At 61.3% G+C, this 71,588-nt stretch overlaps 1 protein-coding gene across 1 annotated transcript; it reads right to left on the bottom strand.

Annotated features, from left to right (window-relative positions):
* Positions 1–11,019: 11,019 nt before the first annotated feature.
* On the bottom strand, positions 11,020–56,278 carry Znf516 (zinc finger protein 516). Its single transcript, XM_048363512.1, is given in 5 exon segments — positions 11,020–11,070; positions 11,118–11,268; positions 24,122–24,923; positions 24,925–25,568; positions 54,327–56,278. Coding segments are annotated over 4 exon segments (3,354 nt in total). The 5' UTR covers positions 56,095–56,278; the 3' UTR covers positions 11,020–11,070; positions 11,118–11,128.
* Positions 56,279–71,588: the final 15,310 nt, after the last annotated feature.

Below are 71,588 nucleotides of genomic sequence, written 5' to 3' on the forward strand. Positions count from 1 at the left end.
TTTGCTCTGCTCCTCCAGAGCCCCCCTCCCCCAGTTACCAACTGTCCCTTTGTCCCCAGGGGCCCGGGCCGCCGCAGCTCCTTCTACTCAGTTCACCTGGTGGGGAGAATCGCAGGCTTGCGGTCCGTCAGGACTTGGTGGCCAGGGGCAGTCACCCCGCTGTCCCCCCGTGCTCCGTGTCCGAGGGAGGGGGGAACCACCCCCTGCTGCCAGGGAAACGACAGCGTGGCGTGCACGTTTGGGACGATGGGGTGGACTTCCTGTGCGCTGCTTCATCTATCACAGCCCCCGAGCCGCAGCGCCAACAGCTGTGGCTTCCCCCCAACACAAAGTCATCCTTAAAAGGTTATTAATAGGTGTAAATAAGATGTATGTATTGGGGACTAAAAATAACTCATTAAAATGGCACGAGAGGCAAGGGGAAGCGGGGAGAGGGGAGAGGGAAAGCCAGCTTTGAACTTGGTGGGAGAAAAATATCGGAGAAGACAGTGAGAGGCCAGCTGCACTATTATTAGTGTTATTATTTATAAAGCATGTTGAGTGAATGAGACACTTTGCCAAACCCAGACAATAACATGGTCTCTATTTTTACTCCGCAATGGCAGCGACGGGGCCTCGGAGGAGACCCAGAAAGTCAGATGTTTCCGTTTTGTTTCAAAGCAAACAAATTCATGTTGCTATTGTGCTGCTCCAAAATAAGTCATCCCTCAGGCCCCCAAGCCCAGAGCGAATGTCAGGAGCAAAAGAGGAGGGGGACTTGCCATCGGCAATGGCTCACCGTGTTGTCTTAGCTGGGATGGGACGGGGGGGGGGGGCGGGGAACTAGGAAAAGGGATTTTAGTCAACGTGACGGTGCCGTCAGAAGTGTCAAGAAATGCAAAAAAAAAAAAAGTATATTGTAGAATAAGAAAAACCAACGAACACACATTTCCCACCCAAACTCCAGTCCGGACCACGGTAGGGAAGATGCCACCCGAATGTCCCTCGATGTCTGTCCCACAATGCTTCTGTCTCTTCTGCTCCCGAGGGACATGCATGGCACATTGGTAGCTAGCGGAAGGGGTGAGGCTGGGCCCCAGACCTGTGTCCCCTGCGTCCGTCGGGATGGCTGAGGGGCCCTGGCCACACATCACGGCCGCGGAGCTGTCGTGGCGCCTGCTCTCTCGATATCAAAGGCCCGTCTGCTGCCTAAGAGAAGGTGTTTATGGGAGCACTTTGGCTGAGCTTCAACTGGTCAGACGTCCTAGAGCAGCCCTGTTTTAAGTTACAGCGTCACCCGGCTAACTCAGGGACTGCTTTCTATTATGACACACTCGTGGCCCACTGGGGCCGAGAGCACATGGACTTGTCAGGACAGCTTCATGTTACTTTAATTTGTGCCGATTGCACAAACCGCTAAGTGAATGATACGTAGAGGTTTGCGTCGTTCGCGCTACTGTCCGTAAGGAAGTCCGGGAAGCCTCCAGGAACTGCCCGGGGAACTAGCCGGCTCCCAGGGGAGGCTGCCATGCTGCCATCTGCTCTCCACAACGCAGAGATCCAGAGCGTGGCGCGGGGCCGTGACGGGACTGGGCGCTGGTGGCTCACCCCCGTAACCCCAGCTATACAGCAGGCCCAGACCTGAGGATGGTGGTCCAACGCCAGCTGGGGCAGGAAACTCTGTGACACCAGAAAACTGGAAAGAACTCAAGGACAGTGCCCAGCGTCTGAGTCCAAGCCCCAGGACTGACAGAAGAAGAAGCGCGCCCTCCAATCCTTGTGACTAAAGGACAGGTGGGAGGGAACTCCCAGGCCGCTGGACTCGCTTGCCCAGACTGACTCAGTGCCCAGTTGCTACTTTGTTATTGCTCACCGGAGATGAGATCCCCACCCCCACCCCCAAACCAAAAAGGCAAACTGACGATGACTGAGCCGGCCAATCAACGCTGAAGAAAAGGGGTCTGCTTTGCATGGGGATGGATGGAGAAGGATACGGGAAGTGAGCAGAGCTGCCTGGCACGGGCATTCATGCGGAAATAAAGGCACCTGCACGGGTCATGTGACAAGAGGAGGCCTCTTTAAGCAGGGCGGCGTCCCCTCGCTGGGCGTGAGCAGAGAGACGGGGAGGAGGGAGTGCTGGTCAGAGCTTGGTCTAGCCTCTCACCCGGCGTGAGCAGAGAGACGGGGAGGAGGGAGTGCTGGTCAGAGCTTGGTCTAGCCACTTTTCAGAGAACAGAAGATCACCTACAGGCCTGTCAGGGCAGAACTGCCTGCCTAGATAGGAAACTCACAGAATGAATTGCTTTGGAACCATTAAAAGCCACGTTCATTAGCATGGAAGACGGTCGCGTAGGACATTAAATAAACCCGTCTTAAAAGAGCTTGCGAAACACAACCCCATTTGGGGGAATCTAGAATACTGAATCCTGTGATGTGCTGCGTCATGTCGCATGCTACACGTAAGAAGTTATTTGGAGGCACGTTTACCGACATCTTAACAGGGGTTATTCCTCTAGGATGAGCCTGAGGAACGTCTTCTTATTTATCAGGCTTTTCTAATTTTCTTGCTTATTCAAATATTAAAGGGAAAAATAGTTCCAATAATAAAAATAATGACCTAAGAAGAAATATCTGATACAATTATAAACCAAAAAGAGAAAGATGGGGAAGAGAGGACGAGGAGAGGAGAGGAGAGAGAAGAGGAGAGGAGAGGAGAGGAGAGGAGAGGAGAGGAGAGGGCAAGGTCCACCCCTGGAGGGCTCCATGCAGATGCCCCCACCTGTCTAAAGTCTCCGCCCAGTACCTGTGTCACCTAGGTAACCGACATACCTAGAGGCAGCCTCCCCCGCCCCCCCCGCCCCAGATACCACAGGGCCGGACGGGGGTCGCCCCTTCTCTCTGGCCAGGCATCGTCCCGGCCACAGCAGTTCAGGAGTAAACTTTTCCATCCCGCCTGAAGACTGTGTGTCCTCCTTTACCGGCCGCCTACTCTCATAAACCTTCTATATGGTGCCCTGGCTTGGATTCAAACCAAGGTTGGAAGGAGAGGAGAGAGGGGAGGAGGAGAACTCAAGAAGGGATCACGGAAGGGGGAAGACAGAAGAAGGGAGGTGAGGGAATGAGAGGAGAGGAGAAGGGAGGAGGAAGGTGGAAGAGGAGAAGAGAGGAGGGAAGGGGGGGCAGGAGGGAAGGACTGGGCAGAGGAAGGAGGATAAAGGGGGAGGGAGGGAGGGGGCGAGGAGGGTGACACCCCCGGCCCCGCCCGGGAAGCAGGGCCGCGAGCTGCTCCGCACCCAGCTCTCCCCGCTTCCCTCTCATCCGGTGCGTGCGTTTCAAGCGAGCAGCCAGCTCTGGCCGCGGCCTCCTTTGCCGTTTCCCAACAAAAGGGGGACGAGACCCTGAGATGCGCCTCCCGAGGCGGCGTGAGCGGCGTGTGCTGGACGTGGAGGGCCGGGGGTCTCACGCTCCTCGTTAGCCGGGGCGCGCGGCGCCCCCGACGCCGCCCGCTGATTCCCTTCCCCTGATTTCCTTCGCGGGGGATGCTGGGAGGTGGCGGTGGGTTTGAACTTGGCCTGGGCCGGGCGGGCAGGATGCTTTCTAGCAAACAGAAATCATCACGGCGGGCGAGGCAGAGGGCGCAGAGGGGGGGTCCCGCACCCCCCCCCCAACCCAGCCGTGCTTCCCCCGGGACCCGGCGTTCCGCCTCCTCCTGACCTACCCGGCCCAAGGGACGGGGAGCCGCCTGCCTGGCAAGCAGCGTCTGGGGGAAGCCAGGGGCCTGGACGGCAACCCCACACGGGAAAGCCGGACGGGGCCTCGCAGGGGGTGGGGGGGGAGGGGAGGGGGGACCCCCTGCCCAGTGGGCACGGAGGGCGGGCGGGAGATCGGGACGCCCGGGGCCACGGCGTCCTAGCCGCCTGCGCCCAGGCCCCCGCGGAGCACCTGCCCAGCCGGGGCCCCTCTCCCGGGGCCCCCCTCCCGCCCCCTCCACCCTCTCACTGCCTCCACCAGGCCAAGCTCCCGCCCCCCCCCCCCAAGCCCCTGCCCGCCTCCTCTCAGCTGCAATGTTCCTGCAGGTGAGATTTCTCTGAGCGCCCCCCCCCCCCCGGGACTCCTGTTCACTCGATGCCAATGGGGTGTCGTGAGGTCCCTGGAGCAGACGTTCACGGAGCGCCTTTCCGACGGTCGAGGCCGAGGCCCCGTCGCGTGGGCCCCCAGCCGCCGCCGGCTTCCCCCCGTCTGAGAGGGCAACTTCCCGCCGCAGTCCCGGCACGGGCAGCTTCTCCTTCGGGTTTCCCCACTGCGTGTGACAGCTTTCCGAGGAGGAAACGCCCTTCCACGGACGCCGCTTGCTCCCGTCGTCTTCATGTCGCCCGTGGACGTTTCCAGAACGTCCTTCTGCATGAGTCCTGGGCTCTGTGGGAGGAGCCGCTACGGGGTCGGCCCCGGCCGTGCCCCCAGCGAGCAGCTCCTCTCCGAGGGGCGCCCCGGGCCTCCGGGCTCCTGTCCTCCGGCAGGGCGCTCGAGCCAGCCAGAGCGCGCGCGGGGGCCGCGGGCTTCTTGCTCCCGGAGGCCGCGCGGTCCGCCCTCTCGTCCTGGGCGCGCCTTCCAGGGTCGCTGGCAGAGCTGTCGGGTGCGGGCCGCTCCGGGGCCTTCACGTGGGGACTCCCGGGGAGGCCCTCCGGGCTGGCCGGGGGTCCCGGCCCCCTCCTTCCTCTTTCCCTCCTCCCTTCTCGCCCCGTCTCGACGGTGGCGGTGGTGGCGGTGGCGGCGATGGCGACGGGCAGCCGGGCCCCGGGAGCTCAGAACCACGGACCCCCAACACGCGATGTCCACGGCTCAGAGTCTATTGCTGTGAGTTTATCTCCCTCTGCCGTGCCCAGTGTGTGGGGCGCCCCCCCCCCCCGCAGCCTGCCACCCTCCCCAGCGATGCCGGTCCCCCGGGATCCCCTCCAGGCCTCTGTGCGTGGCTGCCGCCCGGTCGCTGCGGGCGTCCACAGGAGAGCGGGAGGCCCCTCAGGAGCGGATCGGATGTGGTGCCCACTCCCCACTCCTGCGTCCCAGTGCCTGGGCCCGGGGGGCCGGGCGGGGGCTCCGCGGGGCCGGGAAAAAGGCGGCGACACCCCGCCGGGCTCAGCGCGTTTGCAGAAGCACCCGGAAGACGGGGACCCCGGGGACAGTGAATCCCGACGGGGTCTGTTTGCAAACGTGACCAGCCGCCGCCATCTAGCGGCGGGAGAGGGCAACTTCAGCAGGAGCCTTCTGGAAGCGCATCTACGGCGGGCGCAGGGGGATGCCCGGCCCCGCCCTGCTGTGGGGGTTTGGGGGGAAGCCGGGGCGGGGCCAGGCATCGTCACGGGAAGAGCGGGGACGGGGCTGGTCGGGGGGTGCGCCCCCAGGGGACCGCGGCCCTCCGGGGTGCTTGCTGTTCCTCGCACACCAGAGCGGCGCCTGGCTTCGCGTTTCCTCGGCAAACCCGGGGGGCAACTTGGAGAAAGCTCACGTCAGCTGAGAAGAGGGAGGAGGAGACCGCTGAGGGAAACGGAGGAAAAAACCCCACAGAAGTGACACACGGAAAGACAATCGCAGGTTTATTACACGCTGTGTTCTAACATATACACGTACCGTATATAAATGTATGAATGCGTAATTAATATCTAATAATAAAGACTGCAGGATAAGCTAGACGGAAGGCTGCTGCCAAGCCCCATCTCAAACCTGAACCACCACCTACGTGAACCCCACTGGGCCCCCCCGCCCCGACCGCAGCCTCTGGGGAGCTGCCCACCCACCAAGGGCTGTCCCTTCCCGGGGCTGGTCTTGAACCATGATCCTGTTGTCGGGTAGCTGAGGTGACAGGCGTGAGACAGCGGAGACACGCTCTAAGTTCTGTCCTTAGTTCCACCTAATGATTCGACCCATGTGATCAACTCCGTCTTGGGGTTCGAGCGCCCTCCGGCCGCGTGGACACGCGGCGTGGGGACCGCGGGCCTCCCCACGGCTCACGCCCACGCGCGTCCCTCGTCCTTCCTGGGCCCCGGTCCCCCCCAGCGTGGGGCGCGGAGGGCGCCTCCCTTCTGGGCTTCCTCGCGGGCTGCCACCTCACTGTACGCCCTTGAACGTCGCGCTGTGACCCCAACGACCCGTCCTGAAACCGGGGTCCCAGAGCCCCGGCTCTCCGGAAGTCGCCCCCCCGCCCCGGCAGCGTGCCGGCCGAGCGAGGGGCTGCCGTGACGTTCTACTTACTGCCGGCACCGGGCTGCTGCGGCGGCGACCGCCAAGCGGGCTCAGCGTGAATGACGCCGATCCCCACTGTGGTGACGGGGATGGCGTGGGGGAGGGGCAAGGCCACGGGACGTGGGCTCCTCTCCCTGGGACGCTCCACCTACCGGACTCCTCGGTGTCCGGAGCTGAGTCGTGCGTGGGTTTGCTGCTTCAAACAGCCCGGGAGAAGGGAGCCTGCGTTGCCGGCCCAGAACCAGTCCACTGTCTCGTGCCACCGCGGGACCTGCGGCCTGGGAGGACACCCGGCCACCCACCCCGGCGGGGCGTGGGCGCCAGGCCCTGCCTCGCGCCGCAAGCGCACCCCGGGGCGCGCTGCTAGACTTCCGCACAAGGTTCCCCCTCCCGCCACGGTGGCGTCGCGCCCCCGGACGGCAGAGGAGGACGCGCCGTGGGTTTCACTGCCGTTTCCAAAGGGAAATGGGCACCGCTGCTCCCGGTCCTGTGCGCTCCACAGCTGTATGGGGTGAGCGTGTGGGGGGGGGGGCGTGTGACACGGGCATTCCTCACCCAGGAGCCGTGGTCGCACGGGGCGCGCGGGGCGGACACACCCGGGAGCCGTCAGACACCTCGGAGCGATTCCTCCCAGGGCCCGGCCAATAATCCGGGGGGGGGGGGGGGGAGGCCCCGAGTCCGGAGGTCCCCTCCCCTGCCTGGCGTCGGCGTAGCCCGGGGGCCTCTTGGGGAGCCCCCCCCCCCGCAGCGCGGCGCGGGCCCGGCCCCCCACAGCCGTGGCCGACCCCCGTACTCACCCGCCCCTTGACCTCTCCGCCCACAGAGGCAGAGGCCCCAGCCGCCGCCCGTGGGCCACGCCAGGCGGGCCGGGCCGGGCCGAAGGCTCCCGCGTGCCCCCCGAGGGTGCCGGGGCAGGCGCTCCGGGAGGTGACACGCCCGCCCTGCGGGCCACAGCAGCCCCGGCCGCGGGACCTGCTGCTCGACGCGACCTCGGCGCCTCTGCGAGGGGCCCGCGCCCGCCGGTGCACGCCCAGCCGGCAAAGCCGACGGCCACAGGGCCCCCGGGGCGCCCCGCGACCCGAGCCCCCCCCCCCCCCCCGCCCTTCCCCGAGAGCGGAAAAAAACGCCTCGCCACGCTCAGGAACTCCAAGATTTGTTTTTATTTATTTCAAATTCAATAGAATGATTATGCTTTATCTAAATACTTTTTTATCACAACTGAAACATTGCATTATTTTTTTTTTCAGAAATAGAGTTAAATACATCAATCTAGTTACAAATTCTAATATAAAGAGTACAAAATATAATGTTATAAATTGTATTTTTCTTTAAAAAGAAATACAAATTCTATGGTTGTTTGCATTTTACTGCCTCCGAGTACCACTTGGCGAAGCTCAGGACGGGGACGTCTCCCTGGGCGGGCGGGGGCGAGGGTGGGGCCCCGGGCCCGGGACGGCGGGGGCTTCGTGGGTTTTGTTGCTGCTCAGTAAATAGAACACTCTGGAATGAGAAGCTACCGGAGTCACAGCACTGCACGGAGGCGGCCGGCCTCCCTCCGACGTGGGGGTGGGGGGGTGGAGTCGGAGCCCCAGGTTCCGGGGAGAGGGGGTGGGTCACGTCTCTGCCCCCCGCCCCCGAGGTGCCGCGGTGCCCCCGGAGCAGCCACTCGCCCCGGGCCCGCACTGGGGCGCCCCAAGGCCTCCACACCCCGGGCCGGGCTCGGTCGTGGGAGCCACGGCGTGGGAGGACCCGCCCGCCCGGGGCGGCGCCGCGTCCCCCGCCCGGCCCTCCGCCGCGACTCCCGGGAGCACCGTGGGTTTCACAGACCAGTGTCCTTCTTGGCTTAAAAAATAAATAACGTTGGGGAAACCTCTTAAAGCCTTCGATCCTTCTCAGAACGACAGAAAGGGAAAAGAACAAAATAAAAAAAAAAAAGAGTCCGCGCGGCTCGGAAAGCGGTGCCCAGTGCGGACAGGGCGGGCTTGGACCCGGCTGTGACCAGGACCCGGCGGCGGCCCGGCCCCGCGCGCAGCTCCGGAGCAGACCACGCCGCCGCGGGGGACCGGTCCACTCTCCAGAGTAAGGACTACGCGTGATTAACCTGAAAGACCCGCAGACGCTCGCTCCCCGTGGGCTGTCTGAAATGAAACGTGAGGACGGGGGGGGGGGGGGCGGGGCGGGGGGGGGCAGCGAGGGGGGCGGCAGGCACGAGGACAGGGCGGGAGGCTGCGGGCGGGGCGCAGGGCGGGGAGACACCCGGCCACTGCCGTGACTCCCCCCGCGCCCTGCGTGGTCTAAGGGACGGTCCGGGCCACGCTGTGGGACTCCCGTCGGGCCACGAGGGGACAGCAGGCTGGCAGAGGTAGTAGAACGTCAGAAACGGTCAAGAACCCACGGTGATGACCCATGGGGGCGGGGGGAGGGGGAGCAAATCTAAACACACAGGCTAAATAAATAAGAAAACACACATCAACCTCAATACCACGGGGGGCCCTGACCTAGGCGAGCTAACCAGCCGGTCCAACGCCGAAGGCCGGCGTCCCGGCTCGCGTGGCCAGCCCAGCGGGGTCCCCCGCGGCCTACGGACAAGGCACATCGCTGCGCTCCGTGGCCGGACCCCGGGAGCCGCCGTCCTCCAGTCCGCTCCTCCTCCCCCGGACGGACGCAGGAATCGGAGCCGGCCCCCTGCTGTGGGGGAACCCCCCCCCCCAGGGCACCCCCTCTCTTCCCACCAGATGGACTGAGAAAGAGCTCTGCGGGGAGCAAAGACACGCTCCGCTCTCCATGCCAAGTGCCGCTGGAGACACAGTAAGAACGCAGACGACGCCTCTGTGTCGCTTTGGGTACAGAATTTCCTTTAATAACTAACACACAGAACAGACAGCGCCGGTCCTGAGCCTCTCCGCACATCCCTAACTCAGCGTGGACGCTCGGCCAAGGGAACAACAGCCAGACGAGGCGGAAGCGGAAGGGAGCCCGTGGGACAGCTAGCGGAACGACCCAACACACCGACACCCCCGCCCCTCGCTGCTGGGGGGGTGGGGGGGCGCAGCTCCGTCTCTCTGGCTCCCCGCAAGGTGACTTCACCGAGGGACTCTGGGCCCCGGCCGCTCAGGCGCTCCTGAGCACGCGCCGGCGGGGCGGACCGGCCTTGTACATACCCAGGGTAAGAAAAGCCAGGGGAAAGAAGTAAAAAAAAAAAAAATAATAATACATATATAATAGAAGCTAGCCAGTTACATTGCATTGCTTGCAAGTGTCACAAAGCCACCTGAACTGTCAAGTAATTTAAACTCAGTAACAAGTAGAATCCAGAACCAAACATCAACTAACAATAACAATAATAACAATAATAATAATATAATAATAATAATCCAACATATCATTAGAACAGGAAAAACCACACTTCAGGGTGTGTGTGTGCGTGTGTGTGTGTGTGTGTGTGCATGCGTGTGTTTAAACTAGTCTTTGTATCAGAAGCCATTTTCTACAAAACTGCAGTAATAATCCATTACTGTATTGGGTAAACTGCCCCTCTTACCAGTATTAAAGGTTAGGATAATTTCTGTACATGTAAAATTATTGCTTTTTTTTTTGAAAAATATATTTAGCATGCTCATTTTCATCCATTTCCTGCCTTTACAAAATTTCACAATTAAAAAAAAAAACCCTAGTAAAGCTTTTGCAAAAAATTTCACAGAACATTTTCTTTCAAGGCAGCAGTAACTTCCGATAATGCATAAAATCATATGTGCAAAAAATCTGAAACTCTCAGAAACACGGCGTGGCGGCAACGGGAGAGGAACGTGTTTCCATCCGTGGGATAGAATCCCGTCCGCCTACGCCGCGGGGTGAAGTCTTAGGGACTTCCACCCCCACCCCCCCACCATTGAAAAACCAACAGAAAACCTTGCCTTTGCGTGACTACGGAAGAGGTATATAAAGCCGTCCCTGCCCCAGCCGGCGGACACCGGTCTGTGGACATCATCAGGCTCACGGAGAAAAGACACACGCTTGCTGGGGTGGCGGTGGGGTTAAAGGGAGAGAGCGGGGAGAGGGGGGGGGGAGGCAGAGGATCCCCGAGGCCTGGGTGCCCCCGGGGTCTGCTGGGGGGGTGTCCCTCTGCGTTTCTACACGGGGCCCGACTAGAGAGGATTCAGTGGCTGTGTGATGGGTTGAGACCTGTGGTCGTCCTGGGTGAGCAGTTTACAGAATGTAGCCCTGTTACAAAAAAGGTCCTGAGAATAAGAAAGGAAGAAGCCCGCCCTTCCACTGTCCAGCCGGCTCCTTCCCGAGGCGGGGCCGGAGGAAAGGCCGGCCGGCGGGCGAGCACGCGGGAGGAGGAGGAGCACGCCACGCGGGAGGAGCACGCGGGAGGAGGAGCACGCGGGCCCGGGGCTCACACCGTCGGGCCTCCCCTCCCCTCGCCAAGCCTGGTTCCCACGGCACCTGAACACCACCCCCTCCTTCCCCCCCTCCGTCAGCCGCTCCCGCCACCCGCCACGACGGACGGACGCGGACGGCGCCGCCGTGGCGCCGCCGCGGTCCCGCCGGCCTCGCCTCCGTCCTGAGCCACGGCGTCTCCCTTCTGTCCAAAGCTCACGAGTCTGTCTATTCCAGTGTCTCCAACTCGCCGGGAAGGGTACAGACGCCCCGAGCTCCCGCGGGGCCACCGGCCGGCACCCCGCGCGGAGGGGGACGCGGCGACGGTGGGGGGCGGCCACGCGTGGGAGTTCCACGGGGCCCTCGGCACTGCGTCTCTGCTGCTCCTCACGGCGGGCGGGTGGGCGGGCGGGGCGGGGAGCCGCGGCTCCGGGCTGGGGCGTCGGGGCGGAGGCGCGGCTCTTCCTCCTCCTCCTCCTCCTCCTCCTCCTCCTCCTCCTCCTCCTCCGGGCGGCGGCGGCGGAGGCGCTCAGGGCAGCGAGGCCGCGGGGACCCCCGCGCGGTCCCCGCCCATGCCGTCCCGGGCCCCAGGGCGAGGGAGGCACACCTCCAGGTCCCCTTTCTGAGGGGCTCTGTCAGCACAGTCCCTGGGCGGGCACGGCCTGTCCCCTGCGAGAGAAAGCAGACAAGAGAAGCTCAGTACTGCCGCGCGGGGTTCCGGGGCGCTCCTCCTCCCCGCGAGCACCCACCCGGGGGCACGGGGAGCCCGGCCCTCGGCGGCGGCGCGAGATGAGCTCGGCTCGCCCGCAACCCCAACGGCCAGAAGATTCCCCCCAGATCTACAATCTGGATCCACTCTAGAAAGTTCCAAGGTGGCAGGACAGGGAAGGTGGGGCGGACGAAGCGTCGTCGTGGCGCTCCAACCCGGGGCAGACACGCAGGGGGACCTACAGTCCTAAATAACGCCCGATCAGCGTCCGCCCGACAGGAGGGAAGGGCCCTGCTCTCACACGGGTGTGCCGGGACGCCAGCGGGCTTCGCCCAGATCCCATCGAGAGCGGCCAAGGTGGAAAACAGCCACCGGAATAAAAGGAGCGAACTGGGAGTGCGTGCGAGCCGGCGCGGCCCGCTGAGTGACAGACAGGCCGTGTCACCGCTCTGGGTAACGGCGCCCACGTCTGCGTCCAACACGGCAGGGCCGATCTCAGCGGACAGCGTTCACCTTGAGCTGCGGGCCTGATCCACGCCCCCCCCCACTCCCACCCCCTGCGCTCTCAGAGCCTTCCGGCCTCCAGCTTTGCCTCCGGGGACGTGAGCTAAGCGCTGGCGTTCCTGGCCGCACACACGGGCCGAGGGCCGGCCCTGCACCCCGCAAGCCCTCCCGGGGCACCCCGCAGAAGGCGGGGGAGGCCGCGGCGGGCCCGCAGCACCTGGGACGACCTGGAAAGGCGTGCTTCCGTGGACGTGAGCCTCCTGCCATGGCCGCCGCCCCGGGACGCACGTGGGCTCATTACCGCGGAGAGTCACAGATGTGTGCCCGCGACACGCACACCAGCCAGACAACGCCCCGGTCCCCAAGGGAGGCCATCACTAGAAGGACACGCGCGTCAGGGCCGCGGGGGGACCGGGCCCTCTCCCGGCAGAGGCTCAGAGGACCGCAAGGCCGGTTTGTCACCAGTTACGCCGACCACACGGCTAGCATAGTACACTTAGGAGAGACGCACATGTGCTGAGAGACTTGCTGGTTTTATGAAGGAGGCTTAAACAACTGAGGAAATCTGATCTGTGATGACGGGAGCCTACAAGGTTAGATTAGATTATACCTATCGTTAATGTACCTACGTGTAACACAGATCATACCTGTGGTTAATGTGCCTACACATAAGACAAATGAGTCCCATATTTAAATGTCTGCATGCAAAAGACTTACCTACATTTAATATATCTACAGAGTATACCTATCGGATGCACCTACACATAAAATAGATTATACCTACACTTAATGTACCTATATGGAAATAGTGATACCTACAATGAACGTACCTCCGTATAAAATAGGTTTCACCTATACATATACACTAGGTTACACCTATGTTTGGTGTCTATGTGTACAGATGCTATCTGCATTTAAATAACAAGCGCCACAGCTGACACTGAGACAAGCAGGTTGCCGTTCTGCTTTTCCATTTCCTGTTATTTTGACCAGTGGCATGATGTCTCCAGCGTAACTAAAGTAGCATTTAGGATGAGAGCCTTGAAGTTGGGACAAAGGATCCAAACAAATCAACCCAGCAGCTTTGGCAGTCCGGGGGTCAACCTGGACTCCCGAAGCCCTGAGCCTGGGAGGGGGGACGGGGACGGGGACAGCTTTGCTCGGCCTCAAATCGTATCTTATATGATAATAAAAGAATAGACTCTCGGTAGCACTACCCACAGCTCGCCTGTCTGCCTCTGGAGACCGCCTCCATGTCCGCAGGCCCCGCCCCCAGGCCAGCAGGCCCCGCCCCACACCCTCAGACCCCGCCTCCACACTCACAGGCCCCGCCTCCATATCCACAGGCCACGCCTCCATGGCTTCAGACTTGGCCTCCACACTCACAGGCCCCGCGTCCACCCCGGTGCTGTCAACCAAGAATGGCAGCCGGGACAAACTGTCAAGGTCGGATCAGTCAATGCCCCTCACCCTCCCTTCCTGCCTCGCGAGCCCAGGAGACGCCTCCTGAAGACAAGAAGGCTGGCCTGAGCGTCCGCCCCTGCCACGGCACGGCCCTGTGCAGTGGGGCTCGCCCACCTGGGCCTCGCACCCTGGGCCGCAGAGCTGCCCGATCCCACCCGGGCCTCGCACCCGGGACCGCAGGGCCGCCCGATCCCACCCGGGCCTCGCACCCGGGACCGCAGGGCCGCCCGATCCTCCTCCGGGCCTCGCACCCGGGGACGCAGAGCCGCCCGATCCCCCCCGGGCCTCGCACCCGGGACTGCAGGGCCTCCCGATCCTCCTCCGGGCCTCGCACCCGGGGACGCAGAGCCGCCCGATCCCACCCGGGCCTCGCACCCGGGACCGCAGGGCCGCCCGATCCCCCCCCCCAGGCCTCGCACACAGGACCGCAGAGCCGCCCGGTCCCCCCCGGGCCTCGCACACCGGCAGCGCCCCCCACATCTCGTGATGAGTGAATAAATAACGACTCCGTCTCCGAGTGCTGTTCCAGTTGGGTGATTTAGCATCTATTATGCATGTGTGTAAAACGTCTTTTGACTTCCAAGTGTTGCATCAAATAATCTCTGCACGAGCAGTGCCGTATGGTCCAAAGAAAGCGCCCAAAGGCTGCAGGAAAACAGTCGGACTTAAATGTGAATCCGTCACCATGCACGCCCTCCAAGCAGGCACACGAACAGGGTGTTCTGTAAGAACAACAAGGCAGATTCTGCCTAAGCCAGAAAACAATCCTCAGGTTACACATCCTGCTGCAAGGCTGTGCTTGTGACTACTGCGAGATGGGTAAGGAACAACGAGCAGCCAGAGCTCGCCACCTCCGTTCCTGACGCGCTTTTTAGTGATTCTGGTCGACAAATCTCTGTGGGATTTTAAAGGCAAAGCCGGAAAGCAGTGACAGCAAGCTAAGTTTCCTTGAAGACCCAGGATGCTGAGGAAGGGCGGATCAGCCGGAGGTCAGGGGAGGACAGGCCGCCACAGGGCCCCAAACACGGGACGGTCAATACAAGACACAGTGCAAACTGAGCCCCGATTTAAACAGCAGGTGAGCTCGGAGTAGGCGGCACCTCAGATCGTGGGGGTAGCCCCCCCCCCCCACCGCTGCACCAGAGGGCACTCGATTCCCCCAACAAGGGCAAGGCCAACCCAGTCATCGGTGGCAGTGTGCGCGGTCCGGAAATCTTCCGGTCCGCTCCCAGTGAGAAGTCACGTTTCTCTCATCCACGGTCACGGCATCACGAAGGAACCGCTTTACGTCTCAAAACCGCAGGTGCGGCTGAGAGAGAGAGAGCCACTCGCTAGGAAAACTCGCTCGTGCCGAGAGTTCTCGTCGTGAGACGTGAACTAGAAGCCTTGCACGAGCAGAAATGCTCTTAGGACGTCGGGCGGGTGGGAATCCTAATAAAAGCGAAGAAACTCACGGCCAGGTAGCTTCCGCCCTGGGCCTGGGGCCCCATCTCTTAGCGTGGCCTAGGGGGTGGCCGGCGCGTAGCCTGCCGTTTCCTCGAGGGCGGGAACCAGATCCCATCACCGCTGGACAGACACTGGACTCATCCGGGCCCTGCAACCCCTCCGACTCCACCCCCCAGACAGGACTTGGGCCGAGACGAAGCGGGAGCAAGCGGTCCCTCGGCAGAGGACAGGTGCGCCTCCCGGGCGTGCACACCGGCTAAGTCCCCTGCGGACGAGCACTCGGGCGCAGAAGACACCGGCCCGCCCCGTGGCTGGAAAAATACCAATTTCCCGTAACACTCACAGTCAGAGGCTGTGATAATGGCGGCCTGGGGCCACTGCCCTTTTAATTCAGACTCCGCCGCTGCAGAAAGCCATCCGTGACGGCGTGCGTACACGGGGACCCTCCTCCTGCGGCACTTACCATCCGGCCCGTGTCATTTTGTATCGGAGTGCCTCGCGGGTGTCTGTCCACACGGCCCGGGCGGTGCCTGTCTCTCTAAGGCTCCAGCCCGTCGTGACTCACCATTGGCAGCGTGGCCACGTCTCCAGTCAGCTCTTTACAGAGCTCTGGGCTCTGCCAGACACCCCGGCCGTCCCGCGGGCGCCGACCTCGGTGCGGTGGCCGGAGGATTCACTAGCGTCGTCACTTCTGAGTGGAACACGTGAGCGCAGGCTTGGCTCGCGTGAAGCCACGTGGCCCATGCACGTCGGACGCCGAGCACGAGGGCACGGCACAGGGGCCCGGCCACGTGGCGTGGGCGCCACCCGTGCGGGCCCCGGGGTGGCGGGTGCGCTCCGCCCCGGCCGCGTCTCCCGGGCGAGCCTGCGTCCGGAGCACGGCCCGGCACGGCGTGATGGCGGCAGGGCCGGCGTGGCGGAGGCGAGGGGGGGAACACGGGGAGAGCGTCCCCCTTCTACCCCACGGACCCGCGTGGGGAGCCCCTCCAGGCCCTGACGACCGCCCCTCCGCCTTTGTCTCAGATCAAGCGGCAGGCCCGGCTCGCTCGAGACTGCAGGGTGCATCCGCTAGAAGTGAAGTGATTAACAAGGGCTCCGGGACGACACAGGGCCACGGCGGCGCCCGGACTGGGTGGCAGGCAGGCCGCTCCGCGCTGCTGGACGATGGCTCCGCCGTCACCCGCCTCTGTCACGCAGCACAACGAGCCGATCGGGGACACCGATGCGACAGAAACAAGGCCAGAGGACAGTAGAGAGCGACGAGACCGCAGCCTGTGCCGGTCGCTGAGCCCCCAAGGCAGGCGCGGGCCTTCCCGCCGGCCGGCTTCTCTCAGGAGGACGGCAGGGCCCTGCCCGCGACCGGCGGAGGCCCGGGCGCCTGTGTGTTGGGCCAGAAGCACAGGGATGGAGGCCCGGCACTTCTGGATGGCAGCTCCGCTGTGCTGCGCTGCGCTCGGCCCTGGGCCCCGGGCTTCCTTCTCACCCCAGACCTGATTAAGAGGAGGGCACTGGGGGGAGGCATGCCGCCCCCCCCCCCATGGTTCACTGTTCCAGCAGGGCTCACATCCCCCCCCACCCCCGGTGAGGAAACGAACAGCCACCGAGTCGGAAGGGCTCCGCCACGCTCCACCACTGCACCGCTGAGCCGGGTGGCTGCCTACCCAACACCGGGCACTCGAACAGGAAAGGCAGAGGGGGCCTCGGTCACACGGGGGGGGGGGGCAAGCGAGGGTCCCCAGGACGGCTTCTCGTGCTCTGAGAACGGGTGCGCAGACGAAGACACCACACACCGCACGGTCGCATCACACTGCAGAGCACGCGCGTGTGCGCCGTGGTCATTTCACACTGCAGAGCACGCGCGCGTGGGCTGTGGTCATTTCACACTGCCTTGCACGCTTGTGTGGGCCGTGGTCATTTCACACTGCAAAGCACGCGCGTGTGGGCCATGGTCATTTCACACTGCCTTGCACTCGCGTGGGGGCCGTGGTCATTTCACACTGCAGAGCACGCGCGTGGGGGCCGTGGTCATTTCACACTACAGAGCACGTGCGTGTGGGCCGTGGTCATTTCACACTGCAGAGCACGCGCGTGTGGGCCGTGGTCATTTCACACTGCAGAGCACGCACGTGGGGGCCGTGGCCATTTCACACTGCAGAGCATGCACGTGTGGGCCGTGGCCATTTCACACTGCAGAGCACGCGCGTGGGGGCCGTGGTCATTTCACACTGCAGAGCACGCGTGTGGAGGCCGTGGTCATTTCACACTGCCTTGCACGCTTGTGTGGGCCGTGGTCATTTCACACTGCAGAGCACGCGCATGTGGGCCGTGGTCATTTCACACTGCAGAGCACGCGCGCGTGGGCCGTGGTCATTTCACACTGCAGAGCACGCGCGTGTGCGCCGTGGTCATTTCACACTGCAGAGCACGCGCGTGTGGGCCGTGGTCATTTCACACTGCAAAGCACGTGCGTGTGGGCCGTGGTCATTTCACACTGCCTTGCACTCACGTGGGGCCCGTGGTCATTTCACACTGCAGAGCACTCTCGTGTGGGCTGTGGTCATTTCACACTGCCTTGCACGCTTGTGTGGGCCGTGGTCATTTCAAACTGCAGAGCACGCGCGTGTGGGCCATGGTCATTTCACACTGCCTTGCACTCGCGTGGGGGGCCGTGGTCATTTCACACTGCAGAGCACGCGCGTGGGGGCCGTGGTCATTTCACACTACAGAGCACGTGCGTGTGGGCCGTGGTCATTTCACACTGCAGAGCACGCGCGTGTGGGCCGTGGTCATTTCACACTGCAGAGCACGCGCGTGGGGGCCGTGGTCATTTCACACTGCAGAGCACACGCGTGGGGGCCGTGGTCATTTCACACTGCCTTGCACGCGCGTGTGGGCCGTGGTCATTTCACACTGCAGAGCACTCTCGTGTGGGCTGTGGTCATTTCACAATGCAGAGCACGCGCGTGGGGGCCGTGGTCATTTCACACTGCCTTGCACCCTCGTGTGGCCGATCTGGCCAAACATCCTCTCCGGAGGCTCATGGAATGGAGAGGAGTCCTGGAGAAACCTGAGCGCTCCCCCGCTTTCCTGTTAGGAAGAGCACTGGGGAAAGTCCTAACCAACACGTGTCCGGCAACACCCGGCACGGGCAGCTGCCTCCTCCAGGCCCTCGCGGGCCGTGGCTGCTTACCCAGGACCCGAAGCACAGTCCACACGAGCAGACGCGACAAAGGGCATGGCGTCAAGCTAGAGCGTCGGGAGGGCAAGGCGGCCATGCGGGGAGGAGACGGGGAGACATGGAGGAAGCAACAACCCGGGATGGGTGGCGTGCAGAGTCCACAAAGAACTGGGCAGCATGGAGGAAGGAGAAGCTCTGGGAGCAAGGAGGAGCTCCAGGGGGAAGGAGAAGCTTGGGAGGAAGGAGAAGCTCCAGGAGGAAGGAGAGGCTCCAATGGGGAAGGATAATTCCGGGAGAAAGGAGAAGCTCCAGGAAGGAAGGAGAAGCTTGGGAGGAAGGAGAAGCTCTGGGGGAAGGAGAAGCTCCAGGGAGAAAGGAGACACTCCAATGGAGAAGAAGAAACTCCAGGGGGAAGGAGAAGCTCCAGGAGGAATGAAAGGCTCCAGGAGGAAGGAGAAGCTCCAGGAGGAAGGAGAAGCTCCAGGAGGAAAGAGAAGCTCCAGGAGGAAAGAGAAACTCCAATGGGGAAGGAGAAGCTCCAGGAGGAAGGAGAAGCTCCAATGGGGAAGAAGCTCCAAGAGGAAGGAGAAACTCCAATGGGGAAGGAGAAACTTGGGGGGAAAGAGAAGCTCCAATGGGAAAGGAGAAGCTCCAGAAGGAAGAAGCTTGGGGTAAGGAGAAGCTCTGGGAGGAAGGAGAAGCTCGGTGGGGGGGGGGGGAGGAGAAGCTCCGGGAGGAAGAAGAACCTCGGGGGGAAGGAGAAGCTCAGGAGCAGTGTCTTGCTCTCCTCCTGGTCCCAGGATCTCATCCCCACTGCGCAGGTGAGCTGCAAGGGAAACCATCTCTCACCACTGACTGTCTTCCTCTGCTGTTTCCCACACCACCTCTCGATGCGCAACCCAAAGGCACCCCGGAGACGCTACGAGATGGGCGAGTCTCGGGCTGACCCCGTGCTGAGCCCCGACCAACCCTTTTCTCAGTGATGGACTTTAGCAACCACCCAAAAAACGGACGGGAAAAGAATCCCTCCATCTTCTTTCCTAACAATGGCGCGCGGCATTCCCACGCTACATACGCGGCACACCTACGACAACACACCACCGCCACCTGAACTGATCTTGCTGGTGTGGGTGCTGGTGTTGACGCCGGGACCTGGGGACTGGGCCTTACTTTTGCACTGGAGGCTGACACGCTACTTCTGGAGCCACAGATCCACTTCCCGCTGTTCTGTGGCTTAACGGGCGGTAAGAGTCTCGCGGGCTTGGCTTTGACCCACGCTCCTCGGATCACGGTCTCCTAAGTAACTGCGCGCCTGAGCAGGTGCCGGGACGCTTGCCCTCCCTGGTGAATGAAACCACACGCAGCCACCACCAACTCCTCAGTTAACCAGAAAGGGTGAAAACTTCGCTTGAGGATCTAGGAAGAAAACGACTCTAAGGCACTGGCGTGCACACCCGCAATGTGGATAGAAAATTGGTTCTGGAAGTGAAGGGGGGGAAAAAAGCCCAGAATTCAGAGCCACACGGGGCCTTACCGTGTTTCCCTTATTAACCTGTAAGCCACCATCTCAGGGGGGAAAGAGATCTGAACACGTACCCCCACAAAGAGACGCAAATGTCCTTCCCTAACAGCCCAGCGCCTCCCTGCAAATGACTTCCCAAGTTCCGGCAACAAAGACCCGAGGTATTATTCTGTGCCCGATTATCTCATTCCATCGTCATACAGGCAGACCACAGTCTGGAGACACAGAGAACTTAGTTTTACTACTGCTGTGTCACGCTCCTGTTCCGAACCCGGCAGACACATTGGAGAAAGACTACAAAGCCGGTGTAGGTTCACAGCCCGAGGGGGAGACTCTGAGCCCCATACAGTTGAGGCTCCTCTGCTCCTCTGACTCTCTTGCTCCAAGAATGACACCCAACCCACAGAGAGGAAATCATCCAAGAAATAACCTCCTTCGCAGGTGACATATTGGCGAGCATCCTGTGTCATACATGACGCACACCATGACACAACCACAGTCATGACCCATCCGCCGACAGCCCCTTCCAGGTCTGCTCTGCACACTGTGGCTGCCCCAACCACAGGACAAGGCAGTAACCGCACCTTCAATCAGCACCACATGGGAAGTTAGGGCCTTTGGATTAGCAGACGACACCAACTAGGAGACATGCAGCAAATGCACCAGGTGACCCCAGGAAGATGCAGAAAGTACGGGCACACTCATAGGACAGGACAAAAACATCCATCTCACCAGGGCTCCACACGTAAGCACGCAGGCACAGCACCCAAAAGCCAACAACATCCACAGGGCAGTGTGAGTACAAAGGCAAAGCCTCTTCAGGTTTCCTTTCTGGAGGACAAAGTGCCCTCAATGCAACTGTCTGCAGACGCGGACATGGAGTCCCCAGTGGGGACCTTCGATATCCCTTCCCCTCTACAATGGTCACCAGGAGGCTGAGCCCCCTCTGGCTGAAGCCTTCACAAGCTTCACAGACTGTCAAGCAAGCAGCAAGGAGAGACCCCGCCCCATAAAGTGGGCGTGGCTCTACCAAGAACAGGACGCCCGGCAAGGCAGGGAAGGGGCATGAAGGGGCCAAGGGCTGCCACACACACACACGAAGCCTTTCAGCTTGCTGAGCGTGGGCCGAGGTGACAGACACCCCAAAGCGAAGGTCATCGGGGTGGGTGACTTTCAGACCCACGGGGGCATTGTGTCTGAAACTGGTTTCTCCACCACAGAAATCCAAGTTCTCTAGGATCCTAAAGGTGACTCATTCGCCACTGTGCTTTATATTAAAAAATGGAGAACACTTCCCATAAGAGACTCAGCTCCAGGGCTGGGAATGTGGCCGAGTGGCAAAGCGCTCGCCTCGTATACATGAAGTTCGATTCCTGGGTTCGATTCCCCAGCACCACGTATATAGAAAACGGCCAGAAGTGGCGCAGTGGCTCAAGTGGCAGAGTGCTAGCCTTGAGCAAAAAGAAGCCAGGGACAGTGCTCAGGCCCTGAGTTCAAGGCCCAGGACTGGCCAAAAAAAACAAACAAAAACAAAAAAGAAAACAAACAAACAAGAAACTCAGCTCCAAGTGAGCCTAACGCCCGGGGTTTGCTGCCTCACACCTAACCACACGCCCACGTGTCCTTCCAGAGGATGAGCAACCCAAGAGGCGCGCAGGCCCTATGCACACTGCCCAGCCCTTCTTGCCTTGGAAAGAGCAACACTTAACTTCGACCATTAAAAAAAAAAAAACACGTTAAAACCATTTTTAAAAGGAAAAGGAAAACATCTCAGGCTCCTTGACCTTCCAACTCTGTCCCTAGAATTCTCAAACCTTTACTTAGAGCTCACTTCTACGTTCTTAGGAAAAACAAACCCAAGAGCCACTGCCCAGACCCCTGGGTGGGGAGGGGCCTCTCCAGGGGGCGTCCCGGGCTCACCCAGTGCTCGCCACGGCCTGGGGATCTGAGAGGCAGGGTCAGAAGCCTGCCCGCCACACAGACATCAACACGTGCCACAAGCACCCCGAGGAGCTGAGCCGAGCAAGCCCTGCCCGGAGCCGGCACTCGGGATTCTACGCCTTCCATCAGGCTCTAGCGATGGTCCCGCGTCTGCACAGCTGTGCAGGACTCCCACCAACCAAGGCCCATGGATGGCTTGGCCCCCGGATCACCCCACCCACTGTGGTCTGTGGACGGCTTGACCCCCAGATCACCCACCCACCACAGTCTGTGGATGGCTCAACCCCCCAGATCACCCCACCTACCACGCAGTCTGTGGATGGCTCAACCCCCCAGATCACCCCACCTACCACGCAGTCTGTGGATGGCTCAGCCCCCAGATCACCCCACCCACTGTGGTCTGTGGACGGCTTGACCCCCAGATCACCCACCCACCACAGTCCATGGATGGCTCAACCCCACATCACCCACCCACCACAGTGCACGGATGGCTCAGCCCCCAGATCACCCACCCACCATGGTCTACGGATGGCTCAGCCCCCAGATCACTCACCCACCACAGTGCACGGATAGCTCAGCCCCCAGATCACCCACCCACCACAGTCCACGGATGGCTCAGCCCCCAGATCACCCACCCACCACAGTCCACGGATGGCTCAACCCCCAGATCACCCACCCACCACAGTGCACGGATGGCTCAACCCCCAGATCACCCACCCACCACGGTCCACGGATGGCTCAACCTCCAGATCACCAACCCACCACGGTCCACGGATGGCTCAACCCCCAGATCACCCACCCACCACGGTCCACGGATGGCTCAACCCCCAGATCACCCACCCACCATGCTCCACAGATGGCTCAACCCCCAGATCACCCACCCACTACGATCCACGATGGCTCAACCCCCAGATCACCCACCCACCACAGCCCACGGATGGTTCAACCCCCAGATCACTCACCCACCACGGTCAACGGATGGCTCAGCCCCCAGATCACCCACCCACCATGGTCCACGGATGGCTCAGCCCCCAGATCACCCACCCACCACAGTGCACGGATGGCTCAACCCCCAGATCACCCACCCACCATGGTCTGTGCACGGCTCAGCCCCCAGATCACCCACCCACCACGGTCTACAGATGGCTCAACCCCCAGATCACCCACCCACCATGGTCTGTGCACGGCTCAGCCCCCAGATCACCCACCCACCACGGTCTACAGATGGCTCAGCCCCCAGATCACCCACCCACCACAGTCCACGGATGGCTCAACCCCCAGATCACTCACCCACCACAGTCCACGGATGGCTCAACATGTGTATTACTGGCACCAGGCCCTGGCAAGCAGCAGAGGTGACAACCCAGGAAGCCGGTCAGGGGCGATGGAGCTGGGCAGAGATACCCTCACCTTCTAGGGACAGAGCATGGACCATGTGATCACTGCCCTGCCCTAGCAGCCCAGATACAGCACCTCTGGAAGGGCCCTCTGCACCCACAGAGGGCTGCAAGGGCTGACAGCAGGCCGCAGGGACGGAGAACACACGGCTCTCCACTCAGCTCCGCTCCCTGGTCCATCCACATCACCACCTCTGTAACACGCCTGTCACTCACCATGTGCCACACACCACACCACACCCCCCCACCAAGCCCTCCACAATTGAGTCCACAGGCACAGCACCACAGCCCCTTGGCAGTCACGGACTGGGGTCCCTCCGCTCACCGGATCCCCAGCCCAGACCACGTACCATCTTCCCGTAACCTCAGAGCCAGGGGCTGTTCTGAAAGGTCCCCTATCTCAAGAACCTATGGGTTTCTAAATGGTGAGGACCAGGAGCAGAGGCACCTTTTGTTTGTTTGGTCTTTGGTTTTAGGGGGCGATCCTCCTGCCTCAGCCTCATGAGTGCTCTGGATTGTTGGCGGCCTCAACTTTCTAGAATTCCAGACGTGAAAGGAGAATGACCCGTGAGTTCTGTTTGAGGACGAGCATTGTATCCACGCATTGTGACCCGTGGGCAAGAGCAGCACCGGCAAGCCCTCCCCAGCGCTGGACCCCCTCTAACCTGGAAATCCTGAATCCCCAAAGCTCCAACACATTAAGTTCTGAGCGCTCAAGACAACCCCTCCCCCCAACTCCAGTGGGTCCGTGTCTGCAGACTGCATCTCTCTCGCTTACTTCAAGTGGCTACACAGAATGTCTGCCAGGCTTTGCATCCAAGGCATATACGGACTCTACATAAATTCTGTCTTTAGGCGTGGGTCCCATCCCCACCGTATTATGCAAACCTTCTAGGGCCCCAAGCCTTTCAGAGAAGAGCTCGACCAGCGTGGCTGGCTGTTGGTGAGGCCCAGGGGACGGTGGGAAAGCCGCTGCAGGGGTTACTTGTTTGGGAAATCTGCACAGCTCAAGGCCCCCAAGCGTCAGCAACACAGTACTTGTGCAAGTCTTTGCTTACTAATACTGGGTACTGTGTAGTAAGTGCTCCATGGCTTAGGTACAAAAATAAGACTTAACGATCAGCGCAAACGGACACTCATCTCTTGAGAAGCAAGTACAATGACCGTCTGCGCTGGCTTTGTTTAAAATGTTTCCTAAAAGAAAGGAAGCAGGAAGGACGGTTAGAGGTCGCTGCAGCGTCAGCACGGAGCCCACCTCCAGGGCCGGGGAGGGCGGCTCGATCCGCGGCACACAGGACCGCCCAGGGCTGCCCCGGAGCCGGCCCCCGACCGGCCGGGCACAGCGAGCCCACACGTCTTACCTCTGTGCTCCGGCCCAGGGCTGCTGCCCCCCCAGCCCTGGTAGAGCGTGGCAAAGTCCTTTGGAATGTACGTCTTGAAGATGCTCAGGATGTCCAGACGCCTCTCCTGGCCCTCGGCCACGGGCTCCGGCTTGATGGAGGGTAACGCGGGCGTCGCCGGCACGCCGGGCTGCCCCTGCGCCGTGCCGTCCCCTCTGGGCCCTGGGGCGCAGGTGGGCGGCGTCCTGGGCTCCCGGGAGGGGGGCTCCCGGGGAAGGAGAGGCGGGCCCCCTTCGCCTTTCACGGGAGGCGGACCCTGAGGCTGCGGGCTGAATCTGGCTTTCAGAGAGTCCAGGCCGCTGTGCTTATTGGGGGGACCGAAGCTCGTCCCCGTGGGGAGGACCCCAAACTTCTCTGCCGGCTTGCTGTTGGCCGCGGGCGGCGGGGCCCCCACCCGGGTGATGACGGACGGGGTCGGGGTGGCGCTTCTGCCGGGGCCCCCGCAGCCCGCGGGCGGCGGGACGGGCTTGGAGCCGGCCTCGGGTTTGGGCTTCGCCGGGGGTCCCTGCCCGGTGGCACCGGGCGTCTCCTGGCCGTGGCCGGGTCTGGTCTGTCGATGCCCGTCGGGCCCCGAGGCCCACAGGGCACAGGGGCCGGCGGAATGGCTCTCCTTGCTCTTGGGCAGGCCGGTGGCTTTCGTGGTCGCCCCCAGGGGCGGGGAGCTGCCTTTGGGCCCCGGGACCCCACCGGGCACCTGCGTGCGGGTGAAGCGGGTGAGGAGCAGGGGCTGGCACTCCTTGCCCCCGAGGGCGGGCGGGGGGCCCAGTGCGCCCGCTGCGGGCCAGGAACACCAGGCTGCTCCGGATGCTGCGGAAGCCGTTGGGCTGCACCCAGGGCGGCCCCGCCGCGCCGCCCACCCGGTGCCAGACCCGCTTGTGCATCCACAGCACCTCGGGGTAGTAGGTCTTGTGGGCGCAGTACGGGCAGGGGTGCACCACCAGCGCCGCCTGCAGGGAGGGCCCCCCATCCCCGGGGCAGGGGTCGTCGCGGCCCGACTTCCTGCTCAAGTCCAGAGGGGCCCCGTCCGGGGTGGGCGCCCCTCGGGCCCCCCCAGGCTGCTCCTTGCCCGGCGGATCGGGCAGCTTGTCCTTCGGGGGCGCGGCGGGGCTCTCCGCGGCGGTCCCCGGGGCGCCGGTAGGGCGGTCCCCGTGGCCGGCCCCCAGCGCTTCCTGCGGGGGGCGGAAGGCTGGCACCTTGAGGTCAAGCGCGAGTCTGTGCTGGTCGGGACGCCTGGACGCGGCTCTGCTGCTGTTCTCCGGCGCGGGCACCGAGGAGGCCGCTATCCCCGCCTTCGAGTCCCGGCCGCCTCTCTCCAGCGCGCTACTCCCGAGCCGGGGACCCTCGTCGCCGCCGGAGAGCACGGCCGATGCTACCTCCTCCGAAAAGCAACAGCGCCGTGACCGTCCTCCTGGAGGATGCAAAACGTAGAAGGGCGGTTACCATCTCTCGTCAGGACAGAGCAAGGCACGGGCGGGGAGCGGCCGCACAAGCTCGGGGGACCCCTGGGGCCGGGGCTCGGAGGCGGCGCGGAGGCGCTTCGGGGGTGGGCGCCGTCTCCCTTCCCAACAGGAGGGAGGCGACCGAGGCCACGCTGGGCAGAAACCACCGGGATGCGGATCTAGTTCCCTAAAACACAGCGTGGCTACGGGAGAGCAGAAGGTGGCGGGTTCTACCGGAAACCCGGCGGAACACCTAGTTGAGAACGCAACGCCCCTCCTCCCCCCCCCCCAGCCCCGGGGGCCAGGACATCGGAGATCACCCAAGAACGTCAGAGTGAAAACCAGGACAGCTACCGCAGCCCTGATCACCCAGGTCAGGACAGACCGGGGGGGGAGGGGAGGGGGCGGCCACAGCGGGACTTCATCACGAAAGTCCTCCGGCTCCCCGCCCCGCAGCCTCTGCAGCCTCGGGGTCGCGGGTGCCACTCGGGGCAGGGAAACGCCAGGACCTCCGGTCAGCAGTGTCCCAGGGCTTTTATTTAGACGGTCACGTTCCACGCGAGTGGGTATCCGCTCGACTTCTGGAGACAAGACTCGGGAATCCCACCAAGTCGTGGCCGTGGCAAGAAATGCCCGTCCATCTGGGACGCTGCAACCAGGAAGCTAACAAGCCGCCTGTGGGCGAGCACCGGCGGAGGGGGGCGGGCTCGGAGGAACGAGGGCTCCGCCACGTGCTGCAGGGCAGAGCGGAGCTGCTCTCGACGGAGCGGGCGCGCAGGCGGCTCCGGCACCCAGGTGCAGAGGCCCCGAAGGAGGGGTCTCAGCTGCCTCTAGCGGGTGCTCACTACCACCCAGAGCCACGGGGCAGGGAAGGGGGCAGCTGCCCAGGGCATTTGTAGCAGGCCCGAGACAGGTCCTGATGGAGAAACTGAGGCGTGTGCCCGGCACCTCACTGTGCGCACTCTGACCCCAGTGCCCGAGCCTTCAGCTCTAGGGGGATTGCAGAACAGGGCCCTAGGACCTTCGGCACCGCGGAACACCATCCCGAGACCTCCGGAACACCATCCTAGGGCCTACTGCAGAACATCGCCTTAGAGCCTCCAGCGCCACAGAACACCATCCCAGGTCCTCCAGCACCCGAGAACATCATTCTAGAACCTCCGGCATCAGATAACTTTGTTCTAGATCCTCCAGCACCCGAGAACATCATCCTAGAACCCCCAGCATCGGAGAACATCATCCCGGGGCCTCCAGCACCTTAGGCCACGATAGGAAGCGGTGAGGTCAGAGCAAACACCTGAGCTACCGAAGTCGCTCACAGGAGCTCACAGGCCGGCATGGGCCGAGCACCCGATCCACGTGGACCGGGAGCGGGCAGGGGGCTGCGTGACCCAGCTCTCCACCGGGCAGGCGGGAACCGGGCACCACCGCCTGAGGAAGCCCCGAAGAACTTCCAGCTGATCGCCTCTCTGGTGCCCTGCCCTCCTGGACAGGCCCCACCCCCCACCCCCTGGGGCAGAGCAGCCCCGTGCCTCGGCCCCGCCGGCTGGCGGAGGGGAGCAGAGCGCAGGGCTCCCGTCCCCAGGAATCCCGGCGGGGAGGGGCCGAGCTTCCGGGGGTTCTGAGCAGGAAGCAGATCCCATCCGCCCTGACATGCCGGGCCCGGCTCCCCTTCTGCACAGAGGAAGCGTGTTTCTGCGGAGCGTGCTCCGAGCGGCAGATGCCCCCGGCCCCGGAACGCGCCGGGAGAGCGAGCCTGGGAGGACGGGGGTCCCTCACCGCCCGGGGGTGCACGCGAGGTGGCGGGCGGACCTCGCCAGCCCCGGAGGCCCCAGGGCCCCGGGACACACCCACACCCCACGACCCCCCCACACACACGGGGGCACCGAGAGCACTTCAACGTAGGCGCTCCTGCTGCTGAGCCACGCCTCCCGCCTGTTTTTGCCCTGGTTGTTTTTAACCTTCCGGGCACACACCTGAGCCACAACCCTCCTACGACTAAGGGGACGGGCGCACACCACCACCACGCCCAGCCTCTGCCCCCGCGGGGTCCTCAGGAGTCCCCCTGGCGGAGGGCCTAGAGCCAAACTCTGCACGGTCTCTGCCTGCCACGCGGCTGGGATCACGGGCGGGAGTCAGCGTGCCTGGCGCATCTGCTTCTCTGTAACCTTCGTAAGACAGACACGCCGCCGGTGCCGGTGCCGCGCCACGCGCGCCCCGTGAACGCGGCCGCCGGAGGCTCCCCGCCGCGCCCCGTCCCGGGTTTTCTACCCACGCGTCAACGCTTCCTGCTGGGTGAGCTTTGTGTCTCGAGGACCGGGGCACCACGCCCGCACGGGTGACTCCGAGCGCGGCGGGCGGGAGCCGAGGGCCACCGCGCCCCGGGCCTCGGGGTTACCCAGCGGCCCTTGGGGCCGTCACACCCTTGGACGGTGCCGGGTGCCGCTCCTGCCGGCCTCCTCTTCCTCGGCGGCTCTGTGTCTACACACGCAGGACGCGGGTGTCCCATCCCGGGAACACCAAGGGCCTCTCGGGGCACGGAGGACGGGCTGGCCGGTCCCGTCGGAGCCCGAGGGGGCGGGGCTTCGCCCCGCAGGATTTAGGGTGCACTCCCCTCTGCAGAGAGCAGGGGCGTGGGCCGTGCGACGCCGAGCCCCTGCCAACGGGGCTCCCGGTCGGCAGGCAGTGAGGCGCGAGCGGCGAACCCCGGCCGGGCCGCCGGCACCGCTCTGGCGCAGACTCTGGGCTGACGTGAAAGGGCAACGGAGGCCGCGCTGATGATGAGAAGCAGGGACGCCACGGCACTCGGGGATCCTCGCGTCGCCTTCGGAGCAGGGAACCCGAGCACAGCTCCACCGGGACCGCCCTGCGGGCGCTGTGGCCTGGGGCGGCACACGGGCCTGGGAGACGGGTCGGGGGTCGGGCACCCGCACAGCCTGTCCCGGATGCGAGGGACACGGGCAGGAGCGTCCTGGAAGGGGAGCTCCAAGCCGGGGGCCGGCGGCCGCCGCCCCCAGAGCACCTCCCTTCCCTGACCCAGGGCGACGGGCCACGGGGCCTCTGTGCCCAGCGCCGGTGGACAGCCGGCCGCACGCAGGCGCCCGGGACCGCCCGGCACCTCCCCACGGACGGCCACGCGGCCCACCGGCACGCAGCAGGGGCGGACTCGCCGCGCGGGCGGTCTACACTACGAGTCACTTCCAAACAGCGCGCCCGGGCTCGTCAACGCACAGCGAGCCTTTCGGCAGAGAGGCAACCTGAAAGCCCGTGAGCTCTGGAAGGCGGCTTCCTTCGCAGGGGGCTCTGGAGGAAGCTTCCGGGGGTGCGCGCGCGTCTTCCCTCCTTTGGGAGGCAGAGGCCTCGTTTCCGCGGGCGTTCCGGGTGACCGGAGGCGGGGCCGCGCCGCTCTCCGTAGCACAGGCTCTGCGCTCGGGGAAAGGCCGGGTCCCTGGGGGGAGGGAGCAGAGGGCCCCATGCTCGAGGAGAGGGGCTCGGGGGCAGCCCGGAGGCCTCGGGACACCCACCGGGGTGTCTGCGGCTGCCTGGCCGGACCCCGCGGGGTTCAAGGCCGGAGGTGTCCCGGGGAGGAAGTGGGGAACCCCCGCCCCTCACACTGAGCACGGCGGGAGACGGGGCAGACCAGGGCGGGCGGGCGAGGAGGGCGAAGGGGGTGGACGGGAAGGGCGGGAAGGGCGGGAAGGGCAGAGGCAGACCGCAGAGGCAGAGACCCCAGCCCAGCCCAGCAGAGCCGCCCGCGGCTGCCCACGCCCCCTCCGCGGGGGCCTGGGGGAGAGGCGGGGTCCCCCACCCCTCGCCCTGGATTAAAACCCAGCCCTGGCTCCCGCTACCAGGACTTCATGGCCGCCGGCGCTCGGGGCTCCCGGGCAATCTGGATATTGGGGTAACTGCTCCTCCTGCCCCCGGCAGCTCTGATTGCGAAGCAGCCTAACTCCCCTTCTCAGCCGCTTCCAGGATGCTGCCCTTGACTAGAAAAATACCCCCACAGAAGAAGGGGGAGGCAGGGAGCAGGGATGTGACACCGGAATGGCCTGCTCCCAAATTATAGGGGGGCCCAGCCCCTGTGGCCACCCCCCCCCCCCAGCAACAGCACCCTCAGCAGCCCTGCGATGGGAACGCGGCTTCACGCGGCTTCCAGTGCTGGCAGGTGGGACTGGTGAATTTGTACTCATGGTTACATTGATTAGGAATGACCGAGAAAGTCGGTTTTGAGAGCAAGAGCAGAACCATTTTTCGTTTGTTTGTTTTTTTTTTGCCAGTCCTGGGCCTTGGACTCAGGGCCTGAGCACTGTCCCTGGCTTCTTCCCGCTCAAGGCTAGCACTCTGCCACCTGAGCCACAGCGCCCCCTCTGGCCGTTTTCCATATATGTGGTGCTGGGGAATCGAACCGAGAGCTTCATGTGTAGGAGGCAAGCGCTCTTGCCACTAGGCCATGTTCCCAGCCCAGAGCAGCACCGTTTTTAAGCAACGTTTCTCAGATGAACCTTTTAACCATGATCGCTCGGTCTTTAAAAGGGAAAAAAATGCAGGAACTACAGGCAAGGGGGAGGAGGGGGAGGGGAGGGGGAGGAGGGAAGGGAAGGGAAGGGAAGGGAAGGGAAGGGAAGGGAAGGGAAGGGAAGGGAAGGGAAGGGAAGGGAAGGGAAGGGAAGGGAAAGGGAAAGGGAAAGGGAAAGGGGAGGAAGAAAGGGGAGGGGAGGGGAGGGGAGGGGAGGGGAGGGGAGGGGAGGGGAGGGGAGGGGAGGGGAGGGGAGAGGGAGGAGGGAAGGGAAGGCGTCTCTGAAGGATTCTCCGCCCCAGAGCGGAGTGGGCGTCCGCAGCCGACCCCGTCCGCGGACGCGCTGAGGGCCGAGGCCGCCCAGCCTGCAGCACCTCCGGGACAAACACAAACGGCCGGTGAGGACCACAATGCCTGGCATCGCCACAACCAAGCAAACCCCGCACCCGTGCCGGGAGAGGCCGGGAGGGTCGCGGCGCCACCGGCCCCGCTGCTTCCCAGGGCCGGCGGGGAAGGCGCCTCCCACCGCAGGGACCGGAGCTCCCGGCACCCGGCGGCAGGGGAGGCTCGGCGCCCGCGAGCAAGCGCGCGGCTCGGTCAGGACAGCAGCCGCGGACGAAGACGGCTGACACCGAGTGACTCTTGCCGCAGGACATTCCCCCGTAACGGCTGAATCCGCCCTAAGTGACGCGCACGGATAACTTGCACAGTGCATCCTCATCTCAACAGGAAACACGCCAGCACCTCTGCGACGGGGAGCACCACCTTGCCATCTGAAGAGTAAACCACACGCGGGGCTTCTGACCGGGTGGACCGGACACGGAAATTCAACTTAAAATCTAAGAGGAAACAAACCTAGCTCGGGACCTTTTTCTGTTGACGAGTACAAAAGGAACCTTACAGAGGCTGACCAAATACCCCGCGCGTCCACACCGAGTTACGGAAGGCAAGTGTGTCACTCTGTAAGACACAGCCACGTCCTAGAAACCTGCCCGGGCTGACGGCTTCCGTGCCGCAACAGCGAGTCAATCTTCCAATCGAACCCACTCCAACTCCAGCAGCCATCTCCCCTGGATGCTGTCAGGCTGCCCGCCCTTGTCCGCCGCCCACTGAGAACACGGGGACACACCAGGAGCCAAAAAGAAGTATTGAAAATGTTACAAACCAGGGACTAGACTTGGCCCCACTCGTGAGGAAATGGAAAGACTTGGGGGGGGAAAAAAAAAAACCATACTCAGTGAAGTGAGCCAGACCCAAAGAAACAAACTATGATTTCACTCATTGGGAACAATTAGTACTTGTCTAGCACAGTCCTAGCAGAGGAGCACAAGAGCTCAATAGCAATGCATATACGATCACAGAAGATGATGCTAAGTGAAATGAACCCCAAGATTTGGAAATAAGTGGTTTATCTTTGATGTTATTTCCAATGTATCCTGTGAAATTATGCCTTTTTCTTTTGTCTTTCTTCCCCACGCTCTTACCCCGGATGTCACTGTAACTCACTTTGGTACCCTGGCTATTGTATGTACGTTTATCGGAACTAAGGAAGGGAAACACCAAAATGGAGAGGCGAAGGGTAAAAGGCAAACAACGCACAGCAATACTTAAAAGACACGATGCTGTCAACCAACTGTCCATCTTGGGGGTGGGGGGGAGCCAGTGAGGGGGAAGGTGGGAGAAAAACGGAAGAGGAGGGGAAAAGTTTGATAAGAAATGTACCCACTGCCTTACGTATATAACTGTAAGCCCCCGGAACACTGCTTTGACAATGAAAAGAAAGTAAAAAAAAGCCCAAACCCAGTGACTATAAACCCACGCTAGGTGGCCGGTGCCCACAGAGCTGTCCTGGGCGGAGCCTTAGAAGAGCGGTAACTTGAAAAGAAGGTATGTGCACCCTGTTGGGATGGTGAACCGTCCACAGGGCGTGCAGAGCAAACCGAGCAGCGAGCAGAGTCGGGGTCAGGGGTCCCCCCCCCCCCCCCGTGACACCAGCTCAGCGGAGGCCGAGGCCTCAGGATCACGGTTCACGGTCTGGGGCACTGCATTTCCAGTTAACCAGCAAAAAGCCAGGGGCGTCTAGACCCACGGCTCCGAGGGTGGAGAACCGGCCTTGAGGAAGAAAACCCCGGGACAGAGCCCAGGGTCTGAGTTCCAGCTTCAGGACCGGCACCAAAATACGAAGAATTAGAACCCCAAGGAAAAGCACCCGCCCCGGGCAGCGAGGCCGGCGGACGGGGGCCGTGGGGCCCCGCGCTGTGCTGAGGAAGGGGCCGTGGGCGCTTGCTCTTCAGCGGGGCGGGGACACGGCCCGGCCTCCCACGCGGGCCAGGGGTGGCACGCGGCACGTGAATTAACCGGACACAAAATCCAAACTCTGTCTATGCTACAAAAACCATAATGAGCCCCTTTCTTTACTTTAAAAAATAAAAATCACGATTATGTATTAGTAGAGTCTTCAGATTTCCAGTCCAGCACGTGTTCGGCTGGCAGACAAAGGCCATTTCATAACACAAGCGTTCAGTGTTCTGAACCTGGACGGGCCTCGGCTCCCAGCAGCTGCAGGCCCCGGCGGCCGCCGCAGTGTGCGGATGCGACCACCAGGTGGCGCCCGGGCCCAGCGCATGACCCGGGCCCCCGGGCACCTCGTGTGTGTGGTCTGCGGTCCACCATCTGGAAGGCTTGCACCGAAAGGTCACCAACACCGACGTGTGCCGGTTCCTTCTGGAAGGTCCGTGGTCCTTCGGCGCACGGTGGCAAGGCCTCGGGGGGGGGGGGGGTGGGAGAACCTTCCATTTCCAGAGAGAGAACTTGAGGTTCAATCGTACACTTGAATTACCTCACCAAAAACGTTCTCCATTAATTAATGAAGTGAAATGACTGCTCCGGCCCGCGTTTGCGGGAGATGGACACGCGGGCACCTCCAAAGGAGCAGCCGCCCACGGGGCGGCAACTGACCCGCAGGTATCCTGATAATCCACTGGCCGACGGGACCACGCGTCTCCGGTGGGACCCACCACCTTAGCTCCAAAGTTCTTCCTCACAACGTGAAGACCTTAGCCGTGCTACGAGGGGGGGGGAGGGGGGAGGGAGGGAGGGAGGGGGGCAAATGTGCATGAGGGGCTCACGAATCCGACCACAGGAAGAAGGGTTTGGCTGGGACACAGTGAACTGTACAGGACTCACAGGCAGAACTTCCTCTGCTGAAACGATTTCCGCTCCTTAGGCCTGCCTGCCTTACGGCTCTTTCTCCCTTCTGCGTATCCTTCCGTAAAGACACGTGGAGTTGGCCTAGAAACTCTTTTCCGGCCCCCGTTTGTGCTCACGCGAGGACTTGCTAGCTAAATGACATAGGGGCCCGGGGTTTTATGATGCGGAATGACCGCTGGCAGGGTGACAGGCTGGTGCCCGGTTAAGGGGTGACGGGGCGGTGGTGGGGAGCACTCGGCGGGGGGGGGGTGCCAGCAAGCAGAGCTGGCACTGCCAGTGACCCCCACCACCACCCCCCATTCACAGGGACACAGAAACGACGCAGGACGGCGCCGGCTTCCTCTCTCTGCGCACGCGGCCTTCCGAGCCCTGCGATGTCCACGCTGAATCTCAGGCACGCACGCACACACACACGCACGCACGCACGCCCTCCCCGTCTCAGAGGAGCCGCCGTCCCCGGCACCTGGTAGCAAGCAGCTCTCCTCCAACCCAGGCCCCGAGCCGTCTATAAAGAGGCCCCAGAAAACCCCAGACTCCCGCCTTCCTGCCGCGCCACCCAAGGTGTTTCTCACAGGGAGAACGAGAGTTTCCCTTTCTTATGCACCTAGTTTCTGTTCCCAATCGACAGCTCACTTTTAATGATCCTTTCTTTAAGTCAAAAAATAGTTTCAAAAGTTCACGCCCTAGTAGGCGATGAAAACACCCGAGAGGCAGGGACGGAAGGAGATGCTCTCGCGTCCTCGCGGTGACCGTCCGCCCGGGGCTCGCCGCCCGCGCCCTCCCCCTGGGGGTGGAAAGTCTTCTGCAGCTGTGGAAGTTGTCTTCATCAGCTTCTGTTCGAGGCCCGAGCCGGCCCCGCCCTCTGCTTGCTGCCCTCCGTGCAGGCTCTGCCCCGGCTGGAGCTGCTGGTAGCGGGGCCACCGTGGGGCGCTGGGCAGGTGGGTGGGAAGGGGCAGGAAGGAGGGGCAATCAGGACCCACCCAGCGCCAGCAAGGAGTGCCCCAGAGCTGGAGATGCCAGGTTCCGAGCGCATGGCAGGCCCTGCAGAACGATGGGATGATCAGGTGTCCGTCCCCCCCCTCCCCTACCTCCCACCCCACACTGGGGTCCAAACCCTGGGTCTTATGCAGACGAGGCGAGCGCTCTACCACGGAGCCGCACCCCAAGTCAGAAAGAGCACGAGTGATCACTGGCTTTGATCACAGTCGTGTCCTAGAGAATGCGGTGTGTGCACACGTGTGTGCGTGCACCTGTGTTCTGTGCACGCCCACAGAGGGCAGGGGCAGCTCGCGGAGGACCACCTGCTCCCGGAACGCGCCATTCGGACTCCTATGCTCTGGGCACTGAGCCCGCCGCCCGCCACAGCGCCGGCGCTGGGGGGTCGGGGACGGCAAGGCGCCGGCGGCGGTTCCCAGGGAGCGGGGGCCCCCCGAAAGGCGAAAGGCGTGCTGGGCCTGCTCGAAGGCCGTCAGCCCCGCGCGGTCTGCATCAGACACGCACGCCGCACTCGGCCACCTGGAGCCGACGGCGCGGCCCGGCGGGGACACTGGCGGATGCACGGGGCCTGCAGGGGGGGGTGGACCCGGCCAGCCCACCCACCACCTTCTTTCCTCCCTCGCCCAGTCGCCCAGCACTGCCCAAATGAGCATGACACCCGGCGGTCCAACAACAGTACTGCTAAAAAAAAAAAAAAAAAAAAAAAAAAGAAGATTCTTAAGTACTTGCAGTAAAACTTGGTCGAATCCTAGTACCACCTGACTTCCAAAGTTCTGTGTGTCTATGTGCTTATCTACTGCACAAGCGCCACATCTGTGACTACAGAGAGAGAATTCATCTCTGGATAAACACTGGCATCATGACCGAGTCGTAGCCATGCTGAACACAACTGCAGTAGCAGCAGGGACTGAGCGCTCCTCCAGCGTGGCCTGCAACACCCCGGCCAGCAACCGCCACCGGCAATGAGGCAAGACGCGCGCTTCTGACGTGCAAGGGCTGACCCAACAGCCTCCCAAACACGTTAGCAACACACAGTGCACACACACAACACACATGCAACACACAGCACACATGCAACACACGGCACACATGCAACACATGCGGCACGCATGCAACACACGGCACACATGCAACACACGGCACACATGCAACACACGGCACACACACAACACACGGCACACACGCAACACACGGCACGCACGCAACACACGGCACACACACAACACACGGCACGCTTAGAACACACAGCACGCTTGCAACACATGGCACGCTTACAACACACGGCACACATGCAACACAGCACGCATGCAACACACAGCACACATGCAACACACGGCACGCATACAACACACACGGCACACATACAACACACATGCAACACACAGCACACATGCAACACACGGCACACATGCAACACATGCAGCACATGCAACACACAGCACGCATACAACACACACGGCACACACGCAACACACGGCACACACGCAACACACTGCACACACGTAACACATGCGGCACACGTGCAACACATGTGGCACACATGCAACACATGAGGCACACACGCAACACACGGCACACACGCAACACACGGCACACACACAACACATGGCACACACGCAACACACGGCACGCTTAGAACACACAGCACGCTTGCAACACACGGCACGCTTACAACACACGGCACACATGCAACACACGGCACGCATGCAACACACAGCACACATGCAACACACAGCACATGCAACACACGGCACACATGCAACACACGGCACACATGCAACACATGCAGCACACATGCAACACACGGCACACACGCAACACACGGCACACATGCAACACACGGCACGCATGCAACACGGAGCACGCATACAACACACGGCACACATGCAACACACGGCACGCATGCAACACAGCACACATGCAACACACAGCACGCATACAACGCACGGCACACATGCAACACACGGCACACATGCAACACACGGCACGCTTACAACACACGGCACGCATACAACACACGGCACGCATGTAACACACGGCACGCATACAACACACGGCACACACGCAACACACAGCACACATGCAACACACAGCACGCATACAACACACGGCACACATGCAACACACGGCACACATGCAACACACGGCACGCATGCAACACGGCACGCTTACAACACACGGCACACATGTAACACACGGCACGCATACAACACACGGCACACACGCAACACAGCACACATGCAACATACGGCACACATGCAACATACAGCACACACGCAACACACGGCACACATGCAACACAAGGCACATGCAACATACAGCACGCATGCAACACATGGCACGCATACAACACACATGGCACACACACAACACACGCAACACAAGGCACACACGCAACACACGGCACACACGCAACACACGGCACACACGCAACACACGGCACACATGCAACACGCAGCACACATGCAACACACGGCACACATGCAACACATGCAGCACATGCAACACACAGCATGCATACAACACACACGGCACACACGCAACACACGGCACACACGCAACACACGGCACGCATACAACACACACGGCACACACGGCACACACGCAACACACAGCACACATGCAACACACACAGCTCTGGCTCGCGATCACTTTGCCCCACCGAAACTAATTTTATGCTCGGATATAAAACTTTTCCTAATCTTACCCATTCTGGCCTGCTAACATTGAAGCTTAAACTTCAAATCTGATATAAGCGAATAGTAGTAAAGAAGGAGAATTGCTACAAAGCCTCATGAGCAAGAACCTCGCAGCCGTCCACAGTCAGGACTAGTGGATACGGCTGTTCAACAGGCGTGGCTAGGGGCTGGCAGAGTGGACCAACCATGAGTGGAAAAGGAGAGTGAGAGGTTTACAAGGCCCCGAGTTCAAGCCCCTACACCCTCCCTCTAAACGGCTCTGCTGAGCAGCTCCATGCACTTAAACAGTCTGTGATTATCAAACGGCCCAGGAGAGTTGAAGGATGAAGCCCAGGACCTGACACCATCCAGGAACAGCGCTCTACCAATGCTCCGGCTGCGGCCCTGCACGCAGCCTTCCAACAAAACCGAGAAGACCTGTGCCAAGCAACCCGCATTACCTGCTGCGACCCTCACTGTGAAAACATGCACAGAACTCTGTGGAATATGTGTGAGCACGTGTGCACAGGTCCCGCGTAGACGTGAGCCCCTGGGCATGGGTTCCGTGTGTGTGTGTGTGTGTGTGTGCGCGTGCGTGCCTGTGCTTGTTGTATCCTTGTATTTTAGGCGAAGGTGCTAAAATCTCCTGGCTCACAGCCCCAGTGTGTGATTCCCGGCCCGAGGCCACTACTGAGCGCACACCACCATCACCGCATGGTGGCCTTCTACAAGTGAGACTTTGCAGCCATGAATCCACAGACGCCCGTTACGCAGACCCGTGCAAAGGGGCTCTGGTACCACAGGTTCTGGCTCAGCAGTCAGCCAACGGCAGGTCAAAAACAACTGGGAAACAGTGAACCTCCGTGTGCTCAATCCACAGCTCCCGTCTTGTCCTCACACCCTGGGTCACGGGACCACATGCTCCTCCCATCGTGTCCGGCGTGTCCGGCGTGAGACAGGACCAGGGGTCGTGCAACCTGACCCGATCTTCTCAGGTCACACAGACACCGTTTTCTACGAAGCCCTTGAGCATTTACAAACTGTGAGTCCCCAGGGCTTCTGAGCCCCAGCATGCGCAGACACTGCCTATTAAATAAGGTTTTCCTTATTGGTTTTCTTACATTTTCTTTTTTTTTTTTCCCCCTTTGGCCAGTCGTGGGGCTTGGACTCAGGGCCTGAGCACTGTCCCTGGCTTCTTCTTGCTCAAGGTTAGCACTCTGCCACTTGAGCCACAGCGCCACTTCTGGCCATTTTCTGTGTATGTGGTGCTGGGGAATCGAACCCAGGGTTTCATGTATGCAAGGCAAGCACTCTACCACTAAGGCCACGTTCCCAGCCCCTTCTTATATGTTCTTTAAACTCCCGGCCCCAAAGGAAAAAGGTCGCCTACTTTGCCAGCAAGAAGCTAAGGACAATTTCTTCTTCACAAGTTGTCTTCCTCAAGAATAATTTACGTGACACACACCATAAGCCAATGAATTCTAAACGCGGGTTTTAAAGCACAATCTTTCGTGTCTGGACGCCGCCGGTCTCCTACTCACCCCCCCGGAAGCACCTGGTACACGGCCAGCGAATCTGCTTTGCGGAGCCAGCAGTCTGTGTGCGCGGGGACGCATCAGTCCCGAGCACAGCTCAACGCGTGCAGAGGAACCGAGCGCTCTCAGGGGCCGTGGCTCTAAGGGGCCGTGGCTCTAAGGGGCCGTGGCTCTCAGGGGCCGTCAGTCTAAGGGGCCGTGGCTCTAAGGGGCCGTGGCTCTCAGGGGCCGTGGCTCTCAGGGGCCGTGGCTCTAAGGGGCCGTGGCTCTCAGGGGCCGTGGCTCTCAGGGGCCGTGGCTCTCAGGGGCCGTCGGTCTAAGGGGCCGTGGCTCTCAGGGGCCGTGGCTCTAAGGGGCCGTGGCTCTCAGGGGCCGTGGCTCTAAGGGGACATGGCTGAGGATGGGCTGAGGCCCGGAGGCGGCCACGACCACGACCGCTTCTACCATGCGATCGTGGCCAACGCTGGTGACGGTCACAGCAGAGCTGACTCTGTCCTTAGCACCTCCCACCACAGGAGGGCGTCACTGCCGCAGGTGCAGGTGCAGAGGCGCTGGCACCGGCAGGCAGGCAGCTCCGCCTCTGCAGGCCCAGTGCTCTGCGGCCCAACCTGACCCACCTACCGGTTCTGCCACCAGGCTGGTCCTGTGGAGCTCCGGGGCTGACGGGGGGAGGCCGGGCTGACCACCGGCCGCTGGGGGAGGAAGGGGCACCCGGGCCTCCACCGACCACGGAACACCGCTGGCACGGGATCTCGGAGGCGTGAGTATCCAGCTTCAGATGACAGCGGTCACCTAGAGCTTTCGGCTCCCAGCTCCATGTCCCCAGCTTGTACACCGTGTGAATTGACCTTGAATGACACGGTCCTTCCAAAGTTAGCCTCCATCTTCCCATAAAAGACAGCCGCCACGTGGCCCTAAACGGTCCACGCAGGTCCGGCTACCACGTAGTTTAGTTTGCAAATGAGATGACACGCCGCTAGTGACCGTTCTCAAGAACCGGAAGTCAAAAGCATCCATGTGTCCTAAGAAGTTGCTTCCAGCAATCTAGCATGGGAGAGTGGATGTACCACCGTGCAGAATCAAAGGTCATTCCCAAGAGCAGAGAACCGGCTCCCACATCGTACTGCAAGGGAAGAAAATGCTCCCCGAAAAGTCCAACTTCAATCACGAAAACCACCGGGCAGTAGACGTTTTGAGCCAACCACGGGGCGTCGCCGTGGGAAGTCTCGCCCGGGCCTGCCTGGAAGGAGGCCACTTCCCGTGCCGGGCACCCAGGCCGAGCTGGCCGCGCTCCCGGACAGCTGTGGCGCGTCCAGGCGGCGTGAGTGAGCGACCCGGAGGGAGGTGTCTGGACCGAAGGGTGAACCAGCAAGCCCGATCCGAGCCCTAAAGTGTCACCCCGACAAGGGTCCCGCGCCGGAGAGGCACAACTGCCGTTCTTCCTTCTGGAAACCCGTGGTTCCTAGAGAAGAGGCCTTGGGCTCGGCAGAGCGGACACCTGGTCAACCTCGGTGGTAGTAGGCCTGAGCTTCCAGTCTCCCCACGACACTCACAAAGAAAGTAATAATAATTCTTTTTTCAATATCCATTAGCTCCTTCTCAATACCACCTCCTTCCCTGTTGGGTTCGAGATAAAAGAACGGCTGGGCCTCCTGACTCTCTCCCCTCCAGCCTACGTCTCAAATTACAGCTGTTGTTAATAAGCAAACAAAGGAGGAAGAAAACAGAGTGCAGGCCTGGGTAGCCCTTTTCTTCTTAGCAATCAGGCCCCCATGGCCTCCATAAATAACCTGACTCAAGTCAGCGCCATCCCAATATGGAGAAACAAACACATTTTCACCATGGCGCTCGGCTTGCAACCATTTGGTAGCTGCTGTACAGTTTGGAAGTGACAGCAACTCCTGCACCAGAAGGCAGGGGGGCCCCGCGCCCCACTTCAGAGAGCAGCCTCTGGGGGTGGAGGGCCGCCCAGGCCAGCCCGGCCTCCCCACGCTCCGCCCACCCTCAACATTTTATTAACACACGAACCCCAGGAGCAAGGCCAGGGGCCGGGACGGAGAAACCTTCCCAACGCGAGCCCCGCCGCCATCGCTCCCACCCCCCGGGCCACCACGGGACCACCCGCCGGAGTCCAGTCCCACGTCCCCAACACGTTTACGGAGCTGCGCACAATCCAGGAAGACACACTTGGCCCTCACATCTCACGCCACATGAGGTTCCAGGAGGGATGACCCCACGATTCAGACCTCCTATGCCTCCAGCTCAAAGAGGAGGAGCAACACAACATGAAAGGACTTCGCCGCCGGTGACAGGATTCACAGCACTAACCCGGGTTGACAGTATTAACACGAGGACGTTCTCACCATTTCACACGCGTATGAACGCAAGGTGTGCGCGCACACTCACACACACACAGAGATGCACAGAGTTTACGTTGTGAAATCACTGCTTAGTGAGTTCCTGTATGAAAGTTTCAAAATGCCCGAAGCTAATAAATAGCGCTATTATCTCAAACTCAAAGAGAAAATGACATCTAGATAGCCAAAGGGCAAGAGAATGAATCTACCTACTAGATATAAAGACACCTGTTTTTCTAGTCATGGACTTACAAAGGCATTTCAACCTAGAAGTCACACCAAACTGAACATTTACACCAAAATACAAAATAAATTAACATGCCAGCAAAGTGCCGTGCCTTCAGGTCCCCCTTTCTCACTCGAGTCCCCGGCACAGGTCACTGATGCCAGGCTCGACACCCCTCCCAAGGGACACACGGCCTCCAGTGACCCTGACCGCACACTGACGCAGACAGAAGAAAGACAAAGACGGTTGTGTGTGCTGGACCAGCCCCAAATGTGAGACAGAATGAAGGGAGAAACAAAGCTCCTTCAGTGACAGCTTCCCTTGAAATGTAATTCTCATCTCTACCGTCTTCTTTGGAAACCCAGAGAAAATGAAACATGACTTTGAAACACATGACGACAATCCTGGTCCCAAAGTTCAAACTTCAAGTAAATAAGGTCGCAAAGCCGCCTTCCAGTGACTGAAGACGAAAATGGCTTCCTCCCTGGAGCGGCTTGAGCAACGGCGGCGGGCAGGAAGGGCGGCGTGCTAAGAAGGAGGCTACCGCGCAGGTGGCCATCTCGCTCGCAAATGAAAAGCGGGGGAACCCGGAAGGCCAGAGCACCCCGAGGTCCCCCCGGGGCCAGAGCCCACGCGGACAGGAGACGCTTGTGCCTTCACACAGCTTCACCAATGCGCCGCTGCTGGGAGGCAGGGCGACTCCTCCGCACCCTCCAACGCTGAACCCCGAGTCCCTGGTAACCGCCACAAGTGACTCGGAGCCGCTTCCGGAGCCCTGGGGGGACGGGGGGGTCCCGCCCACACTGTACATCCGGCTCGCACTGCGACCTCCCGACTTCCCCATACAGTAGGGCAAAGCAAGGGAAGGGCCTGCCATCTTCCCTGGGCGTCCGTGAGTCCCTGCACATGCCCACGACGCAGACGACAGGAGGCCGGGAGTCAGGCGCGGCCGCAGCACACAGCAACCGCTCCGTTCCCAGGCCGACAGCCCCGCAGCCCGGCCGCTCGGCAGCCCGAAAGCCCTACAACCCGGCAGCCCGGAAGCCCGGCAGCCCCATATGCAGAAAACTCAAAGTAGACCCAAGCCTATCACCATGCACCAAGATCAACTCAAAATGGATCAAGGACCTCAACATCAGACCTGAATCCTTGAAACTACTGAAGGACAGAGTAGGAAAGATGCTAGAACTTACAGGCACAGGAAGGAACTTCCTGAATAGAGTCCCAGGGGCACAACAAATAGGGGAGAGACTCGACAAATGGGACTACTACAAATTAAAAAGTTTCTGCACAGCTAAGGACATAGCCACCAAAATAGAAAGACAGCCAACGATATGGGAAAGGATATTTACCAGCACAGCAACAGACAACGGCCTAATATCTGTCATCTACAGAGAACTCAAAAAACTAAGCCCCTCCAAGCCCAATAAACCAATTAGGAAATGGGCAAAGGAGCTAAAGAGACACTTCACAAGAGAAGATATAAAAATGGCAAAGAAACACATGAGGAAATGCTCAACATCCCTGGTAGTAAAGGAAATGCAAATAAAAACAACCCTGAGATACCCCTTCACCCCAGTTAGAATGGCCTATACTCTGAACTCAGGAAACAACAAATGCTGGAGGTGGTGCGGGGAAAGAGGAACCCTCCTCCATTGTTGGTGGGAGTGCAAATTAGTACAGCCACTTTGGAGAACAGTATGGAGGTTTCTCAAAAAGCTCAATATAGACCTACCCTATGACCCGGCCATACCACTCCTAGGCATCTATCCTAAACAGCAAACCCCAAGATATCAAAAAGACATTTGCACTTCCATGTTTATCGCAGCACAATTCACAATAGCCAAAATATGGAAACAACCCAGATGCCCCTCCACAGACGAATGGATCCAAAAAATATGGTACTTATACACAATGGAATACTACATAGCGATTAGGAATGGTGAAATATTGTTATATTGTTATTCGCAGGGAAATGGTCAGAACTCGAACAAATAATGTTGAGCAAGAGAAGCCTAGAACACAGAAAACAAAGGGGCATGATCTCCCTGATATACGACTGTTAAGAAGGGGTGACGGAGAGACAGTAGAGACCAGGTCTGTGAAACCAAAAACGGCTTGTCAAATGGTATTTCCCACAGGATTGGGGCAGCGACCCAACAGTATGTAACTAAAACCAAACAACTACTCAACATATAAAGGTCAAAAATTGACCTCTCAGTGGAATACAATAGCTCAAAAGCTAGGTATGTACGTTCATATAAGTCTACTGTCGACATATTGTCTAATATCGACATTACATTTAAAGCCCTAGGCGAACTTTCTTGGGCATGGCCACGTGGCTACTGTATATGTTCTTGATACATTGTATATTGTATAGATGTCTACCTGACCTAGAGAAGGGAAAGAAAAACAGGGCGTAAGATATCACAAGAAATGTACACACTGCCCTACTATGTAACTGTACCCTTTTTGCACAACACCTTGTCAAAAAAATTTGTGTTCAATTAACAAATAATTAAATTTTTAAAAAAGCCCTGCAGCCCAACAGCCTGTCTGCCTTATCTACATTTTCTACAGTGATTGCATTGCACGGGATAATATAGAAACGTGTCTAGTTCCGCGCGCTCGTCAGAACACCCACCGCGCAAGCATGGAGTGTCCGGCGAGCCCGGCCCGTGACGCGCGTCCCGTCGGTGCCGTGTGTGTGTGTGTGTGTGTGTGTGTGTGTGTGTGTGTGTGTGGCCACCGCGCTGTCCGCGCTCGCCTCGCTTCCCGTGGCCCCACACACACCGCCCGGCCTCCGTCTCTCTCCCGTGGCCCCCCACACCGCCCGGCCTCCGTCTCTCTCCCGTGGGCCCCCACACCGCCCGGCCTCCGTCTCTCTCCCGTGGCCCCCCACACCGCCCGGCCTCCGTCTCTCTCCCGTGGGCCCCCACACCGCCCGGCCTCCGTCTCTCTCCCGTGGCCCCCCACACCGCCCGGCCTCCGTCTCTCTCCCGTGGCCCCCCACACCGCCCGGCCTCCGTCTCTCTCCCGTGGCCCCACACACCGCCCGGCCTCCGTCTCTCTCCCGTGGCCCCCCACACACCGCCCGGCCTCCGTCTCTCTCCCGTGGCCCCCCACACCGCCCGGCCTCCGTCTCTCTCCCGTGGCCCCCCACACCGCCCGGCCTCCGTCTCTCTCCGCTCCGTCCCGCTTATTTCCACACAGGGTGCCACCGCCCATCTGATCCACTCAGGAGTCAGCATGGCAACACCAGACAGAAAGGAGGAAACGCACCCAGATGGACGGGCGGGCGGGCGGGCGGGCAGAGCACCCCGTTTCGAGCGTGCCCACGGCGGGCGCGGAGCTCCGAGGCCACGCGGGCGCCCGCTCACGTCGCACGCCTCGGGTCCGTACGGTGGCAGGCGGGTCACGTTTCCCTCCACGCCGCCCACTTCCACCCGAGGAGCCGTCTTTCGACAAACCTCCAGCTTGCACCCTCCCGCCTGCGCCCCGCACGCACACGCTACCACCCGCACCGCCCTCGCTGCGTGCACACTGCGCGTGCACGCTACCAGCCGCACGACGCACGCCCTACGCCTACGCTCCGCACACTCCTCCGCCCCTGCTACGCACACTCGCGTCACCTGGACTTTGGGCGCCACTTCCTTGCGGCAGGCGTATTTCCACACCACGACGGCCCGGCGGCCCGGCAGCCAGCGTGCACACGTGGCGATGCACGCGGCTGGCAGGGGCCTCTCCACCTCCGCACGAGTGCAATTCCCTGAGACGCCTTCGGATTAAAATATGAAAAGAAGATTTGCCTGTGCTGGGGGCCGGTCAAGTACAGGACAAGGAATTCTCTGGAGACCGGGGATGTCCCAGGATTTGTTTTTTTTTCACCTAAGTTAACTGTGTGTTTCTGTAGCCAAAACTAAGAAAGGCTAGCTCACGGAGACAACGCCGCGCGGAGCCAGCGGAAGCAAGGGCGTCCGCTCCACAGGCCCGATCCGAGCTCAGATCCACTTCCTGGCCCTGCTCGAGAGGCGGGGGCTCGGCCCGGGCACTTATTTACTAGACGTGCACATCACAAACCACGGGCATCCCAGAGCACAGCCACGGGGGCCAGGCCAGCCCCTTCCGGGACGGGCTGCACGAGACACACGGCCGTCCACTCTGCACCCTGGGGTGCTGGGGGCGGGGGGCGGCACGGGTGCAGGCGCAGGTGGCACGGGGCCCCCGCAGGGCCGTTCTTGAGACCACGCTCAGATACTTTAACATCAAGTCCCCTTCCCGGCGTGCGGTGACCTCCATGACTTCCACCGCCGTAGCCAAGGCACTCGGGCCGCCGACAGCATGGACAGCACACGGACCGGAGGGCACTTGGGGTCCCTTGCCCGGCACTTCTCTGGCGGCCCCCTGGCAGCGCTAATATGCAGGCTTCGGGTCTGAACCCATGGAAAGTGCAGGCAGGAAGCACCCCCCCATCTACCGCACCTCCGTAGTCCCCTCACATTGGCTGGCGGGAGGCGCCAACCCCCTCCACCCGTAGTAAACACAGGGCGAGCTGCCGGGCAGGCTGCCGTTGCCGTCGGCAGGCAAGACCCGACATTTCCTGCGTGCGCGAACGAGCCAGCCAGAGAGCAGCTCACCAGGTAAAACCCGGGTGTCCGGTGGCTTCAAATGCTTAATTTCGGATGAAGGACAAATAATATTTAGCCTAAGTATGTCTCCAGTCCTGCCTGGTATACGCTGATCTTTTTCCTAAAAACGTACTTACTGTCTGTGTAAAATTCAAATTTAACCGAGCATACTGTATTTTTATGTATGAAGCTGGCAACCTTCACTCCAAAACAAGCACAGTATTTGGATGAATTACTTCACACCAAGCACTACATGAGTGCGAAAATTGTTCCAAAACACAAACAAAATGTGCAGGGGCTCACACACACACACACACACACACACACACACACACACACGCATGCAGCTAGAGAGGAAGATGTCTCTGACCTACGTGTAGCATCATTAGTTCACTAAGAAGTGTAGAGACTGTTTTCATGGTAGAGAGAAGCAGGGAAGGAGCCAAGGCCAACTGTAAAGGACCCAAACCACAGGGCTGGGACGACTGGGGTCGCTGGCCTTCAGGGCAGGGGGGATCCGGGACCCGCTGCCATCCCTTTGTCCTTCTGTGGCCCTCCACACCCCTGCTCAGGTCTCTACAGGATGGGGGCGGGGCCCACGCTGGGGGCGGGCCCACGCTGGGGGAAGGGAGGTGGGGGGAGGCTTTAATAAAGGTTCTAAAAAGCCAAGAGCTGAGGGCTGGGAATATGGCCTAGTGGCAAGAGTGCTCGCCTCATATATATAAAGCGCTGGGTTCGATTCCTCCGCACCACATATATAGAAAACGGCCAGAAGTGGCGCTGTGGCTCAGGTGGCAGAGTGCTAGCCTTGATCAAAAAGAAGCCAGGGACAGTGCTCAGGCCCTGAGTTCAAGGCCCAGGACTGGCAAAAATAAAACAAAAAAGTCAGAGTTGCTCATTTTTTTTCCTTTAAACAAAAAAGTTACACACAGATTAGAAAGATATCCCCTTACCCCTGCTGTGAAAATATCCTTTGTGGACCAAGTCTAGCTTCGGTTTTAGTGTAGTTCCCTATTTCACATGGCATTAATCCATATAATCATGCGAGCATTTGGTGAGGGTTCTTCACCTTTTGTTGGTGGTGGTGGTAGTGGTGGTCCCGGGGCTTGAACTCGGGGCCTGGGCGCTGTCCCTGAGCTTCTTCAGCTCACGGCGCTCTACCACTTGCGCCACGGCACCACTTCTGGCCTTTTCTGCGTAGTTTTCTTTGGCGATGACTTTCCTGCCCGGACTGGCTTTGGTCTGTGATCCTCAGATCTCAGCCTGCTGAGTAGCTAAGTAGCTAGGATGGCAGGCGCGAGCCGCCCATGTCTGGCTTTAACTTTCTTTTTCTCTCTAGTTTGTGCAAGTGAGATTATTAAGTCTTTTTTCCCACTGATTTGAAACACTTTTTGTTTAAAAAAAAAAAAAAGAACCTTTATAGAAGACTTCATAAATAAAACACCAACGGAAAGGCCGGGAGAAAGTATTTGAAACATACGTAATAAGAGATCCAAGACCAAAATATATCAGGAGTTCCCATGAATTATGGAAGTGTAAATTTTAGAAAAATGCACAAAATCCACACCCAGGGGAATTCTGCATGTGCCCAGGCGGGAAGCGGGGACCACGTTCTTGGGGGGGAGTGGGCGGGCGGGGGCGGGCGGTCCTGCGCTGGGGAGGGGCCACGTCCCCTGCTGGGGGCGGCCGGCTCGGGGTCAGCACCTGCTGCGTGGTCTCAGGGACCCCCAGAGCTCGGCCCTCCGCAGCAGCGCTGGCCGGGGGTGGGGGCAGGGAGGGGGGGCAGCCTGGGAGGCAGGTCCGGCGCCCCGTGACCAGGCAGGCTGAGGGGCTGCCTTCTCTATCTCAGCCTCCCACACCTGGCGACCGCACACCGGTCCCCGGGAGGAGGGCCAGAGGGCGGCCCCCGCCTCGGGTCGGCTCCAACACTTCCCCGGCCGTCCCTTCCCACCACGTCCGCCTCCCTCGCCTGAAATGCAGGAGCCTCCCAGTCCTCTTCAGGAGACGGGAAGCCGCTTCCACCCCAACGGCTTCCACGCCCCCTCCCCCTCCCCCTCATCTGCAAGGCGGCTGCTGGCTTCGGCCGCCCAGCCTCAGGGCCCGCCCGCCCCGCCCGCCTGCCACTCACCCTTCAGGGGCAAGGGCCTAGCCAGGCGCCTTAAAATTAAAACAGAACAACTCAACCCATCTAGCCTTGTTACTTTGTAACCCAATGCTGCGAGAACTTGCATAAATCATCTTCCTGGGAATTGTGTGGCCATTAAAAAAAAAAAGCAACATTACAGATTAGCATAAAGTCAAAAGCAATACGGTAATTACTAGGCGGACTGCAAAGCTGATCATCATGTGGGTCTCCCCATGAAGTGTTGTCCAGCGCCCAGTGCAACTGGAATTAAATGGCCCCAGCTACACTCAACGGCTGGGCCGTCATGGACTGAAAATCGGACTCTCTGACTCCAAAGGTGGCTGGGTCAGCATCAGCCTTCTGGTATCAGAGAGCGCAGCATTTACACCGCAAACTCAACGGACACACCCCTGAATTACCGTGTCAAACAACACATTTCAACCGCCAATGAGGTCATTCAATGAAAACAGGAATCACAGGGACGCTGGAATCGTTTACTCCTAAGTGCCTAAAGTAATCATTCTGGAGTAAAAAAAACAAAAACAAAAACAAAAAACGAGCAATGCCGGATGTGGCACACTAACAGCGCGAATGTCTTACTAACTTGTGGAAATCCTTCTTTCCCATCAAGGACTCCTGTGGGGACAGAGGAGACAAGTACCCACTGACAGTGTCACGTGCCAACCAGGACACAGAGTTAGGAAAAACTCCAGGAAAAAAAGCACTGCTTTCTAACCTTTAATCCAACGATACACATCACTGGACGTTTTAATTCTAAGTAAAATACATTCTGCCAGCATGTTCACATGCAAAACACTGTGCAAACTGCACATGCAAACAATGGATCCTACACGGCCCAAATGGCACGGCTCCACAGACACGCCACGGCTCCACAGACACGCCACGGCTCCACAGACACGCCTCGGCTCCACAGACACGCCTCGGCTCCACAGACAGGACTCGGCTCCACAGACGCACCTGAGCTCCACAGACATCACTGCTCCAGACACGCCTCAGCTCCACAGACACGCCTCGGCTCCACAGACACGCCACAGCTCCACAGACACGCCTGAGCTCCACAGACACGCCACGGCTCCACAGACACGCCACAGCTCCACAGACACGCCACAGCTCCACAGACACGCCTCTGTTCCACAGACACACCTGAGCGCCACAGACACACCACGGCTCCACAGACACTCCTGAGCTCCACAGACACTCCTGAGCTCCACAGACATCACTGCTCCAGACACGCCTCGGCTCCACAGACACGCCTCGGCTCCACAGACACACCTGAGCTCCACAGACATCACTGCTCCAGACAAGCTTCTGCTCCACACTCACGCCTCGGCTCCACAGACACGCCACGGCTCCACGGACGCGCCACGGCTCCGCGGACGCGCCACGGCACCGCGGACGCGCCACGGCTCCGCAGACAAAACTCGGCTCCACAGACATGCCACGGCTCCACGGACACGCCTCGGCTCCACAGACAAAACTCGGCTCCACAGACATGCCACGGCTCCACAGACACGCCTCGGCTCCACAGACACGCCTCTGCTCCACAGACACGCCTCGGCTCCACAGACACGCCTCGGCTCCACAGACACGCCACGGCTCCACAGACACGCCTCGGCTCCACAGACACGCCTCGGCTCCACAGACACGCCACGGCTCCACAGACACGCCTCGGCTCCACAGACACGCCTCGGCTCCACAGACACACCTGAGCTCCACAGACATCACTGCTCCAGACACGCCTCAGCTCCACAGACACGCCTCGGCTCCACAGACACGCCACGGCTCCACAGACACACCACAGCACCGCAGACAGGACTCGGCTCCACAGACACGTCTGAGCTCCACAGACACGCCTCGGCTCCACAGACACGCCACGGCTCCACAGACATGCCACAGCTCCACAGACACGCCTCGGCTCCACAGACACGCCTCGGCTCCACAGACACTCCTGAGCTCCACAGACACATCACTGCTCCACAGACACTCCTGAGCTCCACAGACATCACTGCTCCAGACACGCCTCAGCTCCACAGACACGCCTCGGCTCCACAGACACGCCTCGGCTCCACAGACACGCCTCGGCTCCACAGACACACCTGAGCTCCACAGACATCACTGCTCCAGACAAGCCTCTGCTCCACACACACGCCTCGGCTCCACAGACAGGACTCGGCTCCACAGACACAGCTGAGCTCCACAGACATCACTGCTCCAGACACGCCTCAGCTCCACAGACACGCCTCGGCTCCACAGACACGCCACGGCTCCACAGACACGCCTCGGCTCCACAGACACGCCACGGCTCCACAGACACGCCTCGGCTCCACAGACACGCCACGGCACCGCAGACACGCCTGAGCTCCACAGACACGCCACGGCACCGCAGACACGCCTGAGCTCCACAGACACGCCACGGCTCCACAGAAACGCCACGGCTCCACAGACACGCCTCTGCTCCACAGACACGCCTCTGCTCCACAGACACGCCTCGGCTCCACAGACACGCCACGGCACCGCAGACATGCCACGGCTCCACAGACACACCTGAGCGCCAGACACGCCTCGGCTCCACAGACACACCACGGCACCGCAGACACGCCACAGCTCCATAGACATGCCAGGGCTCCACAGACACACCTGAGCGCCAGACACGCCTCGGCTCCACAGACACGCTACGGCTCCACAGACACGCCACGGCTCCACAGACACGCCTGAGCTCCACAGACACGCCACGGCTCCACAGACAGGACTCGGCTCCACAGACAAGACTCAGCTCCACAGACAAGACTCAGCTCTACCGACACACCTGAGTTCCACAGACACGCCTCAGCTCCACAGACATGCCTGAGCTCCACAGACACGCCTGAGCTCCACAGACAAGCCTCAGCTCCACAGACACGCCTGAGCTCCACAGACACACCTCGGCTCCACAGACACGCCTCGGCTCCACAGACACGCCTCGGCTCCACAGACATGCCTGTGCTCCACAGATAAGCCTGAGCTCCAGACACGCCTCTGTTCCACAGACACATCACTGCTCCACAGACACTCCTGAGCTCCACAGACATCACTGCTCCAGACACGCCTCAGCTCCACAGACACGCTTCAGCTCCATAGACACGCCACGGCTCCACAGACACACCACAGACAAGCCTCAGGTCCACAGACACACCTGAGCTCCAGACACACCCCTGTTCCACAGACACACCACAGCTCCACAGACACGCCTTGGCTCCACAGACACGCCTCAGCTCCACAGACACACCTCAGCTCCACAGACACGCCTCGGTTCCACAGACACATCACTGCTCCACAGACACTCCTGAGCTCCACAGACATACCACGGCTCCTCAGACACGCCACGAATACACACACACACCTCAGATCCATGGACACACCTCAGCTCCACAGACATGCCCTCTCCCAGCCCATCCTGGGTCCCACTGCTGTTCTTCAACTGCTCTCACTGCTGTCCGCACCCCTGAAGAAGGAAGAAAGGCCGCCCAGTCCTGGGTTCAAAGCATGGCCACCCGCTGCCCTGCCAGGGCAGCCGGGTTGTCAGCCTTAGCGCGGCTCACGGTTCTGGTCAAGACAGACTGCCGATGGTCAGGAAGGAAAGATGAGTGTGGCAGAGAGTCGCCAGGCCACAGGAACACAGAGACGGACAGAAGCTCAGGCCATGGCTGCCTCCGCCATGCTGCCATCTTCAGAAGATGCCCGAGTCCCCGCATGCGCACCCCGGCCGCGCTCGCTGGGCCCTCCCCGACAGGACTGGGCCGCCCCATGCCACGCTTCGCACTCCACACCGTGGACGCCCGCCTCCCACGTCACCTGCTGTCACACCTGGAGGCGTCCTAGGAAGTCCCGGTGAGTACCCGATATAGACACGGACGGTGGGGCTCCATGGCGGGACAAGGGGGGGGCAGAGAACCAGGCTGGTCAACGGGGTTCACCCTACATGACTCCACACAAACCTGCCACGCCAGTACCACCGGTGCAGCGACCTAGGGAAATCCAATCCTCAAAGCCACCTGAGACCCCACCGTGGTGGTCCCTCCACATCGGGTCTTGGGGGCCCCCCCGCAGGTGCAGCCCCTCAGCGCTTCCACAGCGCCCCAGTCTCTGCACAGAGCCCCCGTTGGCCCGTGTACTTGACATTCCTTCACTCCCTGGTGAAAAGATAGTTTTCCTAAGCAATGTTTCTCTGATCTCCTTGACCCACTCTGTGGAAGTGTGTATTTACACGTACTCTACACACACACACACACACACACACACACACACTTCACTTATATAACCATTGTGTCGGGGCCATGTCACTTTCCAACAGATCTGGTCCGGAAACAGACTTCCAGTTGTTCTAGTCACAACGTTGCTCTACCTTCAACTCTGCTGCCGGGGACAAGATGGCACTGGGGAGAGACGCTGTCCTGGCTGAACCTCGATTTCTGAAAAGTCACCCACAAACCACTGTTGGCCTGTCCCCCCTCCAGCATCCTCTGCAGATTCTACGTGCTTTCAGCATTTTAGGATGTGGGTAACTCCAGCATGGGGAAAGGTGAGCACCCGCCCACCACAGCCCGGGACGCTTTCAGGGGAGGGAGCAGAGGGCCGAATGCGGCAGCGGGGACACGGCATCCTGAAGGGCTGACTTCCTCTCAAAAGCCGCTGTTCCATGGGCCTAGCCAGACCCAAGAGGACGGGGACTTTGAGAGCTGCATGTCCGTGGGAGCCAGGGCTCTGCCCCAGAGAACAAGGTGACCGGGTGAACACCATGCTGGACATCAGGAGGGAAGCCACGGTCCCACGCATCAGAGCAGGTGACTTCCGCAGACCTGTGCGCTCCTCGACACTTCCCACTCGCTCACTTCTCTCTCATCTTCACAAGCTACCATCTCCTATTTTCCCCTGTGGCCAACGCTTTGCTAAATTCAAATTCGATACGCATGCGCTTACAGAATCATGTGAGGCACGTACACAGCTCTCAAGAATTCAATCACTGAGGGAACAAACACATACCATGCTTGTAAGAAGGAAACAATCTTCTCCAAATTCAATGGACACAAGAAGGAGGAGTACGTTCCACCTGAGGAGGACTCCCGGCTCCTCAGCTTACCGTGAGCCAGGGGGTCCGCTCAGTCTGAGTCACGTGACCTCCAGGACACAGGTGGGTAGAGTCCATCAACTTTTCCAAATAGTAACAGTATTTCTCCTTGGAGTGGAAGAACACACAGTCCTAGCAAATCTGGTGGACAGTCCACAAAGCCGTCACAGCACCACGGGGCCGTGGGCAAAACCCCCGTTGTAAGAAGACAAGAGCCGAGCGAGGGTGGTGCGCGGTAAACCAAGGTGTGCACCAGAAGCCGCTGGCAGGAGGCCGAAGAGCTGGGGTGAGCGTGCGCTCCGAGCCCAGGCCCTGTGGTCCTCTCCCAGAATCGGGACCGGCCTCCACGGGACAGAGCGAGGGGGCACCGGTACCGACGCTGACAAAGGCGTGGACACCACCCAGGCTCTCAGAGGGCCAGACAAACCCCAGTGCTCCCCTTCTGCGGTCTGCACAGGCACGCCCCCGGTCATGCACACCCCATGGAGCCCTAATAACTATGTGGCTTAATCCCTGATAAGGAAAGGCAGCCTCCAATTCTGCTTGGTCCCGGGGAAATGCTTGTGGATTTATTCCTCACTGCCTACCTCGGTCAGCTCTACCCACAAGCACTGACTCCTATGGCTCTAGAACTTTCAGAGAAAAAGCAACGTTCCCTAGCAGGCTCCCCAGAAGAGAAGACATTGCAGACAGACTCACAAGTTCCGGAACATCACCTTCTACTCTCAATCCCCTCAGGACAACACAGAAGGAAAGGCCACCATGTGCATAAAAATACAGAAAAAAAGGGGGAAAGACTATGAAAACACAGTTAGCCGAATGTTGAGACGCGGGCCATTTGGAGAGTCATCTGCTCCCATTAACTCGCCTTCCACCCACAGGGCAGGCGGGATCTGAGGAGAGACACTGTAACTGCACACAATGCTAAGGTTCCACATAGCCGTAGCGGGGGAGAGAGGGGAGATGGCGGAGGGAAAGGTGTGTTCCTGAGCAAGTGTGCGAGTGTGTGCCACGTGCGAGCCGTGTCCGCGCGCGCTCTGTGGGCTGCTGGGGAGAGCGACACCCGCGGAGCCAAAGCCCTGCGCGGCCGAGTGACGTGGCCAGGCCCGGCACCGGGGGAGGGGGGAGGGGGGGACGGGCTTCCTGGCGGACACGTGGGTCACGCCGTCACGCAGCCCCGCGGGCTTACCCGGACACCAGGACCTGGACACGAGGTGGCCCGGCACAGGTCCAGCGGGGCCGGCCGGGCGTGGCCGGGCGCAGACCCCCCCCCCCCCCGGGAAGGGCCGCCCCCTGCCCCCCCGCGCCCCGGGCCGCGCGCGCGCACTCACCTGGCGCGGGCTCCGGCGCGGCCTCCTCGCTGCTGTCCTCCACGGCCTCGTCGGCCAGGCCGGAGCCCGGCGAGTCGGCCAGGGCGCAGGCGGAGCCGGGGCTGCTGGGCTGGGAGGCCGAGTCCCCCTCGCTGAGCGAGCTGCAGCGGACGCAGGCGGCGCGGTCGCCCTCGGCCTCGCGGTCGCGGTCCCGGCGGGCGCGGCGGTGCACGCGCGAGTGCAGCACCATCTGGTGGTAGGTGCGGAAGATCTTGCCGCACTCGAAGCACTCGGAGGACTTGCCGTGGCCCGTGGGGGCGGCGGCCCGGCGGCTGGGGCGCACGGCCGGCCGGGGGTCCGGGGGGCCGGGGAGCGGCGGGTCGCCGGGCGCGCCGGCCCTCTTCCGGGGGGGCCCCTGCGCGGCCGGCGCGTCCTGCTCCCGCTTGCGCTTCTCCTGGCTCACCAGGACGTACTCGCGCCGGTCCTTGTCGAAGGCCACGTCCCCCGCCGGCGCCTCGTCCCAGCTCCCGTACTTGAGGAACTCGGCGGGCTCGGCCACCTTGCCCCGCGTGGACAGCTGCCAGGCCTGGTAGCTGTTGACGGGGTCGAGCTCGGCCACCCGCCGCCCGGCCTGCCCGCCGGGGGCCGCGTCGGCGGGCGCGGAGGGCCTCAGGTTCAGGCGCCGCAGGAAGAGCTGCTGGGCGTCCGGGGGGCCCTCCTGGGCCCCCTCCCCGGCCGGGGCTCGCGTCCGGCCGGCTTCCACCCCGCGGTGGATGGCGTTGTGCGCGTTCAAGCTGTCCAGGTTTGTAAACAGGTTCCCGCACTTGGTGCAGACTTCGTAGAGGGACAGGCCCGCGACCACCACCTCCTCCTGCACCACGTCGTTGATGGTGGCCACGGGGTCCAGCTCGCTCCTGGGCCTGTTCTTGCTCCCCGACCTGGGGCCGTGCGCCTTCATGTGGTTCTTGAGGAACCAGGGCTCCTTGAACCGCCGGCCGCAGATGTGGCAGCCGTGGTCGAACGAGCCGCGGTGCTTCTTCATGTGCGCCTTCAGGAACCAGGTCTGGCTGAAGGCCTGGCCGCACACCTCGCAGGGGAACTCGCCGGGGCTCAGCTCGGGCTTGCCGCCCTCCCCGCACGCCCCGCCGCCGTGGGGCACCTGCGCCGTGATGTGGTCCCGCTCGATGTGGCCCAGCAGCGACTCCTCGCGCAGGGCCACGTAGCTGCACAGCCGGCACTTGAAGGGCCGGTGCGTCTGCTGCACGTGCAGCTCCAGGTCCTTCTTCCGCTCGAACCGGCTCTTGCAGAGGGAGCACCGGGCCGCGGCCTCGCCCTCCTCGGCCTCCTTGCGGCTGCTCCGCAGCAGGATCTTGCCGCCGTCCGCCGGCGCCGCCCCCCCGTTCAGCATGCGGTTGCAGGCCGACGCGCTCTTGGTGGGGCTGGTGCAGCCGTCCAGGCCCTCGGACACGCGCAGCTCGCCCAGCTGCGTCTCGCCCGCCTCCGGCTCGTGCCCCTGGATCAGGGTCCCCGTGCGGTGGCTCCGGATGTGGATCTTGAGGTTGCCCTTCTGGGACGCCCTGTGGTCGCAGTACGGGCACTTGTAGGGCTTCTCCCCCGTGTGCTTGCGCATGTGCTGGGACAGCGAGCTCTGGAAGGGGAAGCTCTTGCCGCAGATGCAGCAGCTGTGGCACGCGGCCCTGTCGCCGTCCGCCTCGTGGCCGCTGCGGCCGGCCCGCGGGGGGCTGGGCCCCCTCCTCAGCTCCGCCTCCGCCTCTCGGCCGCGATCCATGGCGACGACGCGGGCCGCGGCGCCCGCACCCTCTTCCGCTGCGCGGGCCCGACGGGGGGGCCGTCTCACGGCGCCATCCTCAGGGAGAGCCCGGCCCGGAGACGCGCGACGAGCCGGGGCGGCAGAGGGGCATCGTCTGGGAGGACGTGGCACAGCACCGCACGCACCTGCAACACAGAAGGAGAGCTCAGCAACACGGCGTCGGGACCCGCGCGCGCCAGGGCCCGTCGGCGTGCCTGGCCAAGGAGGTGGGGGGGGGGGGTAAGGGCTCTGCGCCGCCCGGCGGCGTCCCCTCGGGTCTCGCGGCAACGGTAAGGCCCCGAGCACCGCCGCCCCTCCTCGACGCCACGCAGCCGCCTGTCCCGCGGCCTCCACGGCGTGACGGCAAAGCGGGGGACACGCGGGGCTCACGACACTCGGGCTCAGCCGGCGGGGGGCCGTGTCCGCCGGGCTACGAGACCCAGCTCCTGTCCTCCGCTCTCACCGGGACAGCCCTGTCCATCTCCTCGCGACCTCTCCAACTGACCCCAGCCGCCTCCCTGCCCCCCACAAGCAAGCACCTTTCGCTTCCCACCCGACCCCTGCGAAGGCGACCGTAAAGCCCCACGGGAGCCACGGGCCTGGACAGACAGGGCCAGGCGCCGCCGCCTCCCCGCGCCGCAATGCTCGGCACACCTGCTCTGCACAAGCGGCCGGGGGGGGGGGCGGGAAGGGGGGGCACAAATCCCTGTGCTAAGCGCACGAGCCGCGCCCACCACTCAGAAGGGAAAGACGCACACGGAGCCTCGGGAAGAACGCGACGGCCATCACAACCACGGCTCCCACCCGAACCCGACCGCCCGAAGGTCGGCGGCGACCGCTGCTCCCCGCGGATGCGCTCGGGCACCGAGACCCGTGCCCCGACGGTGACCTGCCGGGTGCCGAGGCCTCACCCGAGACGCCCACGCGCTCCGTGGCCGCGGAGGACGGGGGGGGGGGGACCGGGAGCTGTCCTCAGCACGCACGTGGCCCAGGGACCCCGCGGGGCCGCGGCCCGCCTCGCCGCCCACCGCCCGGCTCCTCCCTGCCTGCGTGGCCCCCGAGGTGTCCCGTGCGGTCCACCCCGTGGTCCACCCCCGTGGACAGCGCCTCGCCCGCTCGCGGGCGGAGCCTCACGCCCGCTGCCCGGCTCTGCCTCCCGAACGCACCCGACCGCTCCTCCCGAGGCCTCCCGGGGGCCGGCACGGCGGCGCCCCCGCTCCGTTCAGCCTACGCGCGGCGCCCCGCTCAGAGCCCACGTCCCACGGAGCGGCCGCGCGCTCGGCGAGCTCCCGGAGGAGGCTGCTCTCGAACGTGCCTCGCGCGGCTCTGGAAATGATCTCTTTCCGCGTTTGAGACGCTCGGCAACCGAATCACATTGATCAAAACATGGGGGGGGGAGGAGTAGACTGTTTACTAAAGAAAGCGTGCCTTCGCCGTTTAACAATGCGTGACGAGAGAAGGGAGAAGGCAGGATAGAAGTGAACGCTGTGTGTGTGTGACACCCACACACCCACACACCAGGCTGCCACGCCTCCGACACCCTCGGTCCTCCTTCCCGCCGTGGCCTGGGCCGCACGGTGAGCTTCCGTGACCGCCCCCGACCCCCCACACTCGCCACACCGGGGGTCAAGTCAACCTGTGGTCCGGGGTTCCAACCAGCAGACCCCTTCCCCTGGCGGGGGGCCCGGGGATACAGGGCACCGGTGCCTCGCTCTCCACCCTCCCCCCGAGCCCGGCTGATGCTGCCAGTGTGGAGCTGAACCAGCGTTCCCAGGATGGACAGGACGGGCACCCCGGAGAGAACGCGGCACCGAGGGAGGGGGGGAAGGAGCAGACGCGGGCTTCTCAGAGCTCACAGGTTGGGGGAGGAAGCCCGGCTAGAAGCACGACCATACACGTGCCGCCCCTGCAGAGCCGGGAGAAATTTCCAGAAGCAGGAGGGAGCAATGTCTAGCGATGACAAGTACCGGCTAGACCCCCCTCGGGGAACGGAATCTGGAAATCAAAGCAGCGCGGCTGGACGCGAGCTCCGGGCCAGTCGGCGGAGATCCTCCGGCTCCACCCGCTCCCCGCCGGCCCACCGCCGGGAGCGCGGGCGACTGGCCTCACCACGGCGGCCTGCCCTCCACGGGCCCCAAGCCCCCCGCCGGCCTGAGGGGACCGGCTACGGCCCCGCTGCGGCCAGCAGCCCAGCCTCGGGCCTGCACCCCACTCCGCACCCGCTCGGCTCCCCCCGCGCTCTCCTCTGGGGGAGCCGCCTGCCCGGCTCCAGGGGCAGGCCCTCCCCACCCTCCTCCAAGTCCACGCCCCCAGCACCAGGCTGGGAGGAGCCCCCGGACCACCCAGTTCCACCTTTAACCCACGCGGGCCCTGGGCCCCTGGATCCATTTCTCCAGCCGCAAAGGGGGACAAGGGCGGCGACACCTCTATGCTGTCACGTTCGTTCCTGTGAGACGAAACCGGAGCACCCGGTACAGCGGCAGGCACTGGGGACATGGCCAAGGCCGCTTGGGGTAGAAACCATCACTGAACCGGTGGCGGAAGGAGACTCAGGCACACCTGGCACCGACGCCGAGACGACCGGACCACAGCGTGCAACGCCCACGAGACTCACCTACACCACGGCCCAAGTGAGTTCACACCAGGTCACGTGCACCATGAAGCATTGCACCACACAGCCGGAACCACCCATAAGGAGAGACGCCACCATTTAGCTGCAGAACACTGTATAGAAAGCCAACGTTAGCACATCCTTGGTGCTCAGCGGTATTGAGAGATAGCTACTCTGTCCGGCTGGAGACACATGGAGATATACAGTGAACTATTTGGAGGCACGTTACAAAATTGGAGCCAAGGAAAGACGGGAGGCCTATTACCAAAATGCCAATGACACAGACCTAGGGGGTACCAGTGACTTCTCACGTTCATCTTCCCATTTCGGTGGGCTTGGGACTTTTTAAAAACAAAAGACCTTAAATAAACCCCCTCTGCCACTCCAGCCAGAAACAGGACAGAGACTCGGTCCTTCTCTCCCCCCACCCCGCCCCCGCCCCCGGCCCCAGCAAGCTCAGGGCCCTCAGGACTGCAGCTTGGGAAATTACCGTTCCTGCATTCTAGCTTTCCAGAAAAAAAAAGTCAAAGGACAGACAACGGATCCGCAGAAGAGGGGCTTGTTGAAGTCAAAGCCACGTCTGGGTTCCAAGAAAGGCCTGTCCAGACACCCGCTGAAGCCGAGCCGAGCCGAGGGGAGCCCGGAGAGCCAGCAGCCGTTAGGAAGGAGCTCGCGGTGGCCCGGGCGGGCCTGCAGGCCGGTCCTTTACCTCCCTCCGCGCGGGGGACCCCTAGCAACGCGGGGGACGCCTCTCCGCCGTGGTTGAAGCGGTAATTTCCTTACACGAGGCGCGGTCGCGCTCTAGGAATGTGTCCACACAGTAGGGACGCCCATGAACCGCCCGTTTCACTGTTTTCTACGCTGTCCGTTGAACCCCCACAGACTAAATGGTTTGTGTCATCCCCCCAAATTAGCGAAACTATGCCGTGAAAAAGGAACGAGGGGGAGCCTTCCACGTATGTCCTCATAGTCAGGGTAATCTCCAGAACAACCCAGCTTTCAAGTGTGCTCCATGAGCTGGGCAGATGAGAGGACGGACAGACGGACGGAAGGACGGGGCTGCTGGAGGTAAAAGCCCTCGTTCTGGTGCCACTATTTAACCCGATCTGATAGTAACCAGGTCCGGGGCAGGCGGGGAAGGCCGATCTGATTGTAAACAGGTCCGAGGGCAGGCGGGGGGGGGGGGGGGGGACAACGGGGACAGACCCCGTCCTGCATGTCTGGCACACCCACACCGAGTAGGGGCCCGTGGAGTGGCAGCCTGCTGCTGCTGGGCTCTGTGGGAGCCTGTTCTGCCAGAGACAATGAAGGGCGCACAAGTCACACTGTGGAATTATGAGCCACGCATGCAAATACATCATTAACATCCTGGACAAGCTTATCTTGCTGCAGAGACAAAAGGCCTATTCTCCGGGCAAGTGGAGGAAAATTCCCGGACAACAATGCCGAGTTCCTCTCCCCACAACCACTCCGTGCCGGTCGAACAATTGCCGCTCAGAGTCCCCCAGACCCGGGTCCCCCAGAGCTCCGTGAAGTGGGTATTCACTGGCCGGCGCGGGGCCCCGGGCCTGCGGGCTGTCCCCAGAGTCATCAATAATCCATTATGCACAGGCCACGTTTCCACTCGCACAGGAAGACAAGAATAAGAGGCCACCAGAGCCCCTGCCACCTCCTCACGAGAGAGGAAGACCCCGGGCATCACGACGGGGCGGGGGCGTACCCCTGGAGGGGCCTGATAGGGACGCCCCACCAGGGACCAGGCCCGCGGCTATTTCTGCTAGAAACTCCGGCCCAAGGTGAGGCTCCTTCCAGGTGCTTCCTCAGAGGGCAAAGGGACAGAACTCCCTTGCCCCGGGCCAAAAGAACAACAAAAAGAAAGGCTTCCTTTAAATGGCTTAGCCACCTCCAACTTGGGGGGGGGGGGGAGGCGGGCGGGCAGGCTGTCTCCACCGCTCTACCTGGAGGAAGGACGCCTCCCTCCAGGCCCGGCTATTTATAGCAAAAATGCTTCCATGACCTAAATGTGAGCCTGCGGCAGCAGTTTACCTTTTATGTCGTTGTTTACCTTAGGCTGGCAAAAACAAAAAGTAAGAAGAAATACATCGCTGCCTCAGGAAAAAGAGAGACACTATCCTCCAGATAAAAGCCCGAAGAGACATTCGCCAACAGCTAAGATAACGGAGCGATGTTACCTTACCCTCCCCACCACCCCCACCCCCAAAAAAGAGAAAGGCTGGCAGTGCTACATCGGCGTTCCTATGTCCTTCACTGAAATATGGACAGAGAAAGGAATCAAACACACCTGCGGAGGGCGGGGGGGGGGGGGGAGCTGCCAGGACAAGGTGTCATCATTGATTCCACTCAGAGAAGGAAGACCGCGTGTGTGTGTGCGCGCATGCGTGTGTGCGTGAGAGGAGGGACAGGTACGAGTGAGAGGGGGTGGGGCTCGGCTCTGCCGGTGATTAATAACACATTCTGGAGACCAATAAAACGGGGTTGCTGTGAAAGGAAGGGGCGCCCTTCCCACATCAGAGGCAGAGAGCCCGGTGCCCGACTGGCCCTCCCCGCCCCCAGGAAGGGAGGTGCGGGCTCGTCACTTGCAAGTGACCGGTTCTTGGGCCTTTTCCTCGTGACTTTACAGGGAAAGCCCAGGTCTCCGCGCCGACCTGCAGCCGGAGCCGGGGCCCGCTCCGCAGCGCCCTGCGGAAGGAGAACTGTTCTGAGCCCCACGAGCGCGGCGCTGGAGCTTCAAGGTCAACCTCTCTCTTCCTGCGGCAGCAGCTTCTCCATGAAGACCCCCAACCGGAGACTCCAGACTGCAATCCCCCCAAATGGGCGGCTCAGACGAGGCTCAGAGAAAATGAGCTACCCGCCCCCCCCCCGCCCCGCCTGCCCTGACCCAGGCTTTCACCGTGACAGTTTTTACACACAAGCCAACACTGCAGATAATTCAGGAACACCAAAAACCTGGGGACAACCAGAGAAAACAAAGAATCGTACATCTGTCTTCTTTAAAACTAGCGTGGAAATCCAGAAAGCCTCAGATACAACTCAGAGAGGCCGTGAGTTAAAACAAGCCCGGAAATCCAGAAGGCCTTAGGTACAAGGCAGAGAGACCGTGATTTAGAAGCATCTGAGAGTTGGCCCTCAAGTGCAGAAACTCTCGCCAACCGGGGGTCTACCATAAACATTTTCTCAAATTCTTTTAGATGAGCAGCAGTGAAGACAAATGAAATGTTTTGTGCAGACTCATGTGTTCCTCGGTATGGGTACTTTCCAATCTCACTAGATACACATAAATATACATATATGTGCCTATATATATATCCTATATCATACATATATATCCTATATCATATATATATATATATATCCTAGTGGTTCACTATAAAAGAAAATTCAGCCCAGACTTGCTTCTACATGTCAGCTGTGTATTTTATGTGAGCAAACCAATAGCAAACAGCCTTTGCCCCCACCCCAACACAAACAAGGGCCTGTTTTCCAACCTCTCACCTAAAAATAACTTCTCTCTCCCCACAAACGAAAACAGATCACAACTAACACCAAGCGCACATTAGCTCTCCCCTCTGCACTTTGTGGAAGAGCCCCACAAGCCACCAGACTGGAATGAAAGGAAGAACGGCCCAAGAACATGGAGACAGACTGTGTCCAGCTGGCCATGAAACACCCCGTTACACGTTTCCTTCCCCGGTGCTGCTGCTCAGCACGTCAGACCCCAGCGCCCCTTCATTACGAGTTCACAGGGGACACATACACACTTCAATAATCAATTTTACTGAAATGTAAGTAATCGTTCACACACGAGTATGCTTTGGTAGCGGGGCTAAAAGGGGCATCCCGTGTGATGTTAAGATTTTGTTGGCATTCTGTATGCAAACACCAATCAGTGCTTTGAGAGGATCAAATTTACAAAAGGCCAAACTGGCCCCAAACGCTTTTTTCTATAGGGCGCACACACTGCGCTCCATTTACCTCTTCTGTAACAGGACTTAGTTTGTCTCTGACACACACGCAGCACCTTTGAGAGCCGGGGCTGGGACGTCACAGCTCACGGGACCGACCCTGCCCAGCCTGCCTTCGATGTATTTCCCAACGCGCTTAACAATACATCGCGGCCAGTGCTCCCTGTTCAAGACGAAAGGCGGCCTCTACGTTCCCCGCGCCCAAGGAAGCAGGATGAACACGCAGAGCAGCACCACGCCCCCAAGCAGCGTTCCCTCCCTCCCGCCGGCGCCAGTGCAGCCTGTGCGCATGAAGAGATCTTGCAGATGTGAGGGAGGCGGAGCTTCCCACCGACTGCGGCCTGGGGGAAAACGCAGAGACAGCAAGGCATGATCCCCATCCCAGGGGGTCCTCCCCCACCCCACCCCCACGCAGCCCCACCCAGGAGAGCCTGCAGAGTCTGGGTGTGAAGTTACACCTACGTCCCACCTTAATGAGGGCCTCTGCTGTCCTCAGACACAAAGGGCCATCACACCTATGGCTGGCTACTTAGAAACCCAGACACGCTCTCACTAGAGCCAAGTCCCTCTGCCACAGCAAGGTCCATATGTAAAATTAACGCCAGGACGATCACAAATGGGTGCCAACCATGCACCTATCCTAGCAACAGTGCTCCTCCTCCTTGCCTTCACTCTGCCAAGCACACACCACCAACTCGCCCAATGCCAATGCTGTGAGCAGTGTCAAAGGGCCACTAGGAGACACAGGTGGGGAAGGGAAAGGAAGCATCCAGCAAGCCAGGGCCCTGCAGAGTGAGGTCTGCCATGCTCTGCATGCTCAGCACGCAGCACACAGCACAGGCCGCCTGGCCGGTTCGTTATGCAAGCATGCACAGGCCTTGCTGATGAAACTGGAAGAACCCCGGAACCGGAGTCTGCACCCACGCACGGGAGTCTACACCCACGCACGGGAGTCTGCACCCACACACAGGAGTCTATATCCACGCACAGGAGTCTGCACCCATGCACGCGAGTCTGCACCCATGCACAGGAGTCTATATCCACACACAGGAGTCTATATCCATGCACGGGAGTCTACACCCATGCACGGGAGTCTATATCCACACACAAGAGTCTATATCCATGCACAGGAGTCTACACCCATGCACGCGAGTCTGCACCCATGCACAGGAGTCTATATCCATGCACAAGAGTCTATATCCACACACGGGAGTCTATATCTATGCACCGGAGTCTGCATCCAAGCACAGGAGTCTATATCCATGCACAGGAGTCTATACCCACACACAGGAGTCTATATCCACACACGGGAGTCTGCACCCATGCACAGGAGTCTACACCCATGCACCGGAGTCTGCACCCAAGCACAGGAGTCTATATCCACACACAGGAGTCTGCACCCAAGCACAGGAGTCTATATCCATGCACAGGAGTCTATACCCACACACGGGAGTCTATATCCACACACGGGAGTCTGCACCCATGCACAGGAGTCTGCACCCATGCACAGGAGTCTACACCCATGCACAGGAGTCTGCACCCATACATGGGAGTCTATATCCACGCACAGGAGTCTATATCCACGCACAGGAGTCTGCACCCATGCACAGGAGTCTATACCCACACACAGGAGTATATATCCACACACGGGAGTCTACACCCATGCACAGGAGTCTACACCCATGCACGGGAGTCTATATCCACGCACAGGAGTCTATATCCACGCACGGGAGTCTGCACCCATGCACAGGAGTCTATATCCATGCACAGGAGTCTACACCCATGCACAGGGGTCTGCACCCATGCACGGGAGTCTATATCCATGTACAGGAGTCTATACCCACACACAGGAGTCTATATCCATGCACAGGAGTCTATATCCATGCACAGGAGTCTATATCCACGCACAGGAGTCTATATCCACGCACAGGAGTCTATATCCACGCACAGGAGTCTATATCCACGCATGGAGTCTGCACCCATGCACAGGAGTCTACACCCATGCACGGGAGTCTGCACCCATGCACAGGAGTCTACACCCATGCACAGGGGTCTGCACCCATGCACAGGAGTCTATATCCACGCACGGGAGTCTGCACCCATGCACAGGAGTCTATATCCACGCACAGGAGTCTACACCCACACACGGGAGTCTACACCCATGCACGGGAGTCTATATCCACGCACAGGAGTCTATATCCACGCACAGGAGTCTATATCCACGCACAGGAGTCTATATCCACGCATGGAGTCTGCACCCATGCACAGGAGTCTATATCCACGCACAGGAGTCTACACCCATGCACGCGAGTCTGCACCCATGCACAGGAGTCTATATCCATGCACAGGAGTCTACACCCATGCACGCGAGTCTGCACCCATGCACAGGAGTCTATATCCACACACAGGAGTCTATACCCACACACAGGAGTCTATATCCATGTACAGGAGTCTATACCCACACACGGGAGTCTATATCCATGCACAGGAGTCTATACCCACACACGGGAGTCTATATCCACACACGGGAGTCTGCACCCATGCACGGGAGTCTATATCCACACACAGGAGTCTATACCCACACACAGGAGTCTATATCCATGCACAGGAGTCTATACCCACACACGGGAGTCTATATCCACACACGGGAGTCTGCACCCATGCACGGGAGTCTATATCCACACACAGGAGTCTATACCCACACACAGGAGTCTATATCCATGTACAGGAGTCTATACCCACACACAGGAGTCTATATCCACGCACGGGAGTCTATATCCACGCACCGGAGTCTGCACCCATGCACAGGAGTCTATATCCATGCACAGGAGTCTGCAACCATGCACAAGAGTCTGTATCCATGCACAGGAGTCTGAACCCACGCACAGGAGTCTGCACCCCGGCTCTGGAGTCTATATCCATGCACGGGAATCCGCACCCAGGCTCTGGAGTCTGTATCCATGCACGGGAATCCGCACCCAGGCTCTGGAGTCTGTATCCATGCACGGGCATCGCACCCACGTGTGAGACTGCCCTCACGCACAGGAGTCTGCACCGCTGCTCCAGCAGCACCGTCCGTGCCCCTTGTCGTGGGGCCGGGCTCCACGCAGCACAGGAGCTGCACGGGGAATTACTGGGCCCACGGGCATTTTTCCCCGGCAGCCCCGCCTCCGATATCCATTCCACAGCGCAGGCTGGTCTCACGGTGCGTGGTCTCACGGTGCGTGGTCTCACGGTGCGTGGGATCATGGACCTCCGCTGAGCAACACACTTGCCCTGGGAATTCTGTCCAGACACGTCACGAAGGCTGTGGAGGGTCGCGTCTGCCCCGTCCGGAGTGGGGATGCGGCCCAGGGCGTCAGAGGCCGGGCTCCGACGGCCGCACTCACGCCAGTAACGGGCACCGCACTCATGGAGGACGGGCTCCCGCGCTTCAGGTACACGCGACCCCCGCGTCCCTGCGGTGTCCCCTCCATGTTCCTATGACGACACCGCGTCACTTGGTGCCCCAGAGCCCACCTCCTTCAATGCTCCATGCTACCTCCCCGCCCGCCATCCCAACTCCCACCCCTGGGGCCTCCGTGCTAACGACCCACCGCCCGGGCCGCCATGTCTAAGAGCCCGGACGTGATGGGGCGCGGACACCAATGCTGTAGGAGGTCTTAGGTCCTGTCTGCAGGCCTCAGAGCCTCCTGCTCCCGGGCCACCAGCTCACAACTTCAGGTGACCACCCAGACTCCCGGGAGCACAGAGCACCGCGGCTCGCCGTCCCCTCCCGGGCCACCGGCGGCCCTACAAACAAACGTGTGCCCAGAGGCCCGCGCCTTCCGTAGACAGGGCCACGGCGAAAGCGAAGCTGCACCGGGCCGCGCGAGGCTGGCTTTGCGGGGAACGTTTGTGAGGGCTCCCGCGCTTCCCCCCTCCACGTCTTCCGTCCTCGCGGAACGCCGGCAGCGCGGGCAGACGCTTCCCGAGGATGTTCCCGCGTCGCCATTTTCCCTTCCGGTGATCGCCAACGCCCCCGACGTCTCTCCGGCTACGCACGCCACGAGGAGGACTCCTCCACGCACTCCACGCACGCCACGAGGAGGACTCCTCCACGCACTCCACGCACGCCGTGAGGAGGACTCCTCACGGGACGGGCGCCTCGCAGAGCTTCAGGCCAGCCGGGACCCCGGGGGGCGCTGCTGGGGAGTCCCGGGGACCCGGGGACAGGGGCAGAGGCCCGCCGGGAGCCGTGGCAGGGGGGCCGTGCTATCGGGGACGGGGCACCCGGATCTCGCCAGGCCCCTCTGGCGCCGCGTCTGCGTATTTAACACCCAAGGCAAAGCGTCTCCTTCGACGTCATTTTTAACGTCCTCTTTTACGCGCTCTGCCATCCGCGTAGCCTGCGCAGCCTGGCGCCCGGCGCCGGTCTCCAATGCCAGCTCCGGCTGCACGGCCCCCTCGCGGACAAGCCCCGGCGACCGAGACCACCAGCCCGGAGGCCTGCGAGCCCGGGGCCGCCCCTTCCCACCGCCGCAGGCCTGCCCGCGGCCAGGAGTGGCGGAGAGGCGGCCTAGAAGGCTTCCTTCTCCAGCCGCGGTCAGGAGCGGCGGAGAGGCGGCCTAGAAGGCTTCCTTCTCCAGCCGCGGTCAGGAGCGGCAAGGCTGCCGTGGAGGAGCAAGAGGGCTTTCCGGAGCTCTAAGGGTCCCGCCACGGGACCGACCGTCACCACGCAGGCCACGGGATCGACCGCCATGGCAGGCAAAGCCCAGAGGAGCAGGGCTCCAGACGGTGACGGGGAAGGAAGGGGAAGGACGCCCAGGCTGAGCAAACGCCAAGCCCACACTTTAAACCTCTCCGGCAGCAAGAGGCCAAGGAGCCGGAGCCGGGAGGCCGCGGAGGAGGAGTGAACCGACGGCGAAGCCTGCCCCGCTGGGCCGGGCCGGGCTCACCGGTCTCCAATCCACTCACCAACGGGGAAAGCCAGATGCCCGGGCTGGGGCCCGCTCTGCAGAGCACGCAGCCAGGCTCCGGTCGGGAGCCACGGTGACAGGGTGCGGACGGAGGGACGGCTCCCGGCTCGGGGGGAGTCGCCCAGTGCGGCCTGGGGTCCTGCCGGGGCTCCTGGAACGCGGGGGGGGGGGGGGGAGGGGCGAGGTGCCGACCCCGCAGAGCTGACCGGCTCTCCCCACGCGCCGTGGCCGACATCGGCACGAGGGACCCGGGCGGAGGGGATGGGAGGCGGGGACGCGGCCCCCGCGCAAGTCTGGGATCTTTCTAAATCACACTGAAACCAACCACTCGGAGCGACAGGACACCTCAGGGAGAACGGACGCGATGGGGGGGTCGATGCCTTACCCAAGCGAAGCGTCTGTGAAATCAATGAAACACGCATCCTGACGAGGGGACCCCGAAGACAGCCAGCACCCGGGAGCGCCATCGCACCCGGAGGGCCCGCCCTGCCGGGGTCGGCCAGCCGGCCCAGGACACGGGCCGGCCCCAGCCAGGGCCCCCGGGCCCCCGCGCCCCCCCCCCACCCGTGTCTCCCTCGGGGTCCCCCCGCACGGCTGGGCCCTCCCGGGACCGCTCTAAATGCACCCAGGCGTCAGCAACCAGCACCCTCACATCGCACGCTGCGCGGCCCCGGGACGCGGCTCCACGGCGGAGCACCGGCCTAGCACGCCTGAGGCCCCGGGCTCCACCCCAGCCCTCGAGATGAGAGCCGTAAGTACAGGAGCGCACACACACACAGAGTCCACATCCACCGCTTCACCTGCAAGCCACCCTGTGAGGAAACGAGCATCTGCCCCCCGCCCCCAGCACACAGCGAAGGGCACTGGGCCCAGGGAGGGCAGGCACGGACCCAGACACGGGTCGCCATGTGCCGGTCAAGGCAGACACATCAGCTGGGGTGGACGAGGGCTCCGGGGACCGAGAGACGCTTCTGACGGGAGGAGCAGGCAGTGAAGGCGCAGGAGAAGAGAGAAGAGCGGGAGATGTCGACACGGGCAGGACTCGGCTGGAAGAAACTTCTAGAATGCACAGCTCCCTAGGAACCCTGGGGGGGATCGACGCTCCCAAGACCAGCCGGGCGCAGGCACGGTCACGGGCAGTGCTCCCGAGTCCTCCGTGCCTTGCGCACGGCTCAGTGGAGATCGCCGGGCTGGCCCGGGCCAGAACGTGAACTCAACCCCTGGGCAGGCAGGGCTCGCTGGCCACTGAACGCTTGCGTGGCGATTGGGGTACGGCTCAGGAAAGACTCACCCCACGGGCATCCACGCACAGGCCGTCCAGGAAGCTGCCCCCGGCTGCCCCTCAGGGAGAGGGCAGAAGAGGAGGGGGACACTGCCGGAGGCGGGACCTTCCACCCCAGGGTGTGCCCCACGGGGCTTGCTCAGGGTGCTCGGCCCGGGGAGACGGGTGCAGAGAGGGGACCCCACGCCTGCTGGCCCGCAGCGGTGCCCCTGGGGCGAGGGGGACAGAGGGGACTGAGGGGCAGCGGGTGGCCAAAGCCACACCTGCCAGGCCACTGCCCCTAACTGGAGAAAGGGAGCCACAAACCAACAACAACAACAGGTGTGACCAGGAAAGGACACCAAACAAGGTGCGGCCACAGCCCAAGCTAAGTGACGAATACGACGTGCAAAGGGACCCGAGGCTCGTCTTCCCCAGGGAGGAAAGGCCAGGACCCCCCGGGGCGGGGCGGGAGCCCGGGAGCAAAGCCTTGTGGGGCAGACCTGTCAGTGCTGCCTCTCAGCACCACACACCGCACAGCATCTCCGAGCAGGACGGACAGGCAGGTCACCAGCCCCCCCCCCCACCGCAAGGACCTCGTGATATGAACAAACGCAACATCCGCACCCAAAACCCAGTCACACCCCTCACTTCCAGCGGCCACGGGCCTTCACCGTGTAGCTGTTCTGCCAAGGGGACGCAGGACGGAAGAGAAGCCCCTCCGGGGACCCCGGCCCACGGTCCCAGGACACGCTACGTTCATTCCCAGTGACCCAGAGAAGGACCCCACGGGCCGGCCCCCCGCAACTCTCCATGCCACAGCCCCGAGACAGCGCCGCGCGCACCAGGAGGCCGCCTGGCTTCCTAGGCAGAAGTTTGGCGATTTCCTGCCCTTGCAAATGCGCTCAAACCCGTGAGTACATTCGATCCCTGCTTCGGCTTTCACCAGAGATGCGTTTTCAGGGGTGACATAATGGGGTGCAACCTACCCCTTCCAAGGTGCGGGAATGCAAAGCACAAAGGGATGAAAGACAGAGCCGATGCCTCGATCCCGTCCACCAATTTCTGGCCCCTCTGTCAAACCAGAGCGACCTGGGCGCCTGGAGCTGGAGCTGGAGAGCAAGCACCGCCTGGTGAATTCTGCACCGCGGTCGCCGATCGCCAGGCCCACGGGCCATACCCAGCCAGGGCAGACCCTAGCAGCGGGGGGGGCGCTGGGGTTCAGAAAGGACAAGAAACGGGGAATCGGTGCTTCCTGTGTGCCCGTGGGCCGTCCACAGTGGCACAGGCCGCGTCCGTCAGCATCTGTGATCTGGGGCGGGCCCGAGCTCCGCCGGGGAAGACAGCACCCGCACGACTGTGACAAGAAGCGCCGTCTTCAACCCCCTCGCCCAGCCCTCAAAGAGGAGGCGCGTCTGTGATAAGGACAAAGACAACCCCAACCCCCGGGCTCCCACGGGCCCCTGCCCCCAGAGTTCTAGCACCTTCTGACCAGGGGCTTCCCGTGGATGGCCGCGTTCCGTTCTGCGTGGCGAAGTCATGCTAGGCACAGGCTGAGCTCCGTCCCAGAGGAAGACGCATAACGCACTGGGGGGACCCCGCTGCCCCGCCACCCCCCCCTTCTCCCGGCCAATAAGAAACTAGCCAAGTGGGTGGCCCCAAATGACACCCAGACTTAGTATTATTAGGGATTTGCTGTCCTGTGTGTCTTTTAAAAATACGTGGCTAATAAAGCCACACAGGCTGTAACTGTCTATTTAGAAGGATCCTTTAACACTCGCTTCAGCTGAGGCCCCTGAATGTGCGCATTATGCACGGAGTGAGCAGGCCAAAGAAAGCACTCACGATCCGGGGTTACACGTGTTTCCTTCCACCCTGAAATAACCAGAAGCCTGGTAGGAGTTTCCACCGCTGGGCTGAGGATGAAGCGCTTTCTTTCAATGCAAGAAGAAATTCTAAATTGCCGGGTTGGGGCATGGGGAGAGAGGAGTCACTTCTTCAAGTGAAAGAAACGATGGTGAACTTCTGACCAAAAAAAAAAAAACAAAGAACAAAAAAAAACCTTCACTATTTCTGAAAACGTACTTTTAATGTTGGGATTAAAGGGAGACGTCGCTTTCTATTTTTATCTTCTTCCGTGGAGGCGAGATGTTAAATCACTGTACTCGCTCACACGGTCCTCCCGCAACTATGCGATCATCGCAGAGACCAGCACGGATACTTCACAGTGGCCTTAAAAATATACATACACGGGTGTACACACACACACACACACACACACACACTTCATCACCAAATACAAAACGTGCTTCTGTAAACTTGGGAGACGGGAGGGAGGGGAGAGGAGGCCGCGTCGAGCCGGTGACTCTGTCCCCAGAGCAGCAAGCGCGCGTGGAAACACCGCAACCCCCCATGCGACGGGCGCACGTCAACGCAGAATGAAAAAACAAAAAATGCTCCATGTGCTCTGCACCACTTGAGAAGCTGTAACGCCGCCTCCTCCTAAGACGCGGAAACACAAAGCACAGGGGAAAACAAACACTTGGAAGGCGCCACAAAGCCCATAATGCGTTGTTAAAACTGGATGGGAAGCCTTCCTCTTCCAACAGGTTCGCTTCACTCACAGGTGGGTCCGACGACGGACGGAGGTGGAGGGAGGA

This window comes from Perognathus longimembris, chromosome 15 (genome assembly GCF_023159225.1).
Source record: "Perognathus longimembris pacificus isolate PPM17 chromosome 15, ASM2315922v1, whole genome shotgun sequence".
In the NCBI taxonomy this organism is placed as follows: Eukaryota; Metazoa; Chordata; class Mammalia; order Rodentia; family Heteromyidae; genus Perognathus; species Perognathus longimembris.